At 46.7% G+C, this 72,089-nt stretch overlaps 1 protein-coding gene, 1 long non-coding RNA gene and 1 pseudogene across 3 annotated transcripts; 2 read left to right on the top strand and 1 right to left on the bottom strand.

Annotated features, from left to right (window-relative positions):
• Positions 1–31,735: 31,735 nt before the first annotated feature.
• Positions 31,736–70,201, top strand: LOC123410178. The gene is made up of 3 exons (XR_006612996.1): positions 31,736–32,003; positions 32,138–32,234; positions 70,127–70,201. It is a non-coding gene; the product is annotated as an uncharacterized LOC123410178 (long non-coding RNA).
• LOC123410176 lies at positions 32,245–35,338 on the top strand (annotated as a pseudogene). The gene has a single exon (XR_006612995.1). The product of XR_006612995.1 is annotated as a putative disease resistance protein RGA3 (transcript).
• On the bottom strand, positions 66,690–70,503 carry LOC123410177 (very-long-chain aldehyde decarbonylase GL1-10-like). The gene is made up of 5 exons (XM_045103073.1): positions 70,116–70,503; positions 69,683–70,005; positions 67,268–67,415; positions 67,117–67,149; positions 66,690–66,980 (listed from the first exon to the last, which is right to left on the bottom strand). Exons 1-5 carry the CDS (start codon positions 70,443–70,445, stop codon positions 66,951–66,953), a joined length of 864 nt encoding a protein of 287 aa, XP_044959008.1. The 5' UTR covers positions 70,446–70,503; the 3' UTR covers positions 66,690–66,950.
• Between the last annotated feature and the right edge of the window lie 1,586 nt (positions 70,504–72,089).

Raw genomic sequence — 72,089 nt, 5'->3', positions numbered from 1 at the left:
CTTCTTGGGAGGAGTCCCGTTTCTTCTGAACTGCAGCTTCCGCTTTGCCGTACCCGTAGTGGGCGCATCCATCGGCTCACTGGAGTGCACGGGCGATGGACTCTCGGCCTCGGGCTCCCTATCTTCGTTATGGGGTGGACTTGGAGGTGTGTTGGGGGGTGGACTTGGAGGTGCGTTGGGGGGTGGACTTGGAGGTCGTGCATTCTCTATACGAAAGTGAAAAAACTATTAAAAATAGGCTTACATGTGGTGCAACATTCAGTAATTGTTGGAGGTGGTGCATTTGTACCTGGAGGAGTCGGTGGCCTTGGCGCCGCGTTAGGAAACACGATGTGTTTCTTCTTCCACAAGATGATACCAAGCTCCATTTCTCCCAGTGTCTTCTCGCCTTCACCTCCAGGAATATCAAGCTCAATTGACTGGCATCCCGGCGTAATTGTTGACAACCCGACACGAGCATGGGATGCTAGAATCTGACCACCATGGTAGGTTGCTCCAGGTTGATTCGGTAAAGCATAGCCTGACGCCACCATGAAGGATATGTTCCCCATTGGCATATGTATCTCACAGTTTGCCTTCTCCGTGACATCATCCACGGGGTAGTGAGGCGCCGACGGTTCGACTGCAGGACCGTCTTCTAGCTGCAGCTGCGTGGAACCCACACTGCTTCTATGCTGAGATGGGACGGCATCTGCTACAGGATCGTCTTCTAATTGCTGCTGATCAACGTCAGGTGCAGGATCTTCTTCCTCCTCTTCAGTGTCAGGTACAGGGTGTCCCCCTTTCTTCAAGAGAAACGCCACCTTTTCTTCTAATGTCGATATCCGTTCCAGCGCCTTCCTCTTGCTTCTACCACGGCTTCTGTAAGTGCCAAGGTCCGCCGGAAACCCTTGGTTCCACGGGGTAGTGGCTCCAAAGCCTCGTGTTCGTCCCCACTTTTCGGGGTTCCCGAGTGCCTTCGTCAACTCGTCGTTCTCTCTATCGGGAACAAAAGTTCCTTTTCGACCAGCTTCTATTGCCTTCTCTAGATCTGATACGACTTGTCTTATTTTTTCCGACCATGGTCCCTCCGCAACAATCATCCCAGTCTCAGCGTCCAACGTTGCCCCATGCGCGAACAACCAGAACTTGGACCTATCGGGCCAGTCATGTGTCTGTGGAATGATATTTCTTTTCAGAAGCGCATCTTCATAGCGTCGCCACCTAGGCAGGGCAGTCATGTAGCCACCTGACCCCAAAATATGGTGATATTTCTTCTTCTTCGCATTCTCCGTATTTGTGGCTGATCGGGATGTAAAGACACCCGATTTCTTGTACGCCTTAAAATCAGGCCAAGCGTAGTGCCCAGTGAAAACTGGATCTTCGTCCTTATATTTCTTCCACAAGTCTTTCTTCCACCTCTGGAATTGTGTGGCCATCTTCTTCAAAGCCCACTCCTCGACTTTCTTCTTCTTATCTTCCGGTACGCTGAAATTTAGCCAGACCGTGTCGCAAAGCACTCTTTTCAATCTGTCATCGACATAAGTAGCTCCAACGTTGGCGCCGGTCTTCGGCTTATTCCATTCTATTAAGTTGATCGGGACCAGGTCTCTTACAACAACTCCGCACTGATTTACAAATTTGCGATAAGTTTCTGGGGGTTCCAGTGGTTTGCCATCAGCAGCAACTTTATCGATCGAGTACCTTGCAGTATCTTTCAACCTTGCGGCCGGGCCTCGTTTCGACTTTGTCTCAGTACTTGCGCTAGGTGTTCCGGAGGGCACCTAAACGGGAAAATAATGATTCGTTAGTAAGTGCAATACAAATTAATTTTTGCGTCAACAGTGACTTGAGATATACATTGGCAGAGTTTGTTCCGGAGGGCACTTCTTCATCTACTACATCTTCTATGTTCTCAGCTCCGTCACCGGAGTCGTTCAAAAATTGATTGCTAAACGCATGTCCACCGTCGTCATCATGATATATGGCCGTTGCATCTTCAAAAATCATCTGGCACATGTATCTTTCCTTCTCCGCCTCACCCATTCCCGCGAGCTGATCGGCGTGCTGATCATGTGGTTCTTGGGGATCCATAGCTCAACACCTGCTAGTAACAAGAATTTAACTTAGCAAAACTATTTACGGAAAAGTTTTACGGAACCGGAAAGTTTACGGAAAAGTTTTACGGAATCGTCGGAGTCGTAATCGTCGCAAAGTTTTACGGAATCGTCGGAAAGTTTTACGGAATCGTCGGAATCGTCGGAAACTTTCCCCGCAGTTATGGAATCGTCGGAATCGTAGGAAAGTTTTACGGAATTGTAATCGTCGGAAAGTTTTACGAAATCGTCGGAATCGTCGGTTTAGGGTTTTACGGAATCGTCGGAATCGTCGGAGTCACCTCATTTATACAATCATAGGACTTTGCGATCTCCATCGATAAAACGGTAAGAATAAAGTCTAAGGGTAAAAATAGGAACTACAACAATATGGATATACAATCAACAATATGATAAGGCTCTAAAATAGGATATACAACAATATGGATATATGATATACAACAATATGGATATACGAAGATAGGATATATGATACAACAATATGGATATATGATATATGAAAAATATGATACAACAATATGATATACAACAATATGGATATACAAAAATAGGATATACGAAAATAGGAACTACAACAAATATGGATATACCGTACGTGAGAAGAAGATAAAGTGGGGCGGCGAGGAGGCGGCGTGGGGCGGCGCGCAAGGAGGCGGCGAGGAGGCGTTGCGAGGAGGCGTCGAGGAGGCGACGGCGGCAAGGAGGCGGCGAGGAGGCGACGGCGCGGCGAGGAGGCGGCGAGGAGGCGACAGCGCGGCGAGGATCGGCGAGGAGGCGGGGCGAGGAGGCCGCGCGCGAGGAGGCGGCGAGGATCGGCGAGGAGGCGGGGGCGCGGCGAGGAGGCGACGGCGCGGCGAGGAGGCGGCGAGGATCGGCCGGCGAGGCGGCGCGAGGAGGCCGCGTGCGAGGAGGCGGCGAGGAGGCGGCGAGGATCGGCGAGGAGGCGGCGAGGAGGCGACGGCGGCGAGGAGGCGGCGAGGAGGTCGAGTCGGCGAGGAGAGAAGGCGAGGAGAGACGCGCGGGAAGGCGAGAAGTTGGCGACCCCGTAGAGGTCTAGAGCCTTTAGCACCGGTCTGTGTTAACAACCGGTGCTAAAGGGTCTTTAGCACCGGTTGTTAACACCAACCGGTGCTAAAGGGTCCAAAAATTGGGCGCGGACCGAACCCACCTTTAGGACCGGTTGTTGTTACAAACCGGTCCTAAAGGTTTTTTTCCTTTTTTCTGTTTCCTGTTTTCTTTTTCTTTTTGTTTCCTTTTTCTTTTTCCCGTTTCTTCTTTTATTTTTCTTTTTTCCTTTTTTCTGTTTTCTGTTTTCTTTTTCTTTTTGTTTCCTTTTTCTTTTTCCTCTTTCTTCTTTTATTTTTCTTTTTTCCTTTTTTCTGTTTCCTGTTTTCTTTTTCTTTTTGTTTCCTTTTTCTTTTTCCTATTTCTTCTTTTATTTTTCTTTTTTGTTTCCCTTTTCTGTTTTCTTTTACATTTATTTACAAATTGTCAAAATGTCATTTTAACACTTAAAAAATAAAAATGATATTTATCAAAATGGTCAAATTTAGTGGAAACTGGTCAAATTTTTAATATTTATCAAAATGGTCAACACAATTACATAAAAGGTTTAATACATCATTACACATCACCAACAACACCCCCTATCTATTTTTCTTCTTGCCTTTCTTCTGATTGCGCTGTAACCATGGACTATCTTCATCATTTAACGGGATGCTTGGATCATCTTTGACTTTGAAGGGAGGAATTTCATCAAATTTATTGTAATCTTCTGACATGTCTGTCTTGTCCTCGACTCCCACGATGTTTCTTTTCCCTGAAAGAACTATGTGGCGCCTTGTCTCATCGTCTGATGTATTCGCTTCCTTATCTTTTCTTTTTCTCGGTCTGCTAGACATGTCCTTCACATAGAAAACCTGAGCCACATCATTGGCTAGGACGAATTGATCATTGCCGTACCCAAGATTCTTCTGATCCACTGTTGTCATTCCGTACTTCGGGTCTACCTTCACGCCTGACAGGTTGAACCATTTGCACCAGAACAAAGTGACCTTAAAGGAAGGTCCGTAGTCAAGTTCCCATATCTGCTCTTTTTATCTTGGTCTGCCGTGTAAAATGTGTTACCATTTATCTCGTACCCTTTAAAGGTCAATACAGTCGAAGATGGTTGCTTGGCCAACAAGTATAGCTCATCTTCAACAATGTTGTCATTAATGAGACGTCTTTGCAACCAACCGCCGAAAGTCTTCGCGTGTTCTTTAGCAATGAAATCTTGAGGTTGCTCCGGGTATTCCGAGCGTAAAATATCCTTGTGTTCCTGGATATATGGAGCCGCCAAGCTGGAATTAACTAGAACTGTGTAGTGTGCTTGAGTGAAAGATTGCTCGTCCATACATGTTGTTGATTTCTTTCCTAGCGTGCCTTTTCCACGCAGTCTCCCCTCATGGCGCGACTGAGGAACACCGATCGGGTTCAGGTCAGGAATAAAGTCAACACAAAACTCAATGACCTCCTCTGTTCCATAGCCCTTGACCATGCTTCCTTCTGGCCTAGCACGGTTTTTAACATAATTCTTCAAGACTCCCGTGAACCTCTCAAAGGGGAACATATTGTGTAAGAATACAGGACCGAGAACGGAAATCTCTTGGACTAGGTGAACTATGAGGTGCGTCATAATATTGAAGAAGGTTGGTGGGAACACCAACTCGAAGCTGACAAGACATTGGACCACGTCCTTCTGTAAACTTGGTAGAGTTTCTGGATCGATTGCCTTCTGAGAAATTGCGTTGAGGAATGCACATAGCTTCACAATGGGTACTCGCACGTTTTCTGGCAGAAGCCCCCTCAATGCAATCGGAAGTAACTGGGTCATGATCACGTGGCAGTCATGAGACTTTAGGTTTTGGAACTTTTTCTCTTCCAGGTTTAGTATTCCTTTTATGTTCGACGAGTAGCCAGACGGGACCTTGATACTGCTCAGGACTTGGAAAAAGATCTCCTTCTCTTCCTTGGTAAGAGCGTAGCTGGCAGGACCTTTGAAATTCTCTGGATTCATCAGGTCGTCTCGTTCGTGCATACGTTGGTGGTGCAGCCGTGCTTTTGGTGTATCTCTCGACTTCTTCCCATGCACGCCCAATAAGTTTAGCAGGTTCACGCAAATATTTTTCGTCACGTGCATCACGTCGATCGCAGAGCGAACCTCTAGGAATTTCCAATAGGGTAATTCCCAGAATATAGATTTCTTCTTCCACATGGCTACGTGGTTGTCGGCGTCATTCGGAACAGATTGTGCGCCAGGACCCTTACCAAAGATTACTTTTATATCTTTGACCATGTCATATATATCAGTACCTTTAGGGAGGGTTGGCTTCCTCCGTGTATCTGCCTCACCTTTGAAATGCTTTCCTTTCTTTCTTATGGGATGCCTGTCTGGAAGAAATCGACGATGCCCCGGGTACACATTCTTGCCTATATGTATACTTTCAGTCTCGCCTAAACAGTGTGTGCATGCGCTGTATCCCTTGTTTGACTGTCCTGAGATGTTACTAAGAGCGGGTCAATCATTGATGGTTACAAACAGCAACCCTCGTAGGTCAAATTCCTCCTGTTTGTACTCGTCCCACACACGTACACCTTCGTCAGTCCACAACTCTAAAAGTTCATCAACCAGTGGCCTCAGGTACACATCAATGTTGTTGCCGGGTTGTGACGGGCCTGGGATAAGCACTGGCATCATAATGAACTTATGCTTCATGCATAACCAAGGAGGAAGGTTATAAATACAGAGAGTCGCGGGCCAGGTGCTATGACTGCTACTCTGCTCCCCAAACGGATTCAGGCCATCTGTACTTAGACCAAAAGTTTCTGGGGTCACGTGCAAAGTCCTCGTACTTATCGTCGATGTTTCTCCACTGCGACCCATCAGCGGGTTGTCTCAGCATATCGTCTTCCTTACGGTCTTCTTTGTGCCATCGCAGCAACTTGGCATGCTCTTTGTTTTGGAACAAACGTTTCAACCGTGGTATTATAGGAGCATGCCACATCACCTTGGCAGGAACCCTCTTCCTGGGGCGATCGTCGCCCTCAACATCACCAGGGTCATCTCGCATGATCTTATACCGAAATGCACCGCATACCGGGCAGGCATTTAAATTCTCGTGCTGACCGCGGTAGAGGATGCAGTCATTGATGCATGCATGTATCTTATGCACTTCCAATCCTAGAGGGCAGACAACCTTCTTTGCTTCATACGTACTGCAGGGCAACACGTTATCTCTTGGAAGCATCTTCTTCATTATTTTTAACCACTTTTCAAATCCCTTGTCAGATATTCCATTCTCTGCCTTCCATTGCAGCAATTCCAGGGTGGTGCCCAGCTTTTTCTGGCCATCTTCGCAATTTGGGTACAACAATTTTTTGTGATCTTCTAACATGCGCTCCAACTTCAACCTCTCGGTTTCACTTCCGCAGTTTATCTGTTCTTCACGAATGACCTGACGAAGATCATCATCAGACTCATCAACAATGTCCTCAAGTTCAGGCTCGTCTTCCCCCATTTCAGTATCACCGTGTTCACCGAACATAGGATAGTTATCATTATCCTCTTCTTCTTCATTGTCTTCCATTACAACCCCTCTTTCTCCGTGCTTGGTCCAACAAAAATAACTGGGCATGAAGCCTTCTTGCAACAGGTGGGTGTGTATGGTTCTTGAGTTAGGGAAATTCCTCTTATTCTGGCATTTTTTACATGGACAAAAAATAAATCCATTCTGCCTGTTTTTCTCAGCCACATTGAGAAAACTATGCATGCCATTAAGGAATTCGGGACGACGTCGGTCACTGTACATCAATTGCCGGTTCATCTGCATTATATAAATTTATCAAAAACCATTATGCTAAATCATCATGACTAAATTAATTAATTAATACAAAAAGTTCATCACACGTTAAAACCAAAGTAGCGTAGTGACCATACATATATAGTTCTCATAAAAACACACACTGAAACCAACCATAAAAACTCTCTCTAATTAATGCATTTAAAAACAACAACAAATGCGATCAAAATCGCAACAAAGGTAACAATTGACCCGACGGCATAATGATACCAAGCCTCTTTACTAATTGCATATTTTCTAATCTTTCTAATCTTCAGACGCATTGCGTCCATCTCGCTCTTGTGACCATCGACGACACCGGCAAGAACCTTTTCCAAGGTCATCTTCTCTCTTTCAGTTTTTTCAACCTTTCTTTAGTTTTTTTCAATCTTTCTTTCAGGCCAACATTTTCTTGTTCAACTAAGTGTAACTTCTCAACAATAGGGTCGATTGGCATTTCCTGTTCCACTACCTCCTAGATAAAAATATCTATGTCAAGTTGGTCGGCGTAATTAATTGTCATATAATCAGGAAATGAAAATATGTAGTTATAAAAGATAATATACCACATCCGAATCATAGACTGGACGAGGGCCAACGGGGACGGATATCAAAACCATGGCGCTATACATATAAAAAAAATCTTACACAATAAGAAAATTATATACAAGTAAATATGTAAATCATACAAATCAAAATTTGTTTTGGTAAATAAAAACAATAGGCTCACCAAGGTTGTGTAGGTGACGGGGCGATCGACGGCGGTGAGGAAGGGGACAAGGCGCGCGACACTAAAAAAAACCACAAATCATAATTAAATTTGAGCTCAAATTGCATATGTATACATAACAAATGATGAACTCTCTCTAGCTTAGCCATTTCATCAAACACCTAGCTAGCACAACAAAAATGAAATGAGCAAGAAAACGAGCAAAACTTGCAATGCCGGAAGAGGGAATGTTGATGCTAACCGTAGGACCGATGGGTGCCAACAATCTTGACAAATGGTGGAGAAAAATGGGGATGGATTAGAGCTCCCAAGAGGAAGGAGAGAGCAAAAATGGAGTTGAGCTCGAGCTAGAAAAAATGGAGCTGAGCTCGGGGTGGAATATAGGGGTGCTCGAGGAGGAAGGAGAGGAGGGCTTTAGGACCGGTTTGTGTTAAAAACCGGTGCTAAAGGGTCTGACAGCGGGGCCCCGCAGTTGCTGCAAAAATGAGAAAACCTTTAGCACCAGTTTGTGATACAAACCGGTTCTAAAGGGTCTGTCCACTGGGCCCCCTCCCTGCAGCAAACGGTCCAAAAACCTTTAGGACCGGTTTGTGTTACAAACCGCTCCTAAAGGCCTTGCGGCCATTTGCTGCAGGGAGGGGGCCCAGCGGACAGACCCTTTAGAACCGGTTTATATCCAATCCGGGTCCAATGTGGTTGGCTCAATGCCCTCTTTTCTACTAGTGGTACTAGATTCTGGGAGGACTCGTGGTTGGGGGAGACGCCTTTGGCCACGCAATACCCAGCTCTTTATAATATTGTGCAACGCAAGGAGGCATACTAGCCACAATCTTACAGTCAAATCCTCTAAATATACAATTCAGACGGTCTTTGATAGGGCATCGATGGACTGATTGGTTACACCTGGTTAGGAGACTCATGGATATACGTTTATGAGAGGAACCTGATAGGGTGTATTGGAAGCTCACGAGGAGCGGAATTTTTACAATCAAATCGATGTATCTCAATCTTATTGATACTATTAATATCCCTAATTCCAGAAATATTTGGAAAGTCCGGGTCCCCTTAAGGATTAAGGTCTTCATGTGGTTTGTTCACAAGAAGGTGATCCTAGCAAAGGATAATGTCGTGGGTATAAGCCTGACAGTAGATGTGTAGGTTACGAATGAGATGGGCAGAGTCCTAGCTACGACGAGGTTGTATGAGTTCAGGCCCCTCTGCGGTGGAGGTAACAGCCCTACGTCTCAGTGCTCTCGGAGCTTGTTACCGAGTGTAATATGGAATACAGTGATTTGCTAACCCCTTGACCAGTGGGAGAGGGCGGCTTACATAGAGTGCGCTGCCCTCCACAACGGTTCTGACTCAGGGGTGGAGTAGTGGCGATTGAATGCATACGTTACAGGTAACGTATGCTCTAAATGCTAATAAACGCACCCGGAAACGTACGGCAGTTTCCCTCGAGAGAGGTTACGATGTACCGAGTGTATCCAGTCGGTTGGCCTGGTGCCCTCCGAATGCTAGTCTCCGACTCGATGATTCCGGGCCTGTTACCGACTGGATGATGGGGACTCCTTAATTCAGTCAGGGTAGACTTAAGGTCCTGTCCTTTGTGTGGGGTAGTCCTTGGGTAGGACATGTAGGGCAGGCCGATGACCCTACCCTAGGACTATGACCCCATCATTAGTCCCCGAATGGATTGGGGTTGAAACGCTGAAGAAGTGCTTGAGGTTCAGATCCGACTGGACTAGGTTCGGCTTGGGCGTTGCTTGCCTCTATCCATTTTATCTCTCTTGACCAGCGCTCCGAGTGGAGGTGCTTGCGAAACAGACTGTCGGGCACCGAGTGCTTCCGCGACATCTTTTGATGCGACCGGTCAACTAACAGCGGCGGATTTTCCGGATCTCAAATTTCGGGTTCCGCGCGCTCAGCGGGGATGACGTGAGCGCGCTCGAGTAGCGCCTGACTCCTCGATCCTTGCGCCTTCAACTCCTCCACTGATATCGCCGCGGCCGGTCGGGCAGATAAGATTTCGGGCCCATTCGCCACCGACCCAGTCGGCGCTCTATTTAACTCTGGGCGGCGAGACTCCTCGGTTACGCTCGCCGAATCTTTCGCTCCCGCCTGCTCCGTCTTCCACGCCACCCCCTACCCACCTAAGCTCCTTCCTCCTCCTCCTCCTCGAGGACTCGCCATCACCTCCATGACCAAGGGTCAGACCAGCAAGATGGAGGCGAGGAAGAAGAAGAACAAGGCAACGGCTACTCAACGGCGGCAGCGGCCGCTGCCGGCGGGGTGGATCCAAGGAGATTTCCTCCCCTCCACGGTGACGGAGGGGGACCTGCTGGAGCTGGTGGAGCACGTCATGCTCGTGCATAAGTCCTGGAGGCTGCCGGCGGACGACGAGGTCGAGCCGGCGCCACAGGAGGGGGAGCGCGTCTTGTTGGGGAACGTCGCATGGGAAACAAAAAATTTCCTACACGCACGAAGACCTATCATGGTGATGTCCATCTACGAGAGGGGATGAGTGATCTATGTACCCTTGTAGATCGTACAGCAGAAGCGTTAGTGAACGCGGTTGATGTAGTGGAACGTCCTCACGTCCCTCGATCCGCCCCGCGAACAATCCCGCGATCAGTCCCACGATCTAGTACCAAACGGACGGCACCTCCGCGTTCAGCACACGTACAGCTCGACGATGATCTCGGCCTTCTTGATCCAGCAAGAGAGACGGAGAGGTAGAAGAGTTCTCCGGCAGCGTGACGGCGCTCCGGAGGTTGGTGATGACCTTGTCTCAGCAGGGCTCCGCCCGAGCTCCGCAGAAACGCGATCTAGAGGAAAAATCGTGGAGGTATGTGGTCGGGCTGCCGTGGAAAAGTCGTCGTAAATCAGCCCTAAAACCTCCGTATATATAGGTGGGAGGGAGGGGACCTTGCCTTGGGGCTCAAGGAGCCCCAAGGGGGTCGGCCGAGTCCAAGGGGGGAGGACTCCCCCCCCAAACCGAGTTGGACTTGGTTTGGTGGGAGGGAGTCCTTCCCTTCCTTCCCACCTCCCTTTTTTTTCTTTCTCTTTGATTTTTATCTCTATGGCGCATAGGGATCTTTTGGGCTATCCCACCAGCCCACTAAGGGCTGGTGTGCCTCCCTCAAGGCCTATGGGCTTCCCCGGGGTGGGTTGCCCCCCCGGTGAACTTCCGGAACCCATTCGTCATTCCCGGTACATTCCCGGTTATTCCGAAAACCTTCCGGTAATCAAATGAGGTCATCCTATATATCAATCTTCGTTTCCGGACCATTCCGGTAACCCTCGTGACGTCCGTGATCTCATTCGGTACTCCGAACAACATTCAGTAACCAACCATATAACTCTAATACGCATAAAACAACGCCGAACCTTAAGTGTGCAGACCCTGCGGGTTTGAGAACTATGTAGACATGACCCGAGAGACTTCTCGGTCAATATCCAATAGCGGGACCTAGATGCCCATATTGGATCCTACATATTCTACGAAGATCTTATCGTTTGAACCTTAGTGCCAAGGATTCATATAATCCCGTATGTCATTCCCTTTGTCCTTCGGTATGTTACTTGCCCGAGATTCGATTGTCAGTATCCGCATACCTATTTCAATCTCGTTTACCAGCAAGTCTCTTTACTCGTTCCGTAATACAAGATCCCGCAACTTACACTAAGTCACATTACTTGCAAGGCCTGTGTGTGATGTTGTATTACCGAGTGGGCCCCGAGATACCTCTCCGTCACACGGAGTGACAAATCCCAGTCTTGATCCATACTAACTCAACTAACACCTTCGGAGATACCTGTAGAGCATCTTTACAGTCACCCAGTTACGTTGCGACGTTTGATACACACAAAGTATTCCTCCGGTGTCAGTGAGTTATATGATCTCATGGTCATAGGAATAAATACTTGACATGCAGAAAACAGTAGCAACAAAATGACACGATCAACATGCTACGTCTATTAGTTTGGGTCTAGTCCATCACGTGATTCTCCTAATGACGTGATCCAGTTATCAAGCAACAACATCTTGTTCATAATCAGAAGACACTGACTATCTTTGATCAACCGGCTAGCCAACTAGAGGCTTGCTAGGGACGGTGTTTTGTCTATGTATCCACACATGTAAATGAGTCTTCATTCAATACAATTATAGCATGGATAATAAACGATTATCTTGATACAGGAATTATAATAATAACTATATTTATCATTGCCTCTAGGGCATAATTCCAACAGTCTCCCACTTGCACTAGAGTCAATAATCTAGCCCTCACATCATCATGTGAATTACATTGTAATAAATCTAACACCCATACAGTTCTGGTGTTGATCATGCTTTGGCCGTGGAAGAGGTTTAGTCAGCGGGTCTACTACATTCAGATCCGTGTGCACTTTGCATATATTTATGTCCTCTCCCTCGACGTAGTCGCGGATGAGGTTGAAGCGTCGTTTGATGTGTCTGGTCTTCTTGTGAAACCGTGGTTCCTTTGCTAAGGCAATGGCACCCGTGTTGTCACAGAACAAGGTTATTGGATTCAGTGCGCTTGGCACCACTCCAAGATCCGTCATGAACTGCTTCATCCAGACACCCTCTTTAGCCGCCTCCGAGGCAGCCATGTACTCCGCTTCACATGTAGAATCTGCTACGATGCTTTGCTTGGAACTGCACCAGCTTACTGCACCCCCATTAAGAATAAATACGTATCCGGTTTGCGACTTAGAGTCGTCCGGATCTGTGTCAAAGCTTGCATCGACGTAACCTTTTACGGCGAGCTCTTCGTCACCTCCATACACGAGAAACATCTCCTTAGTCCTTTTCAGGTACTTCAGGATATTCTTGACCGTTGTCCAGTGATCCACTCCAGGATTACTCTGGAACCTACCTGCCATACTTATGGCCAGGCTAACATCCGGTCTAGTGCACAGCATCGCATACATGATAGAACCTATGGCCGAAGCACAGGGGACGGAGCGCATATGCTCTCTATCTTCATCAGTTGCTGGGCACTGAGTCTTACTCAATCTCGTACCTTGTAAAACTGGCAAGAACCCTTTCTTGGACTGTACCATTTTGAACCTCTTCAAAACTTTATCAAGGTATGTGCTTTGTGAAAGTCCTATCAGGCGTTTTGATCTATCCCTATAGATCTTAATGCCTAGAATGTAAGCAGCTTCTCCTAGGTCCTTCATAGAGAAACTTTTATTCAAGTAACCTTTTATGCTCTCCAAAAACTCTATGTTGTTTCCAATCAGTAATATGTCATCCACATATAATATTAGAAACGCCACAGAGCTCCCACTCACTTTCTTGTAAATACAAGATTCTCCAACCACTTGTATAAACCCAAATGCTTTGATCACCTCATCAAAGCGTTTGTTCCAACTCCGAGATGCTTGCACCAGTCCATAAATGGATCGCTGGAGCTTGCACACCTTGTTAGCATTCTTAGGATCGACAAAACCTTCGGGTTGTATCATATACAACTCTTCCTTAAGGAAACCGTTAAGGAACGCCGTTTTGACGTCCATCTGCCAAATTTCGTAATCGAAAAATGCAGCTATTGCTAACATGATTCTGACGGACTTAAGCATCGCTACGGGTGAGAATGTCTCATCGTAGTCAATTCCTTGAACTTGTGAAAAACCCTTTGCCACAAGTCGAGCTTTATAAATGGTCACATTGCCATCAGCGTCCGTCTTCCTCTTAAAGATCCATTTGTTCTGAATAGCCTTGCGACCCTCAGGTAGTACCTCCAAAGTCCACACTTTGTTCTCATACATGGATCCTATCTCGGACTTCATGGCTTCTAGCCATTTGTTGGAATCTGGGCCCACCATTGCTTCTTCATAATTTGCAGGTTCATTGTTGTCTAACAACATGATTGATAAGACGGGATTACCGTACCACTCTGGAGCAGCACGTGGTCTCGTCGACCTGCGCGGTTCGACAGAAACTTGAACTGGAGTTTCATGATCATCATCATCAACTTCCTCCTCAACCGGCGTCGCAACGACAGAGGTTTCCCCTTGCCCTGCGCCACCATCCAGAGGGATGAGAGGTTCGACAACCTCGTCAAGTTCTATCTTCCTCCCACTCAATTCCCTCGAGAGAAACTCCTTCTCGAGAAAAGCTCCGTTTTTAGCAACAAACACTTTGCCCTCGGATTTGAGATAGAAGGTGTACCCAACTGTCTCCTTTGGGTAACCTATGAAGACGCACTTTTCCGCTTTGGGTTCCAGCTTTTCAGGTTGAAGCTTTTTGACATAAGCATCACATCCCCAAACTTTAAGAAACGACAACTTTGGCCTTTTGCCATACCACAGTTCGTATGGTGTCGTCTCAACGGATTTTGATGGTGCCCTATTTAAAGTGAATGCAGCTGTTTCTAATGCATAACCCCAAAAAGATAACGGCAAATCGGTAAGAGACATCATAGATCGTACCATCTCTAATAGAGTACGATTACGACGTTCGGACACACCATTACGGTGTGGTGTTCCAGGCGGTGTTAACTGTGAAACAATTCCACATTGTCTTAAGTGAGCACCAAACTCGAAACTCGGATATTCACCCCCACGATCAGACCGCAGGAACTTGATCTTCTTGTTACGATGATTTTCCACTTCACTCTGAAATTGCTTGAACCTTTCAAATGTTTCAGACTTGTGCTTCATCAAGTAGATATAACCATATCTACTCAAATCATTAGTGAAGGTGAGAAAATAACGATATCCGCCGCCTGCCTCCACACTCATCGGACCACACACATCGGTATGTATGATTTCCAACAAGTCACTTGCACGCTCCATTGTTCCGGAGAACGGAGTCTTAGTCATCTTGCCCATGAGGCATGGTTCGCACGTGTCAAGTGAATCAAAGTCAAGTGACTCCAAAAGTCCATCAGCATGGAGTTTCTTCATGCACTTTACACCAATATGACCTAAGCGGCAGTGCCACAAAAATATGGCACTATCATTGTTAACTCTTACTCTTTTGGTCTCAATGTTATGTATATGCGTATCACTATCAAGATTCAATATGAACAATCCTCTCACATTCGGTGCATGACCATAAAAGATGTTACTCATAGAAATAGAACAACCATTATTCTCTGACTTAAAAGAGTAACCGTCTCGCAATAAACAAGATCCAGATATAATGTTCATGCTCAACGCAGGCACTAAATAACAATGATTTAAGTTCATCACCAATCCTGACGGTAACTGAAGTGACACTGTGCCGACGGCAATTGCATCAACCTTGGAACCATTTCCTATGCGCATCGTCACTTCATCTTTCGCCAGCCTTCGTCTATTCCGCAGTTCCTGTTTCGAGTTGCAAATATGAGCAACAGAACCGGTATCGAATACCCAGGCACTACTACGAGAGCCGGTCAAGTACACATCAATAACATGTATATCAAATATACCTGATTTTTCTTTGGCCGCCTTCTTATCTGCCAGATACTTGGGGCAATTGCGCTTCCACTGACCCATACCCTTGCAATAGTAACACTCCGTTTCAGGCTTAGGTCCAGCTTTGGGTTTCTTCGGTGGATTGGCAACAGGCTTGCCGCTCTTCTTTGAATTACCCTTCTTGCCTTTGCCGTTTCTCTTGAAACTAGTGGTCTTATTCACCATCAACACTTGATGCTCTTTACGGAGTTCAGACTCTGCGACTTTCAACATCGCAAACAACTCGTCGGGTGACTTGTTCATCCCTTGCATGTTGTAGTTCAACACAAAGCCTTTGTAGCTTGGCGGCAGTGATTGAAGGATTCTGTCAGTGATAGCCTCTTGCGGGAGTTCAATCCCCAGGTCAGCTAGACGGTTTGAGTACCCAGACATTTTGAGCACATGTTCACTGACAGACGAGTTTTCCTCCATCTTGCAAGCATAGAATTTATCCGAGGTCTCATACCTCTCGATCCGGGCGTTCTTCTGAAAGATAAACTTCAACTCCTGGAACATCTCAAATGCTCCATGACGCTCAAAGCGACGTTGAAGTCCCGGTTCTAAGCCATACAAGACTGCACATTGAACTATTGAGTAGTCCTCCTTACGTGCTAACCAAGCGTTCTTAACATCCTGATCAGCCGTAGCGGGTGGTTCATCTCCTAGCGCAGCATTAAGGACATAGTCCTTCTTCCCAGCTTGTAAGATTAGCTTAAGATTACGAGCCCAGTCTACAAAGTTGCTTCCATCATCTTTCAACTTAGCTTTCTCTAGGAATGTATTAAAATTTAGGATGACTGTCGCGTGAGCCATGATCTACAACACAAATATATTCAAAGGGTACTTAGACTATGTTCAAGATAATTAGAGTTTAAGTTAATCAAATTATTTGCTAAACTCCCACTCAAAAAATACATCTCTCTAGTCGTTTGAGTGGTTCATGATCCACCTACACTATCTCAAGTCCGATCATCACGTGAGTTGAGTATAGTTTCAGTGGTAAGCATCCCTATGCTAATCACATAATCTATATGATTCATGATCGACCTTTCGGTCTCATGTATTCCGAGGCCATGTCTGCACATGCTAGGCTCGTCAAGCTTAACCCGAGTGTTCCGCGTGCGCAACTGTTTTGCACCCGTTGTATGTGAACGTTGAGTCTATCACACCCGATCATCACGTGGTGTCTCGAAACGACGAACTGTAGCAACGGTGCACAGTCAGGGAGAACACAATTTCGTCTTGAAATTTTAGTGAGAGATCACCTCATAATGCTACCGTCGTTCTAAGCAAAATAAGGAGCATAAAAGGATTAACATCACATGCAATTCATAAGTGACATGATATGGCCATCATCACGTGCTTCTTGATCTCCATCACCAAAGCACCGGCACGATCTTCTTGTCACCGGCGCCACACCATGATCTCCATCAACGTGTTGCCATCGGGGTTGTCGTGCTACTCATGCTATTACTACTAAAGCTACATCCTAGCAAAATAGTAAATGCATCTGCAAGCACAAACGTTAGTATAAAGACAACCCTATGGCTCCTGCCGGTTGCCGTACCATCGACGTGCAAGTCGATATTTTCTATTACAACATGATCATCTCATACATCCAATATATCACATCACATCGTTGGCCATATCACATCACAAGCATACCCTGCAAAAACAAGTTAGACGTCCTCTAATTTTGTTGTTGCATGTTTTACGTGGTGACCAAGGGTATCTAGTAGGATCGCATCTTACTTACGCAAACACCACAACGGAGATATATGAGTTTCTATTTAACCTCATCCAAGGACCTCCTTGGTCAAATCCGATTCAACTAAAGTTGGAGAAACCGACACTTGCCAGTCATCTTTGAGCAACGGGGTTACTCGTAGCGATGAAACTAGTCTCTCGTAAGCGTACGAGTAATGTAGGTCCAAGCCGCTTCAATCCAACAATACCGCGGAATCAAGAAAAGACTAAGGAGGGCAGCAAAACGCACATCACCGCCCACAAAAACTTTTGTGTTCTACTCGAGAAGACATCTACGTATGAACCTAGCTCATGATGCCACTGTTGGGGAACGTCGCATGGGAAACAAAAATTTTCCTACGCGCACGAAGACCTATCATGGTGATGTCCATCTACGAGAGGGGATGAGTGATCTACGTACCCATGTAGATCGTACAGCAGAAGCGTTAGAGAACGCGGTTGATGTAGTGGAACGTCCTCACGTCCCTCGATCCGCCCCGCGAACAATCCCGCGATCAGTCCCACGATCTAGTACCGAACGGACGGCACCTCCGCGTTCAGCACACGTACAGCTCGACGATGATCTCGGCCTTCTTGATCCAGCAAGAGAGACGGAGAGGTAGAAGAGTTCTCCGGCAGCATGACGGCGCTCCGGAGGTTGGTGATGACCTTGTCTCAGCAGGGCTCCGCCCGAGCTCCGCAGAAACGCGATCTAGAGGAAAAACCGTGGAGGTATGTGGTCGGGCTGCCGTGGAAAAGTCGTCGTAAATCAGGCCTAAAACCTCCGTATATATAGGTGGGAGGGAGGGGACCTTGCCTTGGGGCTCAAGGAGCCCCAAGGGGGTCGGCCGAGTCCAAGGGGGGAGGACTCCCCCCCAAACCGAGTTGGACTTGGTTTGGTGGGAGGGAGTCCTTCCCTTCCTTCCCACCTCCCTTTTTTTTCTCTTTGACTTTTATCTCTATGGCGCATAGGGCTCTTTTGGGCTGTCCCACCAGCCCACAAAGGGCTGGTGTGCCTCCCTCAAGGCCTATGGGCTTCCCCGGGGTGGGTTGCCCCCCCCCCCCCGGTGAACTTCCGGAACCCATTCGTCATTCCCGGTACATTCCCGGTTATTCCGAAAACCTTCCGGTAATCAAATGAGGTCATCCTATATATCAATCTTCGTTTCCGGACCATTCTGGAAACCCTCGTGACGTCCGTGATCTCATCCGGGACTCCGAACAACATTCGGTAACCAACCATATAACTCTAATACGCATAAAACAACGTCGAACCTTAAGTGTGCAGACCCTGCGGGTTCGAGAACTATGTAGACATGACCCGAGAGACTTCTCGGTCAATATCCAATAGCGGGACCTGGATGCCCATATTGGATCCTACATATTCTAAGAAGATCTTATCGTTTGACCCTCAGTGCCAAGGATTCATATAATCCCGTATGTCATTCCCTTTGTCCTTCGGTATGTTACTTGCCCGAGATTCGATCGTCAGTATCCGCATACCTATTTCAATCTCGTTTACCGGCAAGTCTCTTTACTCGTTCCGTAATACAAGATCCCGCAACTTACACTAAGTCACATTGCTTGCAAGGCTTGTGTGTGATGTTGTATTACCGAGTGGGCCCCGAGATACCTCTCCGTCACACGGAGTGACAAATCCCAGTCTTGATCCATACTAACTCAACTAACACCTTCGGAGATACCTGTAGAGCATCTTTATAGTCACCCAGTTACGTTACGACGTTTGATACACACAAAGTATTCCTCCGGTGTCAGTGAGTTATATGATCTCATGGTCATAGGAATAAATACTTGACACGCAGAAAACAGTAGCAACAAAATGACACGATCAACATGCTACGTCTATTAGTTTGGGTCTAGTCCATCACGTGATTCTCCTAATGACGTGATCCAGTTATCAAGCAACAACATCTTGTTCATAATCAGAAGACACTGACTATCTTTGATCAACCGGCTAGCCAACTAGAGGCTTGCTAGGGACGGTGTTTTGTCTATGTATCCACAAATGTAAATGAGTCTTCATTCAATACAATTATAGCATGGATAATAAACGATTATCTTGATACAGGAATTATAATAATAACTATATTTATCATTGCCTCTAGGGCATAATTCCAACACGTCTTGCTCCTCAACCATGTTCACAAAGGTTTTTCTCTGCCCCTGCATCCCTTCTTCAAAGGCATCATGAATCACTTTGGTGCTCAACTCCATCACTTCCCCCTGAATGCCATCGCCCATCTTTCTGCCTTCATTGTTTTGTGCGAGTGCTTTATCGGTTGCCCCCCCATTGGGGTTTATTCAAACACATCTTCTCCGCCCGCTCCCAAACCATCAAACGTCTTAATCAGTCGGACGACAAGACGCACCTCCTCCAGCTCTGCGGGGGTTTAGGGTTCCAGAAGAAGAGTCGGAGCAGCTACCCCGCTCTTCAGTTGAGCGAGTCGGTTAGGAAATGGCAGTCGACGTGGTTCTACTGCCAGGACATAGCCTGTCCGAATGCATCGACTGGGCTGCCTCCGTTTAGTGTAGACCGTCCCGCTCCGCCCAAACAACTCGCGCTCTCAAAGGCCGAGAAGAACGATATCCAGCCTTTGGTTGAGGCACTCATGGATGTTGTCAGGAGAGGGGTCACCGGAATAGACCTGCTGGAAGTCTTCCTCGGTCGGCGGATCCAGCCTCTGCAGGCTCGCGACCATGCTATGTGGCACTACACAGGGCCTGAGGATTCCACTCGGACCAACGTGGTGTGCATACTCGAGGAGAAGGTGACCTCGTTGGTGCTCCAAATCACGGGTCCCTGTGAGAACCCCAAAGGAGCCCGCCGAGTGACGCCTTACAACGCGGACAACCCTCCACCGAATCAGGTGAGTGGCATCAGCCGAGTGCATTGAATCGTCATGATTCCAGTCGTTTACTTATATCTCCGTGTGATGCCTAATGTTTCCGATTGAACTCTATGCAGGCGTGGACCAACTGGTTCTCCCCCGTCTCGAATGGGAATCCGGAGGAGGAAGAGGAGGAAGGCAGCCAGGAGGGGAGCGTGGAGAGCGCCGAATACGTCTCCGACAGCGGGGAGTCGGAGGAGGAGGACAGCGGGGAAGAGGAAGAGGACGAAGAGCGCGACTCGCCACCTCCACGGCCGGAGCATCGGAGTAAGCGTCGACACGAGCCCGCCGTCCCTTCAGCTCCTCCTGCGTCGTCGAGTGCTCCGCCTGCTGCTCCGGTGGCCCCGAGTGTTCGAGGCACCAAAAGGGCCAGGGACGCAGCCGCCGAGCCCGCCGGCCAGTCTTCCAGGGCGCCCAAACCGAGTGGGCCCAAACCTTGGAAGGCTCTGCCGCGAATGAGGGTTGCCATCCCCGTCACATCCACGTAAGTGAATCTAACTTTCGGCTCCTTCTGTTATCCGAGTGGACTCCTGCTTTACAAGTCGAATGGACTTCACTCGACAGGGTCGCCACTTCTGCAACCTCTCAGGCCCGCCAAGGGGACGACCCCATGGACACGGACAACGTCGTTTCGTCCCAGCCAGGTGCGTTGTAGGAGAGTTGGGTGTTTTATTCCTGCAAACTGTGTCATTCTTTCTTTTTCTGAGACGTCATGTCATTTGCTTTGTCAGGGGTGATTTGCCTGGACGGGGACGAGCAGGGGAGAGCCGACCCGGCCGTGGAGCCTGTCCTGGAGCCTGTCCCTGAAGCTGCTCCTCCTGCTGTCGCCCCTGCCGCCGACGCTCCACCGACCGAAGTGCCTCCACCGACTGAACCGATGCCGGTGGGTGAGGAACCGACTGGGGCAAACCTTGGGATGCCCCAGGAACTTCCCACGATTCCCGGTTCGTCGAATGCTGAATTCAGCATCCGGTGTGTCCCAGAGGAGCAGGTGGGAGCGGCCAAGGGGGCCATGGTGCAGGCGGAGTTGATGGCTGGAGAAGCCAAGAGGGCTTACGACTCCGTTGCGGCCTTGTACCAGCGGAGCTTGGAGCTGCGCGATGATATCCGAGTAAGTAGTCTAGTAAGTATTTACCATTTACTGCTGTAACCCAGTGGGTGGTATTGATTTTTGCAATGGGTTCACTCCGAGTGAACCCAGTGGGTGTAGTCCCCGAGACTTCTGTCGAGTGCTTGCACCGACAGTTGTCTTTATACATTTTGTCGTTAATTTGGTTGTGTCCGTAGACAGGATTTCCGAGTGCGAGTACTTATTGCAGTCGGAGCGCTCTTGTGGTAAGAGTCTCCGAGAGTAAGTTGCACGCAGGTCGAGTAGTATTGGCCTCGGAGGAGTAGTATTTCCGAGTGCACCTCAATAGGGCGGGCCTGTTTGAGGTGCATGCCAGTGGGGTCACTCTCAGTGAACCCACTGGGTGTAGTCCCCGAGACCGTTGTCGACTGCTTGCGTCGGCAGGGGTCTGAAGAACTTAGCGTGTGAACTGATAAACTTGTTGATTCCCCTTTGTTTCTTGGTGCAGAAAACTTGTGAAATGGCAATGGCTTATGAAGTCCTGAGAGCGGAGAGGAACCAGTATGCCGGTGAACTGGAAGCTGCAACACTCGCCATGGCCGGCATGAAGGACGCTCTGGAAGTACGAGAGAAGTCCTTGGAGGAGGCTCTGGAGGCAAACAGGGTGTTGACGGCCGAGGTGGAGAGACTGAAGAAACAGAGGACTGAGCTGCACAATCAAATGGCTGTTCGGAACAGACGATACATAGCTCAGGAGAAGTATGTCAACGACTGGGCTATGCAGATGATGACTCGTCTGGCTGGTAAGTCGTATGTTCTGCTGAGTGCTTGTACCGTGTGCCGTACACTCGGTTTTTATTGTCTGCTTGTCCGTTTGTTGCAGATTTTTGCGGTGACGCTGAAGCTGAAGCAGCGCTGTGGAGCGGTCTATTAAGGAGAATGTTCCACTCAGCGAGGACGCCAACCGGGATCTGCTTCGGGCGCATATCCGCGTAGGTAAAGTAGGTCCTTCATCGGCCGACTGAGAGAAGTCGCCGGCCGAATTGATAAGGAACTTTGGCCAGAAGACAAGTCGCGACAGGAGATGGCGACCCTGATGGCGCGACTGGAGGAGATTCCGAGCCGAGTGCAATCGTGGAAGAAGTCGGCAGCGCGTTGCAGTGCTGATGTTGTGTTGTGCTTGGTCCGAGTCCATTGCAAGGAGGTGCGGGAAGATAAGCTGAAAGCATTGAAGGTCGCCAACACGAAGAAGCTTCGATTCGAAGACTTCAGGGAGACGTTCCTTGAGACTGCTACCCGCATCGCTGATGGAATCGACTTGGACACTTTTGTGGAGCCCTCCAGTCCTGACGCCGGCCCAGCTGACGCGTGATCAAACTTTATCCTCGGTATGCCGAGTGTTTACCTGTAAGATACTCTGGCCACTTCTGTTGGCCGTCATACTTTTAAATCGGTGCGGGTAAGCTTGATCCGCACCGAGTCAATTATCGTTTCTAGACTGTTGGAGTTGGAATGAAAACATTTAGTCTTTTGTTTGAATGCTGTTTCGAGTGCAACACTTAGTGCATACTCGGAGAAGATTAAGACTTAGGCGATTCTTGGTCACGTCTAAGTCCCCGAGTGCGACTTGTAGTGCACACTCGGAGGAAGTTATTACTTAGGTGATTCTGGATCACGTCTAAGTCCTCGAGTGCGACGTGTAGTACTCACTCGGAGGAGGTGGTTACTTAGGTGATTCTTGATCACATCTAAGTCCCCGAGTGTGACGTATAGTGCACACTCGTAGGAGGTTAATACCTAGGCGATTCAGGATCGCACCTAAGTCCCCGAGTGTGACGTATAGTGCACACTCGGAGGAGGTTACTACTTAGGCGATTCAGGATCGCAGCTAAGTCCCCGAGTGTGACGTATAGTTCACACTCGGAGGAAGTTATTACTTAGGTGATTCTTGATCACAGCTAAGTCCCCGAGTGCGACGTATAGTGCACACTCGGAGGAGGTTACTACTTAGGCGATTCAGGATCGCAGCTAAGTCCCCGAGTGCGACGTATAGTGCTCACTCGGAGGAGGTTATTACTTAGGTGATTCATGATCACAGCTAAGTCCCCGAGTGCGACGTATAGTGCACACTCGGAGGAGGTTAGTACTTAGGCGATTCAGGATCGCAGCTAAGTCCCCGAGTGTGACGTATAGTGCACACTCAGAGGTCGTTAGTACTTAGGTGATTCTTGATCACAACTAAGTCCTCGAGTGCGACGTATAGTGCACACTCGGAGGAGGTTAGTACTTAGGCGATTCAGGATCGCAGCTAAGTCCCCGAGTGTGACGTATAGTGCACACTCAGAGGTCGTTAGTACTTAGGTGATTCTTGATCACAGCTAAGTCCTCGAGTGCGACGTATAGTGCACACTCGGAGGAGGTTAGTACTTAGGCGATTCAGGATCGCAGCTAAGTCCCCGAGTGTGACGTATAGTGCACACTCAGAGGTCGTTAGTACTTAGGTGATTCTTGATCACAGCTAAGTCCTCGAGTGCGACGTATAGTGCACACTCGGAGGAGGTTAGTACTTAGGCGATTCAGGAACGCAACTAAGTCCCCGAGTGTGACGTATAGTGCACACTCAGAGGTCGTTAGTACTTAGGTGATTCTTGATCACAGCTAAGTCCCCGAGTGCAACGTATAGAGCACACTCGGAGGAGGTTAATACTTAGGCGATTCAGGATCGCAGCTAAGTTTTTTTTTTATGACCGGAGTCTGCGACCGTGGGAGCACTCTGAATCTGCACAAAACTGAATCTGTTGTACATATTATTTCTTCAAAACTTGTTCGTTACACTGCTTCAGTCGACGATCACGTATAAAAACGCTTGAGGAGATCCCCGTTCCATGCGCGCGGCTCTTCTGTCTCCCTCTGTATGTTGTAGAGTCTGTATGCTCCGTTGTTCAGCACCTTGGAAATGATGAAAGGCCCTTCCCAGGCCGGAGCCAACTTGTGTGGTCTTTGCTGATCCACTCGGAGCACCAAATCGCCAGCTTGGAATGTGCGACTCCTGACGTGACGCGCGTGAAAACGTCGCAGATCTTGCTGGTAAATTGTTGAGCGAGTAAGTGCCATCTCGCGCTCCTCCTCTAGAAGATCGACTCCGTCTTGCCTTGCTTGTTCTGCTTCGGCTTCGGAGAAGAGTTCGACTCGCGGGGCATTGTGAAGCAGGTCACTCGGAAGGACCGCTTCTGCTCCATAAACGAGGAAGAACGGTGATCGCCCCGTTGATCTGTTCGGAGTGGTGCGGAGGCCCCAAAGCACTGAAGGTAACTCGATGACCCATGCACCAGCAGCATGTCCTACCTCTCGCAAGAGTCGGGGCTTCAAACCTTGAAGGATAAGTCCATTCGCGCGCTCAGCTTGTCCGTTGGATTGCGGATGTGCTACGGAAGCAAAATCCACTCGTATACCCTGACTCGCACAGAAGCCTTTGAATCTGTCCGAGTCGAAGTTTGTCCCATTGTCTTTGATTATGCTGTGATGCACCCCGAATCTGGAAATGATGTCCCTGACAAACTTGACAGCTGTTGATGCGTCGAGTTTCTTGATAGGCTTGCCTTCTATCCATTTTGTAAACTTGTCGACTGCCACCAACAGATGTGTGTAACCTCCTTGGCCTGTCTTGAATGGTCCGACTGTGTCTAAACCCCAAACTGCAAATGGCCACACAAGTGGGATTGTCTTTAACGCAGATGTTGGCTTGTGGGACTTGTTGGAGTAGAACTGACAGCCTTCACATCGGTCGACCATATCTTTAGCCATCTCGTTGCCCTGCAGCCAAAAGAAACCGGCTCTGGATGCCTTGGCGACAATCGCTCTTGAAGAAGCGTGATGACCGCAGGTTCCCGAGTGAATATCTTCTAAGATCAACTGCCCTTCCTCAGGGGAAATGCAGCGTTGAAGAACGCCCGAAACACTCTCCTTGTATAATTGACCGTCAATGACAGTGAATGCCTTCGACCTGCGAACTATTTGCCTAGCTTGGACTTCATCTTCTGGAAGTTCTTGCCTTAGGATATATGCGATAATCGGCACAGTCCAATCGGGTGTGACAACCAGAATCTCTGTGACCAAATCAACCACAGCAGGTACATCGACTTTAGTCGGATCTGTTGCGCTCTTGGGTTGTATCGGTTCTTCTGTGAAGGGATCTTCTTTGACTGAGGGAAGATGGAGGTGCTCGAGGCAGACATCACTCGGGACTGGTCTCCGAGTGGATCCGAGTTTCGCCAACTCATCAGCCGCTTGGTTCTTCAATCTTGGAACATGATGGAGCTCTAGACCTTCAAACTTCTTCTCCATCTTCCTCACTGCATTGCAGTACACTGTCATGGTGGGGTTCCTTACGTCCCACTCTTTCATCACTTGGTTGACCACCAAATCCGAATCGCCGTAGACCATCAGGCGACGGACGCCAAGTGAGTTGGCCATGCGCAATCCGTAGAGGAGAGCTTCATACTCCGCCTCGTTGTTGGAGGAATCAAAGTGTATCTGGAGCACGTACTTGAGCTTGTCGCCTTTGGGTGATATGATCACAACACCAGCGCCGGATCCATTCAACATCTTAGACCCATCGAAGAACATTGTCCAATGAGCCGAGTAGATGTGAGTCGGTTGCTGTTGTTCTACCCATTCTGCTATAAAGTCAGCCAGGGCTTGAGACTTAATAGCTTTCTTGGCCTCGAACTTGATGTCACAGTACAATATCTCCATTGCCCACTTCGCCACTCGGCCTGACGCGTCTCGGTTGTGGAGAATTTCCGACAACGGAGCATCAGAAACGACAGGTACCGAGTGGTCTTGGAAATAATGGGCCACCTTCTTCGCAGTCATGTAGATCCCATAGATAAGTTTCTGATAATGGGGATACCTCTGCTTGGAAGGGGTCAGGACTTTGGAGACGTAGTACACTGGCCGCTGAACTTTGTATGCTTTGCCTTCTTCTTCTCGCTCGACTGTAAGAACAGTACTGACGACTTGATTTGTAGTCGCGATATATAGAAGAAGGGGCTCTTTACTGAGCGGAGCAGTAAGAACTGGCTGGGTGGAAAGTAGGACTTTGAGGTCGTCGAATGCGACTTGTGCTTCGTCTGTCCACTCGAAGGTATCCGACTTCTTCATGAGTCGGTATAGAGGAAGTGCTTTTTCGCCGAGTCAACTGATGAACCTGCTCAAAGCCGCTAGGCAACCTGTGAGCCGTTGAACATCGTGTATTCTGACTGGCCTCTCCATTCGGACGATGGTCCCGATCTTTTCGGGGTTAACGTCGATCCCTCGTTCGGAAATGAAGAAACCGAGTAACTTTCCGCTGGGAACACCGAAATGAACACTTGGCTGGGTTGAGCTTGATATCGTACCTACGAAGGTTGGCAAATGTTTCTGCCAAGTCAGTCAGCAGGTCGGAACCTTTGCGTGACTTGACTACGATATCATCCATGTATGCCTCCACATTGCGACCGATCTGGTCGAGGAGACATTTTTGGATCATGCGCATAAAGGTAGCTCCTGCATTCTTCAGACCAAAAGGCATAGTGATGTAGCAGAAGCACCCAAACGGGGTGATGAAGGCTGTTTTTAACTCGTCGGGGCCATACAGACGGATCTGATGATAGCCCGAATAGGCATCAAGAAATGACAACCGCTCGCATCACGCCGTCGAATCGATAATTTGATCTATGCGGGGGAGCGGAAAATGGTCTTTCGGGCAGACCTTATTGAGGTGCTTGAAGTCAATGCACATTCGGAGTGACTTGTCCTTCTTGAGCACCATGACGACATTTGCGAGCCACTCGGAGTGGTGAACCTCGCGAATGAAGTTGGCAGCCAGTAGCTTGGCCACCTCCTCTCTGATTGTCTTCCTCTTGTGCGCGGCGGACCGGCGCAGGCGCTCTCGGACATGCCGAGCGGCGGGATCCACATGCAGTCGGTGCTCAGCCAACTCCCTGGGTACACCCGGCATGTCAGATGGTTTCCATGCGAAGATGTCCCAGTTCTCACGGAGGAATTGGGTGAGCTCGGCTTCCTATTTAGGATCGAGGGTGGTGGAGATGTTGGTCGGGGCGGCTGAGTCGTCCGTCGGGTGGATGCTGACCTTCTTCGTCTCGCCCGCCGACTGGAACGCGGACTCAGAAGCTGGTTTCTTTGAGCGCATCAGGTCAGCAGGGTCGACTGTTTTCTTGTACTCGTCGAGCTCGAGTACCGCCATCTGCTGGTCAGCGATTCTTGATCCTTCCTGCAGACACTCCTCGGCACGCTGACGGTTGCCTGTGATGGTGATAACGCCTTTTGGACCGGGCATCTTCAGCTTCAAGTACACATAGCATGGACGTGCCATGAAACTCACGTACGCCGGGCGGCCCAAAATTGTGTGGTAAGCGCTCTGGAAGTCTACCACCTCAAATGTGAGCTTCTCCTTGCGAAAGTTCTTGTCAGAGCCGAAGATGACTTCCAATGCGATCTGGCCGAGTGACTGGCCTTCCGTCCAGGGACGACTCCGTGGAACTGCATATTGCTCTTGCTGAGTCGGGACATCGGAATGCCCATTCCCTTGAGAGTATCAGCGTACATGATGTTCAGTCCGCTACCGCCGTCCATGAGGACTTTGCGCAGTCGGACTCCTTCCACCACCGGGTCGACGACCAGAGCCTGTCTTCCTGGGGTGGGGACATGCGTTGGATGATCCGACTGATCAAAGGTGATTGCAGTCTGAGACCATTTAAGAAACTTGGGAGCAGTCGGAACGGCCATGTTGACCTCTCTGTTCACCAACTTCAGTCGACTCTTGCTTTCGACGTCTGCAAAAATCATGAGGGTTGCATGGACTTGGGGGAACGGATCCTCCTTGTCCTCCTCATCCTGTTCGGGATTCTTCTCACTCGGTTGCCCTTCGCTGAATCCCTGGATCAGGAGACGACACTGCCGAGTGGTGTGCTTCGCGTATATGGGGTTGCCCTCTTCGTCCATCTTCGTGTGAATTGGGCAAGGCTGGTCCAGGATGGGATTGTTGAACGGCTTCTTCTTGGGGGTAAACTGCGCTTTTCCTTTGCCCTTGAACTTGGCGCTGGTCACAGCTGCAGCTTCTGCTTGCGGTGTGGGCGGAACCTTTTGTTTCTGCTTGCGAGTGTTACCTCCGTCGGCATCGCCGACTGTCTTGTGTTTGCCGCTCCGGATGCGGTCCTCTTCTTCGCCATTTGCATAGCGAGCTGCTATCTCCATCATCTTGCTCATGGAGATGTTGCCCGTTCGGCCGAACTTCAAGTACAGCTCTCTGTACCGTACGCCTGCCTTGAATGCGCAGACCGCTTGATGCTCGGTGACGTTCTCCACCGTGTGGTAGAGAGTTGTCCATCGCTGGATGAAGTCGTGCAAGGGCTCATTCGGCTTCTGGACACAGTGCTGAAGCTCCACGAGGCCTGCAGGGCGTTTGCACGTCCCTTCGAAGGTTCTGATGAACACTCGGGCCAGATCTGCCCAACTGTAAATGCTTGAGGGGGCCAACTGGTTCAGCCAAGCTCGAGCCGAGCCGTCGAGCATCAGAGGGAGGTGCTTCATAGCGACATGGTCGTCCCCTCCTCCGATCTGGACTGCCACTCGATAGTCGTCTAGCCATGTTTCAGGCTTGGACTCCCCTGTAAATTTACCGATTCCCGCTGCCAATCGGAAGTTGGGCGGGATGTCAGCCGAGCGGATGGCTCGACTGAAACACTCGGGGACGGACACGATGGTCCTGCTTCCATTCGGACGATCCATATCGCGACCATCGCGGTGGGCTCGACCCCTGTCGACTCTTCGCTGGGCGATTCGCCCTCTCGCGTCGGGTCTTGGGTCGTAAGTGTCGTCGACCGAACGCCGATCATCATGATGTCGGGACCCATAGGGCCCACCCCGCGGAGGGGTGCGTGGGCGGCGGTGATGCTGATGAGAACCAGGGCTGTGAACCGATCGATGCGTGTTTGCATGGACGGAACTATTGTGAATCCGATTGTGTGACTGGGAGACTGCCGAATTCTGCTGATGCGTCGTGCGCAACAGAGCTCGGATTTGCTCGATTCCCCTTCCTGCCTCTGAATCAGTCGGCTGGAGGGAATCAGCAATCTGGGCAGCCGCAGCCAAGTTGAGGAGAGGTGTGCGGAACAACTCCACGTTGCTCCGCCGAGTGTGCCGATTGGCAGAACGACGAGGTGGACGACATGCACCGGATGCCTCGCCAATTTCTTGCTCGCCCCGGCCGGCTTGACGGGGATCATCATGGGAGTTGGCCATGTGTACTTCTGCTGCAGGTCCACGACCCGCGTACTCGGAAGGGAGCTCAGTCGGAACCGAGCCCGAGCACTGGGAACGCGGGGCAACCACAACAGACTCCAGAACTGCCACCTGAGAGGACGCGATCTGACGCGCTCGGGCATGTTGCACCCAACGTTGGAGACGTGGACTGCGAGACCGCTTGTTGCGGCGCATGACGGAGGTGCAAGTCGATAATGGAGCCGATTGTTGGAGAAGGAGAACGCCGCGAGCGCCAGCACGGAAGTGCGTGGCCCCGCGACGGGGAAGCGTCTCGACGTCGAGAGGCGCCTCCCGAAGCCACGCCGAGTCGTCGATGGTGAAGGAGAGAACGCCGAAGAGGATCTGGCGACCCATGCTCGAATCTCCACCAGACGACATGACGAAAGGAAGTAGTCGCAAACTCGCCGGAAGTCGCTTAGACGCCTGCCCCACGGTGGGCGCCAACTGTCGTGGGTATAAGCCTGACAGTAGATGTGTAGGGTACGAATGAGATGGGCAGAGTCCTAGCTACGACGAGGTTGTATGAGTTCAGGCCCCTCTGCGGTGGAGGTAACAGCCCTACGTCTCCGTGCTCTCGGAGCTTGTTACCGAGTGTAATATAGAATACAGTGATTTGCTAACCCCTCGACCAGTGGGAGAGGGCGGCTTATATAGAGTGTGCTGCCCTCCACAACGGTTCTGACTCACGGGTGGAGTAGTGGCGATTGAATGCATACGTTACAGGTAACGTATGCTCTAAATGCTAATAAACGCACCCGGAAACGTACGGCAGTTTCCCTCCAGAGAGGTTACGATGTATCGAGTGTATCCAGTCGGTTGGCCTGGTGCCCTCCGAATGCTAGTCTCCGACTGGATGATTCCGGGCCTGTTACCGACTGGATGATGGGGACTCCTTAATTCAGTCGGGGTAGACTTAAGGTCCTGTCCTTTGTGTGGGGTAGTCCTTGGGTAGGACATGTAGGGCAGGCCGATGACCCTACCCTAGGACTATGACCCCATCAGATAACTTGGCTAAAATAAATTGGGGGGGGGGGGGTAGTACTCGGTGTAGTTTTTGTGATAATGAAGAAAACATTTCACACCTCTTTCTCCAATGCCCTCTTGCGAGAGTTCTGTGGCAGACAGTTCGTATAGCCTTTAATATTATACCTCCAGACAGTATTGATACGTTATTCAGAACGTGGCTAGATGGAGTAGATTCGAGTATTGGTAGACACATTCGCATTGGAGTGTGTGCACTTTTGTGGGCTATATGGAACTGTATGAATGATATTGTTTTTGACAGACATACAAATATACATTTTTTGCAGGTACTACAGAGTTGCGGCATTAATCCGTACATGGTTGTCACTCACGCCTACGGAAACCAGGAAGCCTTTGGTTACTGTGTCTACCCGATGGGAGACGGTAGCGCGGGATATATTCAACCGATTTGGATGACAGTCCAGTAATAGGATAGATGAATAGACATCTAGGCCTATTATGTCGGTTGTGGCAATTTTCAGTTTACTTTTGCTTTTACTCTCTTTTGTCGGAGACTATGTAGGACCGATATTTGTTTGCTTGCTCAATAAAGGGGCCGTATGCATCGTGTTGATGCAGAGGCCGGAGGTAATCCTCCTTTTCTAAAAAAAAAGATTAACTTTCATGCTCTCATAATATTGTGATTGAAATTTCAGTAATATTCCAGGAAATACTTAGAAGAAAAGTGGTGGTTTTTTACTGTACGTATACGACGTCCTCCTTCCCAACACACAATGTTAGACATTTTCTAAAAAAAACACACGCAATGTTGGACATTGTCTCGATGGAAGACGATGGAGTAGGTCAGGGTTAGGTTGACATAAACTAATCGCCGGCGGCTTAGGCCATGGATTATTAGGGCATTAATTAACTGGTACCAGTCAGGTACCATGTTCGCCCTGGCCGGGTACGTTGCCTTGGCTGCTAGTACTTGTTTCAGATTGTATGTACTGTTAGACATTGTCTCGAGGGAAGACGTACGATAGAGTAGGTCAGAGTTAGGTTGACATAATTTGTATTGTACATATTTACAGAAAAATTCAGACCTTTTCTATGATGTGAATTTAGTAAGAAGAGGCGTTTCTGTTAATCACGTATTTGTTAATCTCATAATGATATACCGGCTCAGTTTTAAAGGTGTTCATAGAGATAAAGACAGGTGTACACGTGTATAGAGACGAGTGTATAAGCATACACCATCCTGCAGGGGTGGTCAGCCCTTCATGTTGATGAGTATTTAAATGATTTTTTTTAAAGTGTATAACCATACACATGTGTGTTCAAAATATATAATCACTTTGTACGGAATTATTTGTTCGATAAAAAGATAAAAATGAATGTGTCTAGAACTGAAGTACATCTAAAATACATCCATTTCTATGATAAGCATTTTCGGATCGGAGGAAGTGTATTTTAAAAGCAGAGTAGTAGGTGATGTAAGGGTAAGATAAAAAACAGTGGCGTGCTCATCCTCCTAAAATGGGTTGACTTTAAGGCTCATCCCAGAGAGAGGTCGCTTCCTTCCAAGCCCCCTTCGTTTTCCCTTCCTTCCATCACTTCTTTGATATAGGAAGGATATCGGATCTCTCTCACTAGCTAGGAGAGGCTAGACTGCATGCCAAGATGAAGAGATCTCATCCATATGGTGTGGCGTGACTGTGAGCCCGGCCGGATCTAGCAACCAACCAACCTAGCTAGATCTAGATATATACTAGAGGCCAGGAGCAGATTGTTGAATCAAATTGGCAGGTGAGTTTTGTTTTCTTGATTGAGGCGGCTGATCGAGTTCTTGTATCCATCAGTACGTTACTGATTATAATTAACCAATGCAAGTAAGCTCTGCTAATCCACGCATGATTTTACAAAACCATGCATGGGAACAGATCGAAGGCAGCAGAAGCTGTTGCGGATTTCGCTGGTTGGTCGAATTTGCAGCTGAATCGATCGATCGTATCGACCAAGTACGAACAGGGTTATCAGGTTTGTAATATATATTTATCCTCTGCTAATTAATATAGTAGTGCTGTACTAGCTATTCCGTAGTTTTAGCTGCATGCTGCTCCGATCCACGCTCAAGCATGCATGATTCTCACTCACATAGTGTAATATATATATATCTCCTTTTTTCCTTCCTTCTTAATTACCAGGCCAGTATATATATAAACTTAAGCAACCATGCTGGAATTAGTTGCTCTTGTCGTCTCCGTGGTAGGGTGGTTCGCCACGCCCATCATCACCAAGTCCATCGCCGCGGCAACTGAATACGCGAGGGAGACGGAGAAACAGTTCAATGAGGTCAGTACTAAGCTGGATAAGCTGGCCAAAGATCTTAAGCTCATCCAGACGACTGTTCATAAAGCCCGGCTATATTTCATCAACAAGGGAGAAGGGGAGGAGATTCTGTGGGAGCTCAAGGGTGCCATTGATGAAGCCGATGAGATTCTGGACTTGTTCGAGTACGAGAGACTAAAGAACAAGCCCGACGGCATTTGTTACAAGTTCGCACGAGACTTTACTCGTCGGCTGGACAAAGTGCTGGACATTGCTCGCGGGAGCGCGCAGGTCTTCCTAGAGAATCCAACCAACATTATTGATGATTCGGACATCTTCCGTTCAGCTAGAGAAACGGGCCCGTCAACTCGGAATGATTTCTTCTTTGGCTACGCCCAGCAACATGGCAGGCTAAAGCGTCTGCTTATAGTGGAGCAGAATAAGGTTATAGCCATCATAGGCCATGGAGGGATGGGGAAGACTCGCCTTGCTCGCCAGGTCTACCATGATAACAAGCTCAAGTTTGATGTGCGCATATGGGCACACATCGGCAACAAATCAGGTGAACTTGATCTTTTGACGCAGATATGCAAGTCGGCCATCAAGAGTTCTGGTTCGTTATGGCTGACGATTCCAGACGATCCGAGCATTGCTGTCCTTCATTCCAAGCTTCAAGTTCTGGTAAACCCCAAAAGAGTTGTCTGGTCGTGCTTGATGATGTATGGCAGAACGAGGGTGGATCTGGGATCATCCGGAGTCTAAGAGACGAGGCATGGATGAGCGTGCTGGACATGTTCAAGGGGCTTAAAAATTGTAAAGTTGTGATGACCACCCGAGACAAGGTTTGTTCCAATACAGTAAATGCAAAACCAACAATCTTCCTAGATGGAATCAGCGAAGAAGAGATAATGAGTAAGCTGCTCCTCAAATACATTGCAAATTTACCTGATGATCAAGTACGCCCACAAGGTCTGCCGGAACGGATTGCTGACAAGTTGAAGGGATCCCCACGAGCAGCTATTAGTATTGTTGATAAGCTCAAGACAGCCACTTGTAAGATTCAGAAGGCCAATATGGAGCACATCATCTTCCTTGAACTCGACAACGACCATCACATCGAACGCCTATATGAAGATCATCTATTCACCTTCCGTCACCTACCACCTTGGTTACAGAGCTGCCTGGCATTCTGCAGCATCTTCCCATTCGACTGGAAGTTCAAGCCTGCAAAGTTAACCAAGATGTGGCTTGCTCATGGTATTATTCACGACACTCGACTGCAACTGGCAGAAGAATACTTTTACGATCTCGTGAATCGCTGCTTATTCAAACGAGTCAGTTATAGCCACTATGTGATCCATGTGCACATCCATTCCATGATACGCCGGGTCTCTCTCAATGAATGTATGATCGTTGACAATAATGGTTCATCTTCATCAGACTCAGACATCGTCCCTGCAACAGTTCGCCACTTATCTGTGACTGCCAGCCGCCTAGCTAAGCTCAAACCAGCAGAGAGAGCAAACCAAGTGGAGAGGAGGAGGAAGAAGAAGGAATCTGGCGACGAATTCACGACGGTGCGGACACTGCTTGTCTTCGCAGACAAGGAAGCTCCTTCCTCCTCGCCATGGTGTTGCCTTCCTGAGGCAAACAAAATACTCAGAAAGTTCAAGCGCGTCAAGGTACTGGATTTGACGGATACACACATAACTCAGCTGCCTGATAGAGATAGTGTCGGTGAGCTCAAACATCTGCGATACCTAGGTTTTCCTAACACCGTGGATCAGCCTCCTGCTGATGACAATAAGATCACCAAGCTACTACTCCTTGAGACGGTGTACGTCAGCAAGCCTCAGCCGCCGGGGGATGATATGGACATGGAGATGGACATTGAGGGCATCGCCAAGATTGGTGGCATTGGAAAGTTGGAGAAACTGCAAGGATCGCTGGAATTTCACGTGCACGAGGAAAAGCATATAAAGGGGCATACAATGTCGGAGCTTGAGAAGATGAACTCTATTAGCAGGACCCTCAGCATAAAGGGTGTTCAAACCGTCCAAAGCAAGGAAGAAGCGCACAAGGCACTACTTGAAAACAAAGCATCTCTCCAAGTCCTCAAGCTTGATTGGGAGAACGATGCAGATGATCCATGTAATGTAAAGGTAAAGCTGGTAAAGATAATGCTGGCGCAGTCGGCGTCCTGGTTCTTGAAGGCCTCCAACCTCATGTCAATCTCCGTGGGCTGCATATCACAAGGTACCCTGGGAACGAGCTGCCTACCTGGCTGTGGCAGATGAAAAACCTAACCAGCCTCTACCTTACCAGCTGCATGCCCAGCACAGAACTAAAGTCATCTGTTGCCCGTCTCCAACAATACTTTCCTCAGCTCAACATTGTGACACTGCCTCCTCTCGACACTCCGGCTCCAGCATCAACAGCCGTGGGTGGTGAGCCCCCTGCCTCTTTCAGCAACAGTCGTCAACAGCGCTCTCCACCGACGCCGCGGCCACCTCGGCGCCCAACCAACAGTAAGGCCCAGACGAAGGTCAGTTCCCATGATCGCGCAAAGTGGCAAGCAGCGCGGGAAGCACGCAAGACCGATACGACCAATCTTCGTGGGGGAACCGGTGATATTTGTACAGCGCTGCTGTATATGTGCATGATTTTCTTGTTGTTTAAGGTGTTATTCTCCTACTGCTCTTAATCTGGATGTTTTATTCTTGAATTTGTGGCCTCTGTAGGGGAGTTGTTCCATGACTTGTTGAAAAATCTGTATAATTCAATAATACGTGGTGCTCATGCATTGCAAAAACTTGTTTCTTAAGTTGTCACATTTCTTTCTGATCGCTTCAACTGTTTGTTAATCTCGCATCATTTTTAAGACGTTTCTATCTCTACGCTGGTTTTGATTTTTTCTTTCTTTCAGAAATAAGTAGAGCTTTTGCATGGGTTCGGTTTGGTATCCTAATAATTCAAAAGTTACAACCATACATATCCCTAAGTCTTGCAATAGTCCATGCATCAATCACACCATGCCTTCCGTGGGCATCCACACCCTTCAACAAATCTGTTTGCACCACTTGCCTACGTCGACGTTTGGCAAGTGAAAGGTTCCCAGCTCAGGAAACCCCCAACAAACTTGGAGCCCATGTTGAAGAGAGCATCTTGATGGAACCACTAGATCGGGTAGGTTAGGAATCCGGTAACAATGGGGATAGATATTACCTTGTCCTGCACCTGAGGAGCTCCTGCCGGCCTTCATCGATGTTGGTCCAGACCCGACTCGTACGTCGGACGTCGCTCACGACGAGTACTTTCCGTCGGAACACGTACGATTCGAATAAGTCTGAACTTAATGTCAAGCTAGCAATATGTATCTACGTAACCAGCTAAGGAGGCAGGTGGATGCTTAGCCAGCTCTAGCTAGCTATGCAGTAGCAATCTCGGCGGAAACTCACGCGAGAACAACACTAGAATACGAGCGATTTTGATGGCAACAGGAACGTGTCGTTCCTGGTTATGTTATTGCTTTTTTATCTGTTGTTTCTACAAGCACTAGTGGAGACGGGGCCTTTAGTCCCGGCCCGTAAGGGGCTTTAGTCCCGATTCACCAACCGGAACTAAAGGGACGGGACTAAAGGACTAACCTTTAGTCCCGGCCCTTTTACAAGCCGGGTCTAAAGGTGCTCCACGTGGGCGCCTCGTAGCGCCCCACGGGCAGGACCTTTAGTCCCGGTTCGTTACACGGGCCGGGACTAAAGATTTTCAGATTTTGCTTATTTTCGGGTTTTTTTTAATGAAATTATTTTTGGGTTTTAGGGTTTTAGGGTTTAGGTGTTCGGGAGATTAACGTGATGCCTCGTTTGGTGTTCGGGAATTAGTTTTCATATAATTTAAAAAGAAATAATTATGCATATATATATAAGGTTAACTTATCTTACAAGCGTGCATATATATACAATTATATGGAGATCTGAATTATCGGGACTAGAGCCCGTCTATTTGATTACATGGACGAACATCAGTAATGGCCCCTAGCTACACTAAATCGTCCTTTGTCATCTATAGCTTCCGTCCTCAGAAAGGTCGCAAGCTCCTCTGCAACAGTAATCGCGCGTTGCTCTGATAGGACCTTCGTCGTCATGGCCGTGTGCTATATAAGAAGAGGAGATGAATATGAATATCAATCATGATAACAAAGAATGACAGGTAAAAATAGAGGTGTGAATGTTCATTGCTTACGTCGAATCTGTGATCCTTGTGCTCAGAGGTAAACGTGCGAATGGTCTCGCAAACATAGTATCCGCATAGATGCGTTCCCCGTGGCTGCTGGTCGCACTTTACGAGAATAGAATATATATAATCAAAATAATAATCTAGCATCATAAATGTATTGAAAATAGAAGTATATCATACTACTACTTACCTGAGCCGCTCTAAAGGTCAACTTCTCATGCTCGATACCGGGAGTCACGCACTTGAACTTGATTTGCTCCCACTTGCACTTGCACGTGATCTGCTCTTTTTCACTTCCTTCTGCAATGTGCGTGTATAGTCATCAGGCTTATGGTGTAAGTCATACTGTGATGGAAGGGTCGTGAAGTATTTTGCAAATGCTATTTGCTTCTAGGTGTCTTCCGGGCAGGGCTCGGGTTCCTTCTTTTTCATCTGCGCATCATGTTGTTCCTTTGCTATCCTGGCGTTTTCCTCGGGGGTACGATCATAAGGTCCGATAGGAAGATTAGCATGACGTACCTTTGGGAGGGGCGACCGTTTGCGCTTTGGGGTGCTCTGTGGCTTAGGAATCGTCGGCGGAGCGTTCTTGGTGGCACGCTCCCGCTTTGTATCCGTGGCAGGCTCAGGCTTTGTATCCGGAGCGGGCGGCGGCGGAGCGTTCTTGGTGGCACGCTCCCGCTTTGTATCCGTGGCAGGCTCAAGCTTTGTATCCGGAGCGGGCGGAGGCGGAGCGTTCTTGGTGGCACGCTCCCGCTTTGTATCCGTGGCAGGCTCAGGCTTCGTATCCGGAGTAGGCGGCGGCGGAGCGTTCTTGGTGGCACGCTCCCGGTTTGTATCCGTGGCAGGCTCAGGCTTTGTATCCGGAGCGGGCGGCGGCGGAGCGTTCTTGGTGGCACGCTCCCGCTTTGTATCCGTGGCAGGCTCAGGATTTGTATCCGGAGCGGGCGGCGGCGGAGACGGACGACCCAAGTCCGGCGGCGGTGATCGAGATGGACTCGTGTTGTGCTGGCCGACGTCATGTGGAGGGCTGGGAGGTAATGGAGGTGTAGGTGACCTGCGACGACTCGGAGGCGGTGTTGTCCTTGGGGCCGAGCCTGGAAGCTTTATGTAGTTCTTGTCCCATAGGATGACTCCACCCAGTACTTCTCCGAGTGTCCTCTCATCTTCGGGTCCAGCTATGTCGAGCTCCATATCATTAAATCCCGACATGATTTCATCCACCCCGACTTTAGCAAAGCCAGCTGGAATCTCACGGCCATGCCAGCGTGCATCAGGGCCAGAAGGTAAAGCTTGTACGACGGCCACCTTCATGGATATGTTCTTGAATTTCTGATGGAGTTCACATGATGTTGACTCCTTGATTCCATCCACGGGGTAGCCGGGACCGCCCTCTATTATTCTTCGTTCATCGTCGGGCGGGGCCTCAGATTCAGCCACGCTGCTTTTCCGCTTAGATGGGGCGCCGGTAATATCAAGTGCAGGATCTTCCTGGCGCGGTACTCCTCTAAGCTCATCAATCTGCTTCTGTTGCTCGTTAATCCTAGCAAGCAACTGGTTGAACTTGTCATTCTCCTTATCCTGCTGCCGCTTCTTTGCTCTCTCTCGGCTTCTGTAAGTGTCTTGGTCTCTGGCAAACCCAAGCCACCACGGGTAAGATGGACCGAAGCCTCGCGTTCGTCCTCCATGTTCGTCATTGCCGAGGACCAGTGTGAGCAAATCTTTATCTCTATCTGCAGTGAACTTTCTTTGTCCCTCCTTAATTTCTTTCACTATCCTTTTCCAATTCTCCCTGGGTATCCTAAGATTGTCATTGCAGATGAGGTCCCCTGTTGTTTCGTCGTACGACCCACCATGCGCAAGGAACCAATTTCTTTCTCCTAATTCCCACTCATCACGGAGTGGTTCAGGTACGATGCCTTTATCTATCAGATCTTGCTCTTTCTTTTCCCACTTTGGGATGGCAGTCTCATAGCCCCCTAGCCCCAGCTTGTGGTGATATTTCTTCTTGTCGACATTTATCTTGTTCTTTTCTGATAATGCCTGGGCATCTTCTGACTCCTTGTACTCTTTAAATTCCTTCCAGTGATTTGCTTGCTTGGCTAGATACCCCTCGAATACTGGCACTTTCTTTGTCTTCAGATAGTTTTTCCATAGCTTCTTCTTCCAGCTACGGAACAGTTCGGCCATCTTCTTTAGAGTCCACTGCTTGACTTTGGCCCTCAGTTTGTCTGCGGCGTCTTCATTCTCACATTCTGGCAGGTTGAAATGTGACATGAGATCATTCCAAAGATTATCTTTGTACCTTTCGGCGACATAGTCACTATCGGCTGCCCCTTTGCGCTTGTTCCACTCCCGAACGCTGATCGGGACGTGATCCCTAATGAGAACTCCGCATTGCTTCTTGACTGTGTCAGCAGCATTCTTAGGAAGCTTGGGTTCGCCCGTAGGCATTATCACCTCAAAGGTGTAATGCGTCCGTGCATCCAACTTTCTAGTCGGGCCTCGTTTCGTAGATTTGCTCGATGTGGAGGCCTAAGAGGGAGAAACATTCGTCAAATGAATGTATATGTATACAATATAGAGTTATCTCCGATATTTTTCACATATTACAAGTGATTGTCGAACTTCATATGTATACCTCGCCGAACTTTATTATTTCTCCACCGGCTTCTCCATCAGTGGAGCTATCACCTTCTCCGTCATTGGACCTATCTCCTGCCCCATCGGCTTCATCTTCGTGTCGCTCGACCTCCATTCCATATCCGGAGTCGTTTAGATATGACGTCGGAGATTCAGCTGGTTCAACGTCGGGGCCGTCTTTGATTATATCTTCGAGAAGTTCTTCCTCTTCGAGGTTCCTGATATGTGGATCCATAGTTCTGCAAAAAACAGACATTTGATTAACTAATAAACTAACAAACTATATAAGAGGGCTTGGAAACTTCGAAGGCTCGTTTTATATAGGAGGACCTTTAGTCCCGGGTCTTGGCTAGAACCTAAACTCTAAAATACCAGCCGGGCGGAGCCCAGTCCAGGACACTTAAGCATATACAATAGCAAAATTAAACTAATTCTATTAATTTTCTTGCTAAAAATAAACTATTAACACTTAAGCATATACAATAGAAAAATTAAACTATTAACACTTAAGCATATACAATAGCAAAATTAAGCAATAATCTAAGAAACACTATTAACACTTAAGCATATACACTATACAATAGCAAAATTAAATGACAAAAAATATATTTCTTCTTCTTGTAACCCTAAACTAATTTTTCCTCTTCTTCTATTTCTCCTCTTCTTCTACTTCTTCTTCTACTTCTACTTCTCCTCTTCTTCTACTACTTCTCCTCTCCTCTTCTTCTATTTTTCCTCTTCTTCTCCTCTCCTCCTCTTCTTATTCTCCTTTTTCTTCTTTTCTTCTCCTCCTCTTCTTATTCTCCTTTTTCTTCCTTTCTTCTCCTTTTTCTTCCTTTCTTCCCTTTTTCTTCTTTTCTTCTCCTTTTTCTTCTTTTCTTCTCCTTTTTTTATTTTCTTCTCCTTTTTCTTCTTTTCTTCTCCTTCCCTTTTTCTTCCTTTCTTCTCCTTTTTCTTCCTTTCTTCTCCTTTTTCTTCCTTTCTTCTCCCTTTTCTTCTTTTCTTCTCCTTTTTTCCTTTCTTCTCCTTTCTCTTCCTTTCTTCTATTTTTCTTCCTTTCTTCTCCTTTTTCTTCCTTTCTTCTCCTTTTTCTTCTTTTCTTCTCCTTTTTCTTCCTTTCTTCTCCTTTTTCTTCTTTTCTTCTCTTTTTTCTTCCTTTCTTCTACTTTTTCTTCCTTTCTTCTCCTTTTCTTCTTTGCTTGTGCTGGCCGGAGTGTTGGGGAGGAGGGGGCGTGGGGCTTACCGGCCGGAGGTGTCGACGGCGCGCGGCGAGGAGTACGGCGGTGCGCGGCGAGGAGGATGGGGCGGCGCGTGGCGAGGAGGGCGGCGCGCGGCGAGGAGGACGGCGGCGGCGAGCAGGACGACGGCGACGGCGAGGAGGACGGCGGGCAGCCTGACGGCGTGGTCGAGTTCGTCGCTTGCCGCGCCGAGCAGGAGAACGAGAGGAAGAATAAGAGAAATGGACGATTTGGGTTCGAAATTTTCTAACTCCCGCTTATACAGGTGGATCTTTAGTCCCGGTTCGGGGCTCGATCCGGGACTAAAGACCCCTTTAGTCCCGGGTGGAGCCACGACCCGGGACTAAAGGCCCTTTTTCGGGCAGACCAAAAGGCGGGAAGCAGGGGCCTTTAGTCCCGGGGCGTGGCAAGAACCGGGACTAAAGGGGGTCTTTAGTCCCAGGTGGAGCCATGCCCCGGGACTAAAGGCCCTTTTTCGGCAGACCAGAAGGCGGGAAGCAGGGACTTTAGTCCCGGGGCGTGGCAAGAACCGGGACTAAAGTGTTGCCTATATAAACCCTCGCCCCTGCCCACCATATCCCCTGTTTTTTGCTTGTTGAAGTGTGACCATGCCATGCTCTTGCCACTCTAGTTCATGCACATGACGTGTTCGATGAAATGCCCGAGCCACTCTACTTAAGCTTTCTCCTCTCCAAGCTCGACCTCCAAGCTCCATTTTCCTTAATATTTGTCTAGGTTTGGCCGTGCACCAAATGCGAGCACCACCGTGGTGAGCCTCTTGTTCTTATCTTCCTTTTAAAATCAAAAAAATCTTACTTGTATGATTTAGATACATACTTGTATAAATTACTCACTTTCATTATTTTTTGTTATTATATAGTGCGATGGTTTTGGTATCCGCCTCCGTCGGCCCTCGTCCTGTCTATGATTCGGATGTGGTATATATTATCTTTTATAACTATTTGTTTTATTTAGTGTTTATGACAATTATGACGACCAATGTGACATATATTTTTTTAATCTAGGAGGTATGTGAACCGGAAATTCCAACCCACATAAAAATTCTTGTCGAGAAGTTAAATTTGGTTGAAAAAGAAAACAAATACTTGAAGAAAAAATTGAGGATAAGAATATGGAACTGGAGTTGCATGTCGCCGATGTCATCGATGATCGCAAGATGAAGATCGATGCGATGCGGTTGAAGATGGATGCAATGCGCTTGAAGATGGATGAAATGCGCTTGAAGCTTAGGAATATTAGAAAATATGCCATTGATAAAGAGGCTTGGTATCATTATGCTGTTGGGTCAATTGTTACCTTAGTTACGATTTTGATAGCGTTTGTTGTTGCATTTAAATGTTTTACATAGTTGTATGTTGTTTTATGAGAGAACTTTATGTATTTATTTTTTGCAATAATAACATTTGATCACTACTTTTCTTTGGCTTTAATGTGATGATGAACATTTGATCACTACTATTTATGTTTTACATAGTTTTACATAGTTGGCATGCTATCATCATTTCACCCACATAGCATGTGTTAAAAAGTTGAGAGGGCTACGACAAAAACTGGATGCACTTCGTGTACAAAACGGACAATCTCTCTCGAAGTATCAGGGTTTCGAACGAGAACTCATCTCTTACAAAGGGATTTCATTTTTTGAACTTATTTGAACTCCATACTTTTTGTGTGTGCAAAATGCACCATTCAAAGGCACATCACAAAATTTCAACAATTTCTGACTTCATTTGGTATATTTTGTGCATTTACTTATTTTTTTTGAGCTAGTTGACCCTGAAATTGAAAAGCACTACAAATGAACTCTGAAAATGTTGAAAGTTGGCATGCTACCATCATTTCACCCACATAGCATGTGTTAAAAAGATGAGAGGGCTACGACAAAAACTGGATGCACTTCGTGTACAAAACGGACAATCTCTCTCGAAGTATCAGGGTTTCGAACGAGAACTCATCTCTTACAAAGGGATTTCATTTTTTTTTGAACTTATTTGAACTCCATACTTTTTGTGTGTTCAACATGCACCATTCAAAGGCACATCACAAAATTTCAACAATTTCTGACTTCATTTGGTATATTTCGTGCATTTACTTATTTTTTTTGAGCTAGTTGACCCTGAAATTGAAAAGCACTACAAATGAACTCTGAAAATGTTGAAAGTTGGCATGCTATCATCATTTCACCCACATAGCATGTGTTAAAAAGTTGAGAGGGCTACGACAAAAACTGGATGCACTTCGTGTACCAAACGGACAATCTCTCTCGAAGTATCAGGGTTTCGAATGAGAACTCATCTCTTACAAAGGGATTTCATTTTTTGAACTTATTTGAACTCCATACTTTTTGCGTGTGCAAAATGCACCATTGAAAGGCACATCACAAAATTTCAACAATTTCTGACTTCATTTGGTATATTTCGTGCATTTACTTATTTTTTTGAGCTAGTTGACCCTGAAATTGAAAAGCACTACAAATGAACTCTGAAAATGTTGAAAGTTCGCATGCTATCATCATTTCACCCACATAGCATGTGTTAAAAAGTTGAGAGGGCTACGACAAAAACTGGATGCACTTCGTGTACAAAACGGACAATCTCTCTCGAAGTATCAGGGTTTCGAACGAGAACTCATCTCTTACAAAGGGATTTCATTTTTTTGAACTTATTTGAACTCCATACTTTTTGTGTGTGCAAAATGCACCATTCAAAGGCACATCACAAAATTTCAACAATTTCTGACTTCATTTGGTATATTTCGTGCATTTACTTATTTTTTTTGAGCTAGTTGACCCTGAAATTGAAAAACACTACAAATATACTCTGAAAATGTTGAAAGTTGGCATGGTATCATCATTTCACCCACATAGCATGTGTTAAAAAGTTGAGAGGGCTACGACAAAAACTGAATGCACTTCGTGTACAAAACGGACAATCTCTCTCGAAGTATCAGGGTTTCGAACGAGAACTCATCTCTTACAAAGGAATTTCATTTTTTTGAACTTATTTGAACTCCATACTTTTTGTGTGTGCAAAATGCACCGCCATTCAAAGGCACATCACAAAATTTCAACAATTTCTGACTTCATTTGGTATATTTCGTGCATTTACTTATTTTTTTGAGCTAGTTGACCCTGAAATAGAAAAGCACTACAAATGAACTCTGAAAATGTTGAAAGTTGGCATGCTATCATCATTTCACCCACATAGCATGTGTTAAAAAGTTGATAGGGCTACGACAAAAACTGGATGCACTTCGTGTACAAAACGGACAATCTCTCTTGAAGTATCAGGGTTTCGAACGAGAACTCATCTCTTACATGGATACTATGAAAATGAAAAGTGGTTGAAATTTAGTACATTCCATACATGCATTACATAAAAGGTTTAATACATTATTACATTATTGCACCAATATTCCTATCAATTATTTCTGTTTTCTTCTGGGTCGTAGCCATGGAGAATCTTCATCATTCAGTAGGATGCTTGGGTCAGTTTTCACTTTGAAGGGCGGAATTTCATGAAACTTATTATAATCTTCTGACATGTCTATCTTGTCATCTACTACCACGATGTTTCTTTTCCCTGAAAGAACTATGTGACGTTTTGGCTCATCGGACGATATCTTCTTTTGTTGATTTCTTTTTCGCGTTAATGTAGACATGTCCTTCACATAGAAAACCTGAGCGACATCATTGGCTAGGACAAATGGTTCGTCCATGTACGCAAGATTGTTGAGATCCATCGTTGTCATGCCGTACTTTTGGTCTACAACTACCCCGCCTCCTGTCAGCTTCACCCATTTGCACCGAAATAAAGGGATCTTAAAAGTAGGTCCATAGTCAAGTTCCCATATCTCCTCTATGTACCCGTAATATGTTTCCAAACAGTGCCCATTCTCGTCTGTTGCATCAAAGCGGACACCACTATTTTGGTTGGTACTCTTTTTTATCTTGGGCAACCGTGTAAAATGTATTCCCATTTATCTCATACCCTTGGAAAGTACATATAGTCGAAGATGGTGGCCTGGCCAAACAGTACAGCTGATCTCCAACGGTGTCGTCATTCATGAGATGTGTCTGCAACCAACTGCCGAAAGTCTTCTCGTGTTCCCCTTTAATCCAAGAGTCAGCCTTCCCCGGGTTTTCGGAGCGTAGAATATTCTTGTGTATCACGATATACGGAGCCACCACGGTGGAATTGTGTAGAACTGTGTAGTGTGCTTGAGAGAAAGAATGCCCGTCCATACATACTTTTGCTTTCCTTCCTAGTGTGCCTTTTCCTGTCAGCCTACCCTCATACCGAGATTCAGGAACACCAATCGGCTTAAGGTCAGGAAGAAAGTCCACACAAAACTCAATGACCTCCTCTGTTCCATAGCCCTTGGAGATGCTTCCTTCTGGCCTAGCACGGTTACGAACATATTTCTTTAAGACTCCCATGAACCTCTCGAAGGGGAACATATTGTGTATAAACACAGGACCGAGAATTCTAATCTCTTCGACTAGGTGAACTAGGAGGTGTGTCATTATATTGAAGAAGGATGGCGGGAACAACAACTCAAAGCTGACCAGACATTGGACCACATCAATCTGTAACCCTGATAGACTTTCTCGATCGATTACCTTATGAGAAATTGCATTGAGGAATGCACATACCTTCACAATTGCCAGGCGAACATTTTCTGGTAGAATTCCCCTCAATGCAACCGGAAGCAATTGCGTCATAAGAACGTGGCAGTCATGAGACTTTAGGTTTTGGAATTTTTTGTCTTTCATATTTACGATTCCCTTTATATTCGACGAGAAACCAGTCGGGACCTTGATACTGAAAAGGACTTCAAAGAAGATTTCCTTCTCTTCCTTAGTAAGAGTGTAGCTGGCACGCCCTTGAAACTGCCCTGGATGCATGCCATCTCTTCCTTTATGACGTTCCTGGTCCTCCCGTGCTTCCGGTGTATCTTTTGACTTCCCATACAAGCCCAGGAAGCCTAGAATATTCACGCAGAGATTCTTCGTCACGTGCATCATGTCGATTGCCGAGCGGACCTCATGGACTTCCCAGTAGGGTAGCTCCCAAAATATAGATTTTTTCTTCCACATGGGTACGTGCTTATCAGGGCCGTTAGGAACAGGTTGGCTGCCAGGACCCTTTCCATGTTGGGGAACGTCGCATGGGAAACAAAAATTTTCCTACGCGCACGAAGACCTATCATGGTGATGTCCATCTACGAGAGGGGATATTCGATCTACGTACCCTTGTAGACCGCACAGCAAAAGCGTTAAGAAACGCGGTTGATGTAGTGGAACGTCCTCACGTCCCTCGATCCATCCCGCGATCAGTCCCACGATATAGTGCCGAACGGACGGCACCTCCGCGTTCAGCACACGTACAGCTCGACGATGATCTCGGCCTTCTTGATCCAGCAAGAGAGACAGAGAGGTAGATGAGTTCTCCGGCAGCGTGACGGCGCTCCGGAGGTTGGTGGTGATCTTATCCCAGCAGGGCTCCACCCGAGCTCCGCAGAAACGTGATCTAGAGGAAAAACCGTGGAGGTATGTGGTCGGGCTACCGTGGCAAAGTTGTCTCAAATCAGCCCTAAAACCTCCGTATATATATGGGGAGGAGGGGGAGCCTTGCCTTGGGGCTTAAGAGGCCCCAAGGGGGTCGGCTGAGCCAAGGGGGGAAGGTCTCCCCTTCCAAACCGAATCCAACTTGGTTTGGAAGGTGGAGTCCTTCTTCCCTTTCCCACCTCCTCATTTTTTTCTTTTCTCTTTGATTTTCTTCCTATGGCGCATAGGGCCTTCTTGGGCTGTCCCATCAGCCCAGTAAGGGCTGGTGCGCCACCCCCAAGGCCTATGGGCTTCCCCGAGGTGGGTTGCCCCCCCGGTGAACACCCGGAACCCATTCGTCATTCCCGGTACATTCCCGGTAACTCCGAAAACCTTCCGGTAATCAAATGAGGTCATCCTATATATCAATCTTCATTTCCGGACCATTCCAGAAACCCTCGTGACATCCGTGATCTCATCCGGGACTCCGAACAACATTCGGTAACCAACCATATAACTCAAATACGCATAAAACAACGTCGAACCTTAAGTGTGCAGACCCTGCGGGTTCGAGAACTATGTAGACATGACCCGAGAGACTCCTCGGTCAATATCCAATAGCGGGACCTGGATGCCCATATTGGATCCTACATATTCTACGAAGATCTTATCGTTTGAGCCTCAGTGCCAAGGATTCATATAATCCCGTATGTCATTCCCTTTGTCCTTCGGTATGTTACTTGCCCGAGATTCGATCGTCAGTATCCGCATACCTATTTCAATCTCGTTTACCGGCAAGTCTCTTTACTCGTTCCGTAATACAAGATCCCGCAACTTACACTAAGTCACATTGCTTGCAAGGCTTGTGTGTGATGTTGTATTACCGAGTGAGCCCCGCGATACCTCTGCGTCATACGGAGTGACAAATCCCAGTCTTGATCCATACTAACTCAACGAACACCTTCGGAGATACCTGTAGAGCATCTTTATAGTCACCCAGTTACGTTGCGACGTTTGATACACAAAAAGCATTCCTCCGGTGTGAGTGAGTTATATGATCTCATGGTCATAGGAACAAATACTTGACACGCAGAAAACAGTAGCAACAAAATGACACGATCAACATGCTACGTCTATTAGTTTGGGTCTAGTCCATCACATGATTCTCCTAATGATGTGATCCCGTTATCAAGTAACAACACTTGCCTATGGCCAGGAAACCTTGACCATCTTTGATCAACGAGCTAGTCAACTAGAGGCTTACTAGGGACAGTGTTTTGTCTATGTATCCACACAAGTATTGTGTTTCCAAGCAATACAATTATAGCATGGATAATAAACGATTATCATGAACAAAGAAATATAATAACTAATTATTATTGCCTCTAGGGCATATTTCCAACAGTCTCCCACTTGCACTAGAGTCAATAATCTAGTTCACATCACCATGTGATTCCAACGAATCCAACACCCATATAGTTATGGGGTCTGATCACGTCTTGCTCATGAGAGAGGTTTTAGTCAATAGTTCTGAAATTTTCAGATCCGTGTTTTCTTTACAAATGTTTATGTCATCTTATAGATGCTGCTACTATGTGCTATTCGGAAATACTCCAAATATGTACTCTACTATACGAATCCGTTTCACTACTCATAGTTATTCGGATTAGTGTCAAAGCTTACATCGACGTAACCCTTTACGACGAACTCTTTAACCACCTCCATAATCGAGAAAAATTCCTTAGTCTATTTAGTTACTAAGGATAACTTTGACCGCTGATCAGTGATTCAGCCCTGGATCACTCTGTGTACCTCTTAACAGACTTTGAGTCAAGGCACACATTAGGTGCGGTACTCAGCATGGCATACTTTAGAGTCTACGGCTAAGGCATAGAAGACGACCTTCGTCTATTCTCTTTATTCTGCCGGGGTCGGGTTTTGAGTCTTACTCAAATTCACACCTTACAACACAGTCAAGAACTCCTTCTTTGCTGATCTATTTCGAATTACTTCGAAAACTTGTCAAGGCATGCATCTTGTTGAAACTTCCATTAAACGCTTTCGATCTATCTCCATAGATCTTTGATGCTCAACGTTCAAGTAGCTCAATCAAGGTATTCCTTTGAAAACTCCTTTCAAACAACCTTGTATGCTTTACAGAAATTCTACATTACTTCCGATCCACAATATGTCAACCACATATACTTATCAGAAATTCTATAGTGCTCCCACTCACTTCTTTGGAAATACAAGTTTCTCATAAACCTTGTACAAACCCAAAATCCTTCATCATCTCATCAAAGTGTATATTCCAACTCCGAGATGCTTGCACCAGTCCATTTAAGGATCGCTGGAGCTTGCATACTTGCTAGTATCTTTAGGATCAACAAAACCTCATGGTTGTATCTCATACAATGTTTGCTCAAGGAAACCATCGAGGAAACAATGTTTTGACATCCTACATGCAATATTTCATAAATTATGCAGCAACTACTAACATAATTCTAACAGAATTTTAGCATCGCTACGAGTGAGAAAGTCTCATCATAGTCAACTGTTTGATCTTGTCCGAAACATCTTTGCAACAAGTCGAGCTTTTCTTAATAGTGACTTATCACTATCATCGCCTGTCTTCCTTTTAAAGATCCATCTTTACTCAATAGTCCTATGACCATCAAGTAGTTCTTCCAAAGTCTACACTTTGTTTTCATACATGGATCCTCTCTCGGATTTCATGGCTTCCAGCCATTTGTCGGAATCTAGGCCCACCATTGCTTTCTCCATAACTTGTAGGTTCACTGTTGCTCAACAACATGACCTCCAAGACAGGGTTACCGTACCACTCTGTAGTAGTACGCGACCTTGTCAACCTACGAGGCTTGTAGTAACTTGATCCGATGCTCGATGATCACCATCATCAGCTTTCACTTCAATTGGTGTAGGCGCCACATGAACAACTTCCTGCGCCCTGCTACACACTGGTCGAAGTGATGGTTCAATAACCTCATCAAGTTCTACCACCCCCCACTCAATTCTTTCGAGAGAAACCTTTCCTCGAGAAAGGATCCGTTTCTAGAAACAAACACTTTGCTTTCGGATCTGAGATAGGAGATGTACCCAGCTGTTTTGGATATCCTATGAAGATGCATTTATCCGCTTTGGGTTCGAGCTTATCAGACTGAAACTTTTTCACATAAGTGTCGAAACCCCAAACTTTCAAGAAACGACAGTTTAGATTTCTCTAAACCTCAGTCTATACTGTGTCATCTCAACGGAAATACGTGGTGTCCTATTTAAAGTGAATGCGGTTGTCTCTAATGCTTAATCCATAAACGATAGTGGTAATTCGATAAGAGACATCATAGCATGCACCATACCAAATAGTGTGTGGCTATGACGTTCAGACACATCATCACACTATGATGTTCTAGGTGGCATGAACTGCGAAACAATTTCCACATTGTCATAACTGTGTACCAAAACTCGTAACTCAGATATTCATTTCTATGATCATATCGTAGACAGTTTATCCTCTTGTTACGACGAAATTCACTCCGAAACAGAATTGAACTTTTCAATATTTCAGACTTGTGATTCATTAAGCAAATACTCTAGTATCTACTCAAATCGTCATTGAAGTAAGAACTTAATGATATCCACTGCGTGCCTCAGCACCCATTGGACTGCATACATCAAAATGTATCACTTCCAACAAGTTACTATCTTATTTCATCTCAATGAAAACAAGGCCTTGCTCATGTGGTATGATTTGCATGTCACTAGTGATTCAAAATCAAGTGAGTATAAAGATCCATCAGCATGGAGCCTCTTCATGCAATTTATACCAACATGACTCAAGCGGCAGTGCCAGAACTAAGTGGTACTATCATCATTACCTCGTATCTTTTGGCACCAATATCATGAACATGTGTAACACTACGATCGAGATTCAATAAACCATTGAAGGTGATTATTCAAGAAAATAGAGTAACCATTATTCTCTTTAAATGAATAATCGTATTGCAATAAACACGATCCAATCATGTTCATGCTTAACGCAAGCACCAAATAACAATTATTTAGGTTTAACACCAATCCCGATGGTAGAGGGAGCGTGCGATGTTTGATCATATCAACCTTGGAAACACTTCCAACATGTATCGTCACCTCGCCTTTAGCTAGTGTCCGTTTATTCCGTAGCTTTCATTTCGTGTTACTAATCACTTAGCAACCGAACCGGTATCCAATACCCTCGTGCTACTAGGAGTACTAGTAAAGTACACATCAACATCATGTATATCAAATATACTTCTTTCGACTTTTGCCAGCCTTCTTATCTACCAAGTATCTAGAGTTGCTCCGCCTCAGTGACTGTTCCCCTCATTATAGAAGCACTTAGTCTCGGGTTTGGGTTTAATCTTGGGTCTCTTCATTAGTGTAGCAACTGTTTTGCCGTTTCACGAAGTATCCCATCTAGCCCTTGCCTTTCTTGAAACTTAGTGGTTTTACTAACCATCAACTATTGATGCTCCTTCTTGATTTCTACTTTCGCAGTGTCAAACATCACGAATCGCTCAAGGATCATTGTATATATCCTTGATATGTTATAGTTCATCACGAAGCTCTCACAGCTTGGTGGCAGAGACTTTGGAGAACCATCACTATCTCATCTGGAAGATCAACTCCCACTTGATTCAAGCGATTGTCGTACTCAGACAATCTGAGCACATGCTCAAAGATTGAGCTTTTCTCCTTTACTTTGTGGACAAAGAATCTTGTCGGAGGTCTCGTACCTCTTAACAAGGGCACAAGCATGAAATCACAATTTCATCTCTTTAGAACATCACTTATGTTCCGTGACGTTTCAAAACGTCTTCGGCGCCTTGCTTCTAAGCCATTAAGTATTTTGCACTAAACTATCGTGTAGTCATCAGAAACGTGTATGTCGGATGTTCACAGCATCCACAGACGACGCTCGAGGTGCAGCACACCGAGTGGTGCATTAAGGACATAAGCCTTCTGCGCAGCAACGAGGACAATCCTCTTCAAAGTTTGCTACTATCAACTTTCAACTAAATTTTCTCTAGGAACATATAAAAACAGTAGAGCTATAGCGCAAGCTACATCGTAATTCGCAAAGACCATTAGACTATGTTCATGAAAATTAGTTTAATTAATCATATTACTTAAGAACTCCCACTCAAAAAGTACATCTCTCTAGTCATTTGAGTGGTACATGATCCAAATCCACTATCTCAAGTCCGATCATCACGTGAGTCGATAATAGTTTCAGTGGTAAGCATCTCTATGCTAATCATATCAACTATACGATTCATGCTCGACCTTTCGGTCTCATATGTTCCGAGGCCATGTCTGCACATGCTAGGCTCGTCAAGCTTAACCCGAGTGTTCTGCGTGTGCAACTGTTTTGCACCCGTTGTATGTGAACGTTGAGTCTATCACACCCGATCATCACGTGGTGTCTCGAAACAAAGAACTGTCGCAACAGTGCACAGTCGGGGAGAACACAATTTCGTCTTGAAATTTTAGTGAGAGATCACCTCATAATGCTATCGTCGTTCTAAGCAAGATAAGGTGCAAAAAGGATTAACATCACATGCAATTCATAAGTGACATGATATGGCCATCATCATGCGCTTCTTGATCTCCATCACCAAAGCACCAGCACGATCTTCTTGTCACCGGCGTCACACCATGATCTCCATCATCATGATCTCCATCAACGTGTCGCCATCGGGGTTGTCGTGCTACTCATGATATTACTACTAAAGCTACGTCCTAGCAATATAGTAAACGCATCTGCAAGCACAAACCTTAGTTTAAAGACAACCCTATGGCTCCTGCCGGTTGCCGTACCATCGACGTGCAAGTCGATATTAACTATTACAACATGATCATCTCATACATCCAATATATCACATCACATCGTTGGCCATATCACATCACAAGCATACCCTGCAAAAACAAGTTAGACGTCCTCTAATTTTGTTGTTGCATGTTTTATGTGGTGACCATGGGTATCTAGTAGGATCGCATCTTACTTACGTAAACACCACAACGAAGATATATGAATTGCTATTTAACCTCATCCAAGGACCTCCTCGGTCAATTCTGATTCAACTAAAGTTGGAGAAACTGACACCCGCCAGTCATCTTTGAGCAACGAAGTTACTCGTAGCGATGAAACCAGTCTCTCGTAAGCGTACGAGTAATGTCGGTCCGAGCCGCTTCGATCCAACAATACCACGGAATCAAGAAAAGGCTAAGGAGGGCAGCAAAACGCACATCACTGCCCACAAAAACTTTTGTGTTCTACTCGAGAAGACATCTACGCATGAACCTAGCTCATGATGCCACTGATGGGGAACGTCGCATGGGAAACAAAAATTTTCCTACGCGCACGAAGACCTATCATGGTGATGTCCATCTACGAGAGGGGATATTCGATCTACGTACCCTTGTAGACCGCACACTAGAAGCGTTAAGAAACGCGGTTGATGTAGTGGAACGTCCTCACGTCCCTCGATCCGCCCCGCGAACCGTCCCGCGATCAGTCCCACGGTCTAGTGCCAAACAGACAGCACCTCCGCGTTCAGCACACGTACAACTCGACGATGATCTCAGCCTTCTTGATCCAGCAAGAGAGACGGAGAGGTAGATGAGTTCTCCGGCAGCGTGATAGCGCTCCGGAGGTTGGTGGTGATCTTATCTCAGCAGGGCTCCACCCGAGCTCCGCAGAAACGCGATCTAGAGGAAAAACCGTGGAGGTATGTGGTCGGGCTGCCGTGGCAAAGTTGTCTCAAATCAGCCCTAAAACCTCCGTATATATAGGGGGAGGACGGGGAGCCTTGCCTTGGGGTTCAAGAGGCCCCAAGGGGGTCGGCCGAGCCAAGGGGGGAAGGTCTCCCCTTCCAAACCGAATCCAACTTGGTTTGGAAGGTGGAGTCCTTCTTCCCTTTCCCACCTCCTCCTTTTTTTCTTTTCTCTTTGATTTTCTTCCTATGGCGCATAGGGCCTTCTTGGGCTGTCCCACCAGCCCAGTAAGGGCTGGTGCGCCACCCCCAAGGCCTATGGGCTTCCCCGAGGTGGGTTGCCCCCCCCCCCCCCGGTGAACACCCGGAACCCATTCGTCATTCCCGGTACATTCCCGGTAACTCCGAAAACCTTCCGGTAATCAAATGAGGTCATCCTATATATCAATCTTCGTTTCCGGACCATTCCGAAAAACCTCGTGACGTCCGTGATCTCATCCGGGACTCCAAACAACATTCGGTAACCAACCATATAACTCAAATACGCATAAAACAACGTCGAACCTTAAGTGTGCAGACCCTGCGGGTTCGAGAACTATGTAGACATGACCCGAGAGACTCCTCGGTCAATATCCAATAGTGCGACCTGGATGCCCATATTGGATCCTACATATTCTACGAAGATCTTATCGTTTGAACCTCAGTGCCAAGGATTCATATAATCCCGTATGTCATTCCCTTTGTCCTTCGGTATGTTACTTGCCCGAGATTCGATCATTAGTATCCGCATACCTATTTCAATCTCGTTTACCGGGAAGTCTCTTTACTCGTTCCGTAATACAAGATCCCACAACTTACACTAAGTCACATTGCTTGCAAGGCTTGTGTGTGATGTTGTATTACCGAGTGGGCCCCGCGATACCTCTCCGTCATACGGAGTGACAAATCCCAGTCTTGATCCATACTAACTCAACGAACACCTTCGGAGATACCTGTAGAGCATCTTTATAGTCACCCAGTTACGTTGCGACGTTTGATACACACAAAGCATTCCTCCGGTGTCAGTGAGTTATATGATCTCATGGTCATAGGAACAAATACTTGACACGCAGAAAACAGTAGCAACAAAATGACACGATCAACATGCTACGTCTATTAGTTTGGGTCTAGTCCATCACATGATTCTCCTAATGATGTGATCCCGTTATCAAGTAACAACACTTGCCTATGGCCAGGAAACCTTGACCATCTTTGATCAACGAGCTAGTCAACTAGAGGCTTACTCGGGACAGTGTTTTGTCTATATATCCACACAACTATTGTGTTTCCAAGCAATACAATTATAGCATGGATAATAAACGATTATCATGAACAAAGAAATATAATAACTAATTATTATTTCCTCTAGGGCATATTTCCAACATTACAAAGATTAGTTTTAAATCTTTGACCATATCAAATACTTCAGCACTAGTACGGATGACAGGCTTCCCCCGGGGTTCTGCCTTGCCATTGAAATGCTTGCCTTTTTTCTTTAAGGGATGCTTGGGCGGAAGAAAACGACGATTCTACGGATACACATTCTTCCTACAGTTGTCGAGATATATACTTTCTGTCTGATCCAAACAGTGTGTGCATGCATTGTATCCCTTGTTTGACTGTCATGAAATGTTACTAGGAGCAGGCCAATCATTGATGGTTACGAAAAGCAACGCTCGAAGGTCAAATTCCTCTTGTTTGTGCTCGTCCCACACACGTACACCTGGTTCGGCCCACAGCTGTAAAAGTTCATCAACTAATGGCCTTAGGTACACATCAATATCGTTGCCGGGTTGCTTTGGACCTTGTATAAGCACTGGCATCATAATGAACTTCCGCTTTATGCACAACCAAGGAGGAAGGTTGTAGATACATAGAGTAACGGGATAGGTGCTGTGACTGCAACTCTGCTCCCCAAAAGGACTCATGCCATCTGTACTCAGACCTAACCATAAGTTCCTTGCGTCAGCTGCAAATCTCGGGAACTCTCTCTCGATTTTTCTCCACTGCCGACCATCAATGGTGTGCCTCAACTTATCGTCTTTCATACGATCTTCCATGTGCCATCGCAATAACTTCGCATGATCTTTATTTCTGAACAGACGTTTCAACCGTGGTATTATAGGAGCATACCACATCACCTTGGCAGGAACCCTCTTCCTGGGTGGCTTGCCATCAATATCACCAGGGTCATCTTTTCTGATCTTATACCGCAATGCAGTGCATACCGGGCATTTATCCATATTCTCGTACTTCTCACCGCGGTAGAGGATGCAGTCATTAGGGCATGCATGTATCTTCTGCACGTCTAATCCTAGAGGGCAGACAAGCTTCTTTGCTTCGTACGTGCTGGCGGGCAATACGTCCTTTCTTGGAAGCATCTTCTTCATCAGTACGAGAAACTTTTCGAATGACGAGTCAGTCACACCAGTCTCTGCCTTCCACTTCAGCAATTCCAGTGTGCTACCCAGCTTCTTCTGGCCATCTTCACAAGTTGGGTAAAACAATTTGTTGTGGTCCTGTAACATCTGCTCGAACTGCAACCTCTCCTTTTCTGTGTCGCAACCTCGCCGTGCATCAGAAATGACCCGGCCAAGATCATCAGCGGGCTCATCTAGTTCCCGTTCTTCATCCTGATCTTCTTCTTCATTGTCTTCCATTGCGGTATCAGCATACTCAGGGAACATAGATCGGTAGTTGTCATCATCGTTCTCTTCTTCTTCATCGTCGTCTTCCATCATAACCCCTCTTTATCCGTGCTTGATCCAAACATTATAGCCTGACATAAAACCGGACCGAAGCAGGTGGCTCTGAATGACTCTTGAGGAAGTGTAATCCTTCTCATTCCGACATTCAACACATGGACAAAACATATAGCCACCACCATGCTTGTTCGCATCGGCTGCATCTCGAAAAGAATGCACGGCTTCTCTGTAAGCGGTTGTGCGTCGATCACCGTACATCCATGGATGGCTCATCTGTGTTATACGACAGTATATCAAATACAATCACGATCCTAAAAATTAGTACCGCACGGTCTAAATGAGGAAATATAGTTGCTAACCTTTTAGAATAAGTAGAAATAAAGAGGAAGAGGTTTAAGCGTGGCTCAGGCATCTCATATCGTAGTTGTGTTCGGTGAACTGAAGCGGCATCGCTCTAACACACATTTCAACAAACACCTCTAGTGCATCCAAGAAAAATGGAGAGCTAGCACACACCCACACTCTTCCATCCAAGAAAAATGCAAGGAAGAGGGGAGAGGGGGGCTGTGGCCAATATATATAGGCAGAGGACTTTAGTCCCGGTTTGAGACACAAACCGGGACTAAAGGTGGCGCACATGCGGGCTGCCAACCGCGTAGCCCTTTAGTCCTGGTTTGGGACACGAACCGGGACTAAAGGTTCCTTACGGGCCGGGACTAAAGCCTCGAGGAAGGCATTGGGAATTGGGGCGACGTGGCCGGGCCTTTAGTCCCGGCCCAGAGGCAGGCCAGGACTAAAGGGTCCAGGCCAAAGGCCCGTTTTCCACTAGTGAAGGGGATACATAAGTATATATAGGAGCAAAACTGACCTACACTTATACGTACTCGGTGACTGCTCCTAGTCCGATCCGTACAAGACTACTTGATCGTGGTTAATTCCATAAATCGATGAGGTGGTGACGACGCTGGTGACAGACAGGGATGTGGTAGCGGTGGTGCTTCCCGTAAGCACTACGCTAATCCTAGATCGAAAGGGATGTCGGTGGGGAGTCTGGCAGCGCGGTGAACCTCGTACCGTGCGCCCCGGCCCCACCTCTTTATTTATAGTGCAGGTCACAGGGGCCCACCAACCATAACGGGTTGGGCGCCCCCGATCAGGGCGCATGGATCAAGGGTCCGGTGGGCCGTTGGGCCCACACGGGTGAGATCAACCTAACATTCTCCCCCTTGATCTCAACTTTTACTTTTAACTTTATGCTTTCTAGTTTATTTGTTCCATCACATATTGGTATGTAGAGCATGTCTCATCGTCACAGCTTAATTGTCGATAGAATCATACAACCACAAAATACGTTTTGTTTTGAAACAAATTCTGTTACTTTTGGGCCTCTCATGATCCAGGAATCATATGCTTTCCATTAACCCCATGCCGGCTAAGTGTTCCTTGAACACATTGGGTGGTAAGCCTTTCGTTAGCGGATCCGCAAGCATATCCTTTGTACTTATATGCTCGAGATTTATAGTGTGATCCTGGATTTTATCTTTCACAACATAATACTTTATATCTATTGTCTTGGAAGCATTACTCGACTTGTTGTTGTGAGCATAAAATACTGCGGGCTGGTTGTCACAGTATATCTTTAGTGGCTTGTGAATACAATCTACCACTTCCAAGTCGGGTATAATTTTTTTAACCATATCACCTGCCCGGTGGCTTCAAAACATGCTATAAACTCTGCTTGCATCGTGGACGATGCAACTATGGTCTGTTTGGAGCTTTTCCATGAAATATGCCCTCCAGCAAGAGTGAACATGTACCCTGAAGTGGATTTTCTATCATCTCTATCTCCCATAAAATTTGCATCTGAATACCCTTTTATCTCTAGGGAATAAGATCTTTTGTATGTTAGCATGATATCCTTTGTGCCTTGCGCATAACGCAATGCTTTCTTTGCCATCTTCAAGTGCTCTAGGCCTGGATTCGTTTGATATCTACCGAGTATCCCAGTTATAAAAGCTAAGTCAGGGCGAGTGCACACTTTTGCATACTGTAAACTTCCAACAGCCGAAGTATATGGCACTGCGTTCATCTGATCGAGCTCGTACTGGTTCTTGGGACATTGGGATTTTCCAAAACTATCGCCCTTGACTCTAGGAGAAGGTGTGGCTTTACTCGCATGCATATTATACTTTTTGAGAACCTTTTCTAAATATGCTTTCTGCGATAGTCTTAAGACTCCATTCTTTCTATCTCAGTGAATTTCAATGCCCAAAACATATGAAGCATCACCAAGATCTTTCATATCAAAGTTTGAGGATAAAAACTTCTTTGTTTCTTGTAGTACACTAATACCATTGCTTGCAAGCAAGATATCATCCACATACAAGATTAGGAAAATGTAATTCTCATTTTTGAACTTTGCATAAACGCAGTTATCCTCAACGTTTTCTTTAAATCCAAAACTTTTAATAGTATTGCTAAACTTTAGATACCACTTTCTAGAGGCTTGCCTTAGTCCATAAATGGATTTCTTTAGGCGGCATCCCGTATCTTCCTTGCCTTCCATGATAAAACCCTTGGGTTGTTTCATGTAGACATTTTCTTCTAAATTTCCGTTTAGAAATGCCGTCTTTACATCTATTTGATTCAACTCTAAATCAAAATGTGCAACTAATGCCATTACGATTCTGAAGGAATCCTTACATGAGACTGGGGAAAAGGTCTCATTGTAGTCTATCCCTTCTCTTTGTGTAAATCCTTTTGCCACGAGTCGTGCTTTATACTTTTCTATATTCCCATTAGAGTCATACTTTGTTTTGTAGACCCATTTAAACATACTGTTTTGGCTCCTTTAGGAACAATTTCTAAGTCCCAAACATCGTTGGAACTCATCGATTTCATCTCGTCTTCCATTGCCTCTAGCCACTTTGATGAGTGAGGGCTTCTCATGGCTTCTTCATATGAAGAGGGACCACCTTCCATATGAACCAATTCTATGTTATAAACTTTAGAATCAGTAGAAATAGTTGATCTTCTAGTTCTTTTAGACCTTCTAAGTGCCTCATTCTCTGGCACATCCTCTAAAATTGGTTGTTGTACCTCCCTTTCATGTTCAACAACGGGTTCAGTCGGCTCCTGACGGACAGGTTCCGGATCTTCTCCCATAGTTGTTATGGTTGGAGTTACAACGGGTAGTGAGAAAAATGGCTCTTGAATCATCGAATTAGGTGCATGCACCCTCTTTTCCTCAAGATCAATTTTCTGAGATACCATGCCCCCCCTCATCATTTCGTCCTCTAAGAAGACCGCATCTCGTTTCTACAAACTTTGTGTATATTTTTGACAGTAGAAACAAAAAACTTTTGATCTATCAGGATAGCAATGAAGTGGCAGCTCACTATTTTGGGATCTAACTTTGCAATGTTTGTATTAAACATTTTGGCCTCAGGTGGGCATCCCCACACCCTGAAGTGTTGCAGGGATGGAACTTTTCCTGCCCACAACTCGTGCGGTCTTTTGGGCACCGACTTGCTTGGCACTCTATTGAGAATGTGAATGGCGGTTTTAAACGCCTCCATCCATAATCCCAATGGCAGGTTGGAGCAACTCATCATGCTACGCACCATATCCATAAGGGTGCGGTTACGCCTTTCAACTACTCCATTTTGCTGAGGCTCGCCCGACATTGAATATTGGGCTACTATTCCAGTCTCCGGCAAGAACTTTGTAAAAGGTCCAGGGACTTGGCCATATGGAGCAAAGCTGTTAGAATCGTGACTCAAGTCTTAGAATCTTAAGATCCTACGATCCAAACTAGCCCCTCTGATTCTACAATTTTTCTCATAGATTCTAAGTTTCTACGATCCTCATAGTTGTGATTCTATGATTCACGATCCTAGCAACGGAGTTTCGATCCGATTCAGAATCTCGATTCTGACAACTTTGATATGGAGTGTGTCATCCCGTCGCCAGCCGCCAATCTCGCCAGATCCGGCGACCCGCCGGTGGATCCGCCTGTTGCCCGTCTTCCTCCGCCTCTGGAAGGGCCGTTGTCGGTGCCACCGTCCCCTGGGCAACCCTGATCAAGATCGGGAGGATGTCCGAGCCAGCGGCGTCATGTGCCACAACACGCGCTGGGCCAGCCGAGCCCACGCATGGGCCGTGCCAAGCCCAGTCGCTGCAGCCTTGTGACAGCCCGATGCCGACGTTCCAGAAGATTCCCTTTCCTTTCCGTTTTCGTTGTGTGTCTGTTTATTTTGTCGCATCATCTGCATTGCATCGGCATCTCCATTCCCGCCAGTTTTCAAAACTTGCATCCGTTAGTAGTTGCCGGTTCTCGACGTTTTCCGTTCTGAGTCCGACCGCACTCGCACGCGCCCGCGGCACCGTCGAAACCCTGTTTTAAAAGTGTGTTGAAAACTTTCTCTGAACGGGGTGAAACTTGGCATGCGGTCGTAGTTTGTTTTAGTTAGACCGCCTGTCGAATTTCGTCACGATCGGAGTTCGTCTGGTACCCGAACGGTCGACCGTAGCGGCACCGTATTCGGTCTACCGTCGGACGTGTGTAGGTGTTTTAAAAATCGTTGCCGCGCCGCACCACTCCCCTCTCATCTTAGCCAACGCCATTCTACACACCTAACCCTAAGCCGCCTCTCCCATCGGACCGCACGATCGCGACTGGAGGGTCGAAAACCCCCAGATACCCTGCACCCTAGCCCCCTTTCCCTATTTAAGCACCCCTCCCTGCCTATTTTGAGCCAAACCCTAATCCAGCCTCGAAAACCGCGCCCAACTACCCAGCCGCCACGCCCTCTCTCTCCCCCCGCAGCACCTCCACCCACCAGCCGCCGCGGGCCCGCCTAGCCCAGATCGGGCCCGGACAGGCCCATCCGGCCGCCGCCGCCGCCCGTTCGGTTCCCCCGTAGCCGCGCCGCCCGAGGCTTCCCCCGTCGGCCCCGCCTCCGGCCGCCGCTCGCCGGCCTCCGGCTGCTGCCCACCGGAGCTCCGCGAGGAGCTCGCCGTTCGCCGCCTCCCTGCCAGCGCCGCCATGTCAGCCGGCCGCATCTCGCCTCCCCGCCATGGATCCGTGCCGCCGTCGCTCCCCGCTACCCGGATCTGCAGTGACCTCGCCGCCGTCTCGATCCTCGGCCTCCCCGCCGGTCCCGCCGTCCCTAGGGCTGCTGGTCGCCCCGTGCTTTTGCCCTGCGCCTTCGCCCCGCCGCCAGGAGTCGCCGTCGTCGAGCGTGCCCTCGGCCCCGGTCGAGAGGACGAGGGAGACGAGGCCGCTCGCCTCGCGTTGACCCCGCATGTCGGCCGGCCCAGCTCGAGCCGTGGCCCAGGAGCGCGCTTCTTCCCAGCCGCCGGCCCAGGTGGCCTTCTCTTCAACCGGGCCCAGCCCGAGGTGAGAGCCCCCCCTCTACGTGCTATTCCCCGCCTTGTGCTCCTTTTAGTATTATGCGCCCGTGGATAATATTGGCCCATAGGACAGATTCGGCCCGTGTGGGTTTTTATACAATTCCTGTGATTTTAGCATTTCAGGGAATTAGCTGTTTTTCAAACGAGCGTAGATTCCAAACCGTGCATCGGATCGCAATGTTTTAAATAGGTAACTTGTGTAGTTTTTTGCGTAGATTCATAATTTGCAACTTGCATGCATGTTTGAATTAGTTTGACCCACCGAATGCATAGATTAACGTGCTGTCCTAATATGTTGCGTCCCGTATTTATTTTTTCGCGCATGTCCGGTTTGCCCGAATGCCTTAGATAAAATGTTCATGCTCTAGGGACCCATTTGCCATGTATTTTAGAGTAGCCGTTCGTATTTTTGCACGTAGGGATTTCCGCTAGTTTATTTTCCCGTCTATAGGTTATTTATCTCGCATTTACGTGTGGTAATATTTTCGTGTTGCAACCCCACATATTTTATATGTCTTCGGGGTAGAAAAATCCATGGAATTTTTCTGTGCAATTAGTTTTAGCTTTTGAGTAAGTTAGTTCGTGTGATATTTTGCCGTGATGCCCTTTTGTTTAATTCGTAGGATTTAATCCGTTCTTCGTTTGACGGAGTTGTCAACTAGGAAGTTGCTCTTGGGTGTTTAGACTAGCCCCTGGTATTTTTGGTTGCAATAGAAATGCATGTTTAGGTGTGGTTTGATTGCTCTCAAGTTGCTAGAAATAGTGCTGATTTGGAGATGCTGAAATATTTGTAAGTCTGGAATCTGTTATATTTTGTTGTTGTCTTGCCTTGCTTGTATCTTGTGATGTGTGGCTCTTTTGAGGTTGGTACAATGGAGTTAGTTGTAGCCCTTGTGTTTATCTAGCATGCTGTGAAGTTTCATGCCATTTGGAGTCCTGTAGATATAGGTTTTGCTGCTGTCAATATAGCTTCAGATCGAAAACTGCACTTTCATGAGGTGTAGTTTTCATTAAGTCTGAAATAGTGTGTGAGATGCCATTTTGTGTCTTCTTTCCCTAGTGATCCATGATGCCTTGCTAGTTGTTGTTAGTTGTTTGTAGTAGTGCTTCTTTCCCTCCTTCGTGCCATGCCTTGCTTGAGTTTATCGGAGTTGTGTAGCCTGTAGTTGTGGGGCATAGAAAATGCTATGTGGCTGATTTTGGCAGATTGTAGTGATTTCTTGTTTTGCTCGTAGCTTTTGAACCGTAGCTCCGATTTGATCGTGTCCTATATGAAACTTGCTTAGAATCTCGTGTAGTTTCATTTTATATTGCTGGTTGTAAGTTTTGAAGTGCTCGTGACCGTCGTTGCACACATATTGCATTCATGCCATCATATCTTGCGGTGCTTGTATCTTTTGATCCGTAGCTCCGTTGGAGATGCTCTTTATGTCTAGATTACTTGTCATGACACGTAGAATCACGTGAACCTATTTGTTTTGCTGTTTAACAACTAATTAAATGTGTTAGTTCAGATCTGGACAGAATTGTAAATTAACTTGTGAGGTCATCCCGGAGGTGCTATATGTCATTTCCGACCTCACTTAAAATACCTAGATAGATAGATTAATTACGCTTCACCTCTTGCCATGTTTAACCACATTTAATATTGCCGAGTACCTAATCGGGATAGAACTAAATAAATAAACGTGGAATTTCATCAATATGCAACTCGTTGCATATTGAACTTCACTTAATATGTACTGTTTGATTGTGTGATTTGCCATGCCGTGACTTGCATGTTTTCAGCTGCTCATGCAACATATGTGTTGTGCATCGTGTGGTGTATATCGTGTGTTGATTTGTGTTTCCGGTTTTCTTCGTCTCAATAGAGCTCCGCAAGCGTGTCGGATTGTGAGGACCCGTTCGACTACGTCGGTTCGTCTGCTTCACGGAGGCATTCTTCTTCCAAGCGAGATCTCAGGCAAGATGATCATTTCCCCAGATACCATTACTATCATTGCCATGCTAGTTTTATCGCTTCTCTCGCTTATGTCTCGTTGCCTACATCATGTTAAATATCAGCCTCTCAACAATGCAATGAAACCTTCAACCTGTTCAACCTAGCAAACCACTGATTGACTATGTTACTGCTTGCTTAACCCTGTGTTAGCGTTGCTAGTTGTAGGTGCAGTTGCTTCCATGTGAAAACATGGGTTCCTTGTTATATCACCATATTTAAATGCTATTTAATTTAATGCACCTATATACTTGGTAAAAGGTGGAAGGCTCGGCCTTTCTATCCTGGTGTTTTGTTCCACCTTTGCCCCCCTTAGTTTCGGCTAACGGTGTTATGTTCCATAAATGAGCGCTCCTAACACGATCCGGGTTGTTATGGGGACCCCCTTGATAATTCGTTTTAGATTAAAGCTTGTCTGACAAGGCCCAACATTGGTACTACATTTGCTTAATCACCTAATAAAATTGCATAGGGACTTTCCGGACCCCAAGGATAATTTTAATCAACCCCCAGGCCAGTGCTCCGCATGAGTGTTGGTCCACCCACCTAGCAGTCGGCGGTGGCACCTCGGGGCAACTCGAGGTTTGGCTACCGTCCACTATGCATAGACGGTGTGTCCTGAGAACGAGATACGCGGCTCCTATCGGGTTCGTCGACACACCGGGTGGCCTTGCTAGATTAGTTTTACCTTTGACGAGATATCTTGTGCATCGGGATTCCGGTGATGCTTTGGGTAATCTCAGAGTTGAGGTTTTCCATAGGGAATCCGACGAGATCGCGAGCTTCGTGATTGAGGATTTCTATGCGGCTTGTGGTAATTTGTGATGGACTAGTTGGAGCACCCCTGCAGGGTTAAATCTTTTCGGAAAGCCGTGCCCGCGGTTATGTGGCAACGTGGAAACTTTGTTTAACAATGGTTCTAGATAACTCGAAGTTAACGTAATTAAAATATGTCAACTGTGTGCGTAACCGTGACTGTCTCTTTCATGAGTTCTTTCTCCGATCGAGGACACGGTGGGGTTATGTCTGACGTAGGTAGGTGTTCAGGATCATTCATTTGATCATCAGTAGTTCACGTTCCGTTATGCGTAGATCATCCCCCTCTTATTCTCTTGTAGTCGTAAGTTTAGCCACCAAATATATGCTTAGCCGCTGCTGCAACCTCACCTCTTAACCATACCTCACCCATTAAGCTTTGCTAGTCTTGATACCTTTGGAAATGAGATTGCTGAGTCCCCTGTGGCTCACAGATTACTACAACACCAGTTGCAGGTACAGGTAAAGGTTACTTCACGCGAGCGTGTTGATTGTTCATTTGGAGTTGCTTCTTATTCTTCTTCATCGATCTAGGATGGGTTCCAGGCCGGCAGCCTGGGATAGCAAGGATGGACGTCGTTCTTCTTTTCTCGTTTGTTTTCGTCCGTAGTCGGACCTTGCTCTTACTCTTGATGATTATGTACTGTACTGTTGTGACTCTGATGTTGCTTGTGGCGAGTGTAAGCCAATTCTGTATATATATCTTTTCTTTTCAGTACATGTACTTGTAACGATATACATTCTTGCGACACGACGAGATGCGCTTCTATCCCTGACGAGGTCTTCGTACCAAATTGAGGATAGGGTCGCATCTTGGGCGTGACAAGCCTGCTGCACCACCTGACCTCCTCGCCGAGTGGGCCGAAGCCCACAGGGTGAGCGAGCCTAGCCCCATCTATCCGTCGGCCATACAAAGTTTACCTATCTTGCGCTCACTCAGATTCGGCACAAATCGTTTTTTCTCCTTCACTACGAATTTGTCTATTTATCGAGGAAATTATTGTCTTGCAGAATAGTCTCTCATGTTCATGCATTTAATAACTCTCAAACCGTGCATCGGATTCAAATGATTTAAACATGTAAAATGTGTAGAATTTCGTGTAGATTCACAATAACCAACTTTCACAAATGATTAAAATGTTTAAACTTGTTGTTTTTATCAGTTTGCGTTAATTGCCATGTTAAACGGTTATTTTCATAACAAAATAACCGTAGCTACAAATTAAATAAACTTTATATGAAAATCATCTACTCTTCGTGGTCTACATGATTATGGCATTTACATGCATAATTGTTTGCATCTACATGCTCAGATCTCTATTGCAAAAGTGCATTCCATCGTAATCGACGCGAACTGTTAAAACTTGCAAACTTTGGTGGAAGATTGCATCTAATCCGATAGCCCATATGCATGTAATTCCTTCATGGAAATTGTTCTATGTGTTGTCTACTTTTATGCCATGCCATTGGTTGTCATTCAAAGCATCTCTATCAGGTCCATATGTTGCTCTAAAGGGGCTATCATGTTAAATCTGCTAATCTGTTAACGTTAAGATTCATTTTGCGAAGCTCGAATTAAGCCATCCATGCCTCTTTTAAATGTGTGCCAATGAAGTGATTTGTAGTATGTCATGTCTAGTTATTCTTATTAGGTTTGTCATGCCATGAATGTCATGTTTAGCTATAGTTTTCATCATGTGAAAATGCCATAAAAATGTTGCTGTTGTAAGGGTCCAAAATAATTCTAAGTGCGTTCAATGGAAAACCACATGCAAAGGAGACACATTTTCGTCATTAAAAATAACATCATTTTTACATAGCCAAAGCGATCATAGTAGGACATACGCTCCCACCTTTATTAGCGTTTTGTACCTAATTTTTTAAGGGGTATAACCCGTAAATTTTTTGAGGGTCACAGAAAAGCCACACCCGAAACCCTTATGTTTGAAGGTTGGAAGGCCGAGGGGGCCCGTATACCGGTCAAACCTCATCGGAGAAAACACGCCGTCGTGGAGTTTGCTGGAACCCATCCTAAACTCGCCAGAATTCATCACCGCACGCCGGAAAAGGCCGCTGGATGCCGCAATCGATCGCTGTCGGTTCGAATTGGACGAGCCCGACCTCGCCGTGGCCTCCCATGACCTCAGTCTGGCTGCCGGAATGCTTCCGGCACGACCGGCAAAGGGGCACGACTCGGCCGGGGCGGCTGGCAACATAGCAGGACAGTGCCGGCGGGCGACGGGGCATAGCAGGCCGGCGACAAGGCGTGGCCAGCGAGGCTGGGCGCGGCCGGCGTGGTGATGGGACGCGTCCGACGGGCGACGGGGTGCAGCCAACGGGCGGCGGGGCGTGGCCGACGGGGTTGGACGCGCCCGACGTGGCCGGCACGACCGATTGAAGGAAGGGGCGGCGGCTGCCGGACCGGATGAAGGAGCTCTGTATCCCAGTTTGACAGTTTGTTTTACACTTTCTGTTCGGCCATGGCTAAAATGAACCCTTAAAATGCTTTTTTTCGATCCGTATCTCAGTTTTACAGTTTGCATTTTTACGGGGTGCTGCTAGAGCTTTTAAAATAACCTATGGCGAGTGCAACTGCAAAACTGTGGGCGAATATACCATTGAACTTCTCGAAAAAACTTTCTCACTTTGGACTAGTCCAACAAGATCGTACGGTTGTAAATAATTTTAATAAATTGACAAATCAGCACAACCACATATGGAACTATTTACTTAAACTTTCTATTTATTTTTTGTTATTCTTAGTATTAGAATGAGAAATTAACTCTCTGTACATAATTATACAATATTTAGTGCACACACGAGTTTTACTAATCTTGAAATGATGCTGGAAGATGGAATATTTGTGAAAATTGCTAGACGAAGCACTGCATTATATATTGGAGGTAGCAAGAGAGATTAAGCGCGCGCCAGGCTAGGACGGCAACTGTGTTTGATATCTATGCTTCCCACCGATAGAATTCATCGTGTCTCTTTTCTACGTACTGTTTTGTGCCACCTCCTTCAGCTGTTACATGGAACAAAGAGACAAATTAATTAAATTAACAACACACGCATAATTTAATCAAGACAAATTAATCAATAGTATTCATGGATCATTTGCAAACATCTACACAAGGAAAGTTGCTGGCAAGTGTAGCTACCTTTGCTAGGCTTGCCTTATGGAACATGTAGCCCTGAAAACGACACATGATTTCATTGTCAGAGAAATGACCAACATATCAATTTTTTGGCTGGTTTATTAATCACTAAACGGGAAATAAATGTGCTTGCAAAAGATAAGGATAGACTTACTTTATCCGTCCCGTATATATAGTCACAGAAGGTGAAAAAAGAAGCGAAATTGCTCTGGCTCTTCCGTCCTACACGGTGATGGTAGTCATGGTGTGGTGCTCCTCCATAGAACGGGATCAACTTTGCCGGATTGAGCGGGAAGTCGAACCTGCACTTTAAATACCTCCACATTAGGGGCGGTCTTTTGTTTCATTATCACATGATGACAAAACAAAAGCGGACCTTAGGCTGCTCATAGTGGAGAGTAACATATAGTAGTATCATGTATATGTTACTATTGTATGATACTACCTTCATAATGCATAGTATCATAGGTGATCTCATTTATTGACATGCATGACACATACTCCCTCCGTTCCTAAATATAAGTCTTTTAAGAGATTTCACTAGGTGTTTACATACGAAGCAAAATAAGTGAATCTACGCTCTAAAGTATGTCTATATACATCCGTATGTAGTTCATTAGTGGAACCTCTAAAAAAACTTATATTTAGGAACGGAGGGAGTAGTAGCATATCATTTAACATGTTACAGTATCTACCTATGTTACTCTAATCTTCTTTTTTCTTTAATTATTTGATACATCATCATGTTTGCTAGTCCCAAGACTATGTTACTAGCTATGATACCCCACTATGGCTAGCCTCGTAGTAGAAAGGGAGCTAAACAAAATAGATTGGATCGAGAACATGCGCCCTTGGAACATCTTCAACATGTTGAATTTATGAGTCAAATATAGACATGTGACCGCTCTCTTCTTAATTTACATATGAGTCCAATAGAAGGTTCTTGTTGAATAGTACGTATTGATTTAGTATTGTAGATATTATAATTTTTTATACACTTTATCACATGGGCTATTGTAGATATTATATTTTTTTTTACACTTTATCACACTTTACAAAGTTTGTGTTTGACCAAAACAAAAAGCAGAATATCTGAAACAAAGTGAGTACAACTTTGCTCTCTCTGTCATTGATTTTATGCGACATCACCACTTGTCCTGTGCAAAGGATCTTGCAATAATTATATCTCACAATTATAAGGGACTCGTTTGGTAGTCAACAGTTCTTCTAGGCAGGCCCGGAGGAGAGGAAAATTAAACGGGCCGATTGGATGCATTCCTCATTAAATGTGATGCATGTCTTTTCTAGTTGGCTAGAGTGAAACAGTTTTGCACGGCCTTATTAATGAGTACTTTGAAGAGATGCTACTCTATCAATGCATGCGAGGAAGTAGCTCGTTTAGTGGATGAAGGATTACTAATGCGTCAGTTTTGCGATTAATTAGACGGTTTTTTTCTATCAATACAAAAACATCTAGGTCTCAGAGCCCTGTGAGATACGCCCAATATACTATGATGGATGGAGTAATGATTTAGCACCTAAACTCTTTTATGCATTGGCCTGCTTCCTTCATTTAAGTGGTTCGCCTAGGTTCACGTGGCATTGGTTCTTCCTGGGTCACCAAAGTGCTCTCTATCCTCCTTAATTAATGTGCCATGTCATTTTTCACTTAGAGCAAGTACAATAAGGTACAGTGAGCAGGCTGTAAGGATTAAAATACTATATTTTTGCTGAGTTGGATGAGAGAGATAAGGGAAGCGGGCTCTTCATGAAGAGCTAGCTCTAGCATGTGCTCCTATGTGCTTTGTGAGAATGAAATGTGAGCCATATATGATGAAAGTAGTACTCTTTTATAACTAACTATTGTGCAAACTAGCTATAAAATGAGCTATAAGATGGCTTATAGCCACGAGTTGGCTATACTATTAACCATGCTCTTACGTGACATGCTTAGCATTTATCTGTCGTGAAGCACTGAGAAGGGCCTAACATCCCTTGGTCACTCTTCCTATCAAGCCCCCTTTCAAGAACTGACCGGTCTGCTAGTTGGTGGCTTGGGATTTCCGCCTTTTTCTTAATTATTAGGTCCAAACAACGTACTTTAAGAAGTCAGCCTAGCTTAGGTACGTGAGTCGGTGTACAATCCAGCCACCCAATTTTAAATAGTCGTAGGTGCAAATTTGGTTTCTAATTATTTCAAAAATAAAAAATTAGGGACCCCTACTTAATTCCTTTCAAGCAAAAATACAGATGTACCTCAGTTATGCGATTGTCATTTTGTTAGCTTTTGCAGGCTCCAGACCTAGTCACCTAATTGTAATCTTTAATTTTTTACTCTCGGTCTTTTGCATGCTCTTTGGCAATAAAATGGACACAAATAAAAAGGAACCAGGCACCTAGGAATCAAGTTTTTGAATGACAAGCCTAAGTTTTTGAACCTTGATAAGTTATTGGCAGGTGTCTTATCAAGGTTACTTTATTTTCTAAGATACTTACATACAAAACTAAGAAAAGGCAAGCTATCTTATAGGAGTATTTAGAAAGGGAGGGGTAAATAAATGAAGTTTACCCTTTGTGCGCATCTAGGAGCGCTAGCTGGCGTATGAGGAACCAAAGCCATAAGGTGGTCATGTGGCAGGGCACAAGAGCCGGGCCGACGAAAGCCGGGAAGCCGATGATGAGCACGTCGGACCAGTGTGCATACAGCCCCACGTAGCCGAAGGGCGCCGTGTACTCATGGTGGACATGGTGAATCTTTTCGTATCCCCACTTGGTGTGCAGCAGCCGGTGCACCCAGTACCCAAGGTAGTCCTCCACTAGCAAATACACCGCCAGTTGCGCTGCCGTCTCTCCCGCCGACGGCAGCGGCAGCCCCGTCCTTATCCCCACCATCTACTCCAGCATTAGTAAACATTCAAGATTCATATTCTTCCATGCAACGCAAGAATTAACTAGCTCACTCAGGCATGAATAATTAATGCTAATGCATGCATGGTATGGACCTTGACGGCAGGGTAGGAAAGGAGCTGGACGGGGCCCATGGCGAGGAGGAAGACGCGCACGGTCCGGACGTAGCACCGGAGGAAGGCTGCCGGCTTGAGACGCACCCTCGGCTGCAGCTTGTACGGCAACAAGATGGCCGGTGCCCGGAGCTGGAGCACTGCGAGTGGGAGCGGGGCCAGCGTGTAGACGACGAGGAAGATGACCACGTGGTGGCAGTAGAGGTAGTAGTCCGACGTCGTCGCAGAGTACCGGAACCACGCCGCCTCCGCCCATGTCAGAGCGCGCCCCAGCGCCGCCTCCGCCTCGCCCGCCGTCGCGTATGGGAGCATCCAGACAGCTGCCAACTCAATCACCTGCCTTGATCAGGTCCTCTGCCTATCGGAATGCTCCTAACCATCGCTATTTGTAGTGGACGTTGGTCTCTCTACTCGCTGACCAACTTTACGCATGACACATACAGTACGTGATATGCGTCCTTGTCCTTGTCCGTCAACCAACTCACTGTGCCATGCATCCTTATCACCCACTAATGCATGCGCGAGACCCTTCTCTTCCCCTACCCCGCCAGTCGATGCCACGTACTCCATTCTCTTCTCCGTCATTCGCCCACCTCCTACCCCCCCCCGCCGCCCACTTTCGTCATCGCCGCCAGTCGATGCCACGTACTCCATTCTCTTCTCCAAATCATCCGCCCGCCTCCTACCCCCCCGCCGCCCACTTTCGTCGTCGTCGCCAGCCATCCGCCCAGCAAACTCACCCTCCCGACAACATCGTTTCCCGCCGCTGCCGCCCAGCTCCGTCACTTTCTCTTGGTGGGGCCTGAGGCTCCTCTCCGGCTGGAGTCTTCCACAGTGCCCGCAAGATGTTCGACACTTTAGACAAGGTATAAATGGAATCCGATGATAATATTTTTTCTACAACGTTTTTTTTGGATTCAGATGATTCTTCATCTGATGATAAGGAGATGGAGGTGGCTGCGTTGGTCGTCCATGACCACGTAAGTATCGACCGACCACAGTTTAAGGGCTCCATGCCGGGGCACACGTCGGCACTGAATCGCAACCGAGAGAGTGATCATTTCCTATTCTGGAAAGACTACTTCGATACCCCAAATCTTCTCTTCAAACGTCACTTGTTCAGTCGCCGTTTTCGGATGGCTAGACATGTTTTCAACCGTATTCGAGAGGGGGGGGGGGGGGTTGAGTACGGTAACTATTTAGAGTGCAAGACGGATGCCCTTCAAAAGATTGACTTCTCCCTTTATCAGAAATGCACTGCTGCCATTTGGATGCTTGCATATGGAGTCCCCGGCGATCTCATTGATGAGTATGTCCGGATGAGTAAGTCCACCTGCCTTGAGTCCATGTATACATTCTGCAGGGTTGTCATAGCTGTGTTTGGGCCGGAGTGCTTGAGAGAGCCAACATCTACCGATACAACATGGTTGTTGTCGATCAATGCCAGTAGGGGGTTCCTGGGGATGCCTGGTAGCATAGGATGTATGCACTGGAAGTGGAAAAACCGCCCTTCTGCTTGGCAAGGGCAGTATAAGAGCCATGTCCGAGCTTTCACTATCATACTTGAGGCCGTCGCTTTCCAAGATCGTTGGATTTGGCACGCTTTCTTCGGTACAGCCGGATCTCACAACGATATCAATGTGATCTAGTGCTCTACGGTGTTTGCTAGGATGGTAGAAGGCAATTTCCCAGAGTTCAATGTTGAGATCAATGGCCACCAATACACCAATAAATACTATCTAGCAGACAGTATCTATCCACATTGGTCTACTCTTGTGAAAACAATCTCCAAACACATACGAGAGAAGAGAACGAGATTTTCACAAGAGCAAGAGAGTGTTAGAAAGGATGTAGAGCGTGCCTTTGGCTTTCTTCAATCTCGATGGTACATCGTTCGGTAACCTACTAGAAGTTGGAGCATGAAAAAGTTGTGGGAGCTGATCACAACTTGTGTGA

The sequence above is a fragment of the Hordeum vulgare genome, chromosome 7H (genome assembly GCF_904849725.1).
Source record: "Hordeum vulgare subsp. vulgare chromosome 7H, MorexV3_pseudomolecules_assembly, whole genome shotgun sequence".
Lineage (NCBI taxonomy): Eukaryota > Viridiplantae > Streptophyta > Magnoliopsida > Poales > Poaceae > Hordeum > Hordeum vulgare.
This window is presented reverse-complemented; position numbering and strand designations above follow the sequence as displayed.

Excerpts from the sequence above, each read along its gene's own strand:
- LOC123410177 (XM_045103073.1), bottom strand. The coding sequence starts at position 70,445 with ATGCTCCCATACGCGACGGCGGGCGAGGCGGAGGCGGCGCTGGGGCGC. Across the intron at positions 70,006-70,115 it reads TTTCCTACCCTGCCGTCAAG|ATGGTGGGGATAAGGACGGG; the intron begins GTCCATACCATG and ends ATGCTGGAGTAG. Across the intron at positions 67,416-69,682 it reads CTCCTAGATGCGCACAAAGG|GTTCGACTTCCCGCTCAATC; the intron begins GTAAACTTCATT and ends TTTAAAGTGCAG.